Source organism: Homarus americanus, unplaced genomic scaffold (assembly GCF_018991925.1).
Source record: "Homarus americanus isolate GMGI-L3 unplaced genomic scaffold, GMGI_Hamer_2.0 scaffold32929, whole genome shotgun sequence".
NCBI classification, from domain to species: domain Eukaryota; kingdom Metazoa; phylum Arthropoda; class Malacostraca; order Decapoda; family Nephropidae; genus Homarus; species Homarus americanus.
The window spans coordinates 19,616,608-19,688,696 of record NW_024737097.1 but is presented as its reverse complement, the minus strand read 5'-3'; the positions used below and the strand labels follow the sequence as shown (position 1 = coordinate 19,688,696).

At 37.7% G+C, this 72,089-nt stretch overlaps 2 protein-coding genes across 9 annotated transcripts; both read right to left on the bottom strand.

The window, feature by feature from the left end:
- Positions 1–11,647: 11,647 nt before the first annotated feature.
- Positions 11,648–23,239, bottom strand: LOC121873287. Of its 3 annotated transcripts, none has more exons than XM_042376747.1 (5): positions 23,193–23,239; positions 22,937–23,022; positions 13,701–14,154; positions 12,676–12,928; positions 11,648–12,078 (listed from the first exon to the last, which is right to left on the bottom strand). In XM_042376747.1, the coding sequence occupies exons 3-5, from the start codon at positions 14,013–14,015 to the stop codon at positions 11,975–11,977; spliced, it is 672 nt and encodes a 223-aa protein (XP_042232681.1). In that variant the 5' UTR covers positions 14,016–14,154; positions 22,937–23,022; positions 23,193–23,239; the 3' UTR covers positions 11,648–11,974. The 3 variants fall into 3 exon arrangements, with proteins under 3 accessions (XP_042232681.1, XP_042232679.1, XP_042232680.1); XM_042376745.1 differs by having other exon boundaries at positions 13,701–14,542; positions 23,193–23,211; XM_042376746.1 differs by having other exon boundaries at positions 13,701–14,355; positions 23,193–23,209.
- A 10,424-nt stretch (positions 23,240–33,663) lies between these two features.
- On the bottom strand, positions 33,664–70,322 carry LOC121873286 (protein numb-like). Of its 6 annotated transcripts, none has more exons than XM_042376744.1 (13): positions 70,304–70,322; positions 59,477–59,650; positions 58,806–58,877; positions 58,201–58,278; positions 57,831–57,971; positions 55,864–56,053; positions 55,016–55,128; positions 53,877–54,006; positions 52,532–52,567; positions 50,052–50,117; positions 43,000–43,248; positions 41,443–41,629; positions 33,664–37,671 (listed from the first exon to the last, which is right to left on the bottom strand). In XM_042376744.1, the coding sequence occupies exons 1-13, from the start codon at positions 70,304–70,306 to the stop codon at positions 37,335–37,337; spliced, it is 1,776 nt and encodes a 591-aa protein (XP_042232678.1). In that variant the 5' UTR covers positions 70,307–70,322; the 3' UTR covers positions 33,664–37,334. The 6 variants fall into 6 exon arrangements, with proteins under 6 accessions (XP_042232678.1, XP_042232673.1, XP_042232674.1 ...); XM_042376739.1 differs by lacking the exon at positions 70,304–70,322 and adding an exon at positions 63,626–63,976; XM_042376740.1 differs by lacking the exon at positions 70,304–70,322 and adding an exon at positions 63,626–63,976 and having other exon boundaries at positions 58,815–58,877.
- Between the last annotated feature and the right edge of the window lie 1,767 nt (positions 70,323–72,089).

Sequence of the window (72,089 nt, the reverse complement as noted above, 5' to 3'; positions counted from 1 at the left end):
TTCAATAAGCCTGAAACCATGCTGTGAGGGTAATGCATACCGACACTCCCTCAAGGGCTACCCTTCCCTCCCCACCCGCCACGCCAATATGCCACTCAAACAAGTTCTCATACTTAAATACTATGAACCAGTCGTACAATACTTATGGCAGATTCTTAAAATAATTAACCTTATGCGACCTCGTTTGTATCGGCGAGTGTTCTTAAGTTGGGGACCCCCTGTATACAATACAGTACCTGTATATACGGTACTCTCTCTATCTTAAGAAAAAAAAATGTGGAAAAATTAAATTACCAAGTAGGTTAGATTGCTTAATTATTGGAGGATAGTGTGGAATGGTTGGACAAAATACTGTATACTTTTATCATTTGGGGATTTTGTTTATGATGTTTTTGTGGGAAGATGTGGGGGAGGGGTGGAAGATATTGAAGAATTATTTATTTAATAACGATACTCTGTATAATATCAAGGAATAAGATAAAATTAAACTGTGCCTCTATACAGTATGTACTTAGAAATTTATGTGTAGAGAAGAGGGTTTCGATGAAATGGTTGACTGAGAAAAGTACACTGGCGATTGAAAATTTCCACTTAAGGTTTGTTTTCCATTCAGAAATTCTTCTTGACAGATGTGCTTCACACCAACTTGATAGTCCACCTACGAGAGAATTCTTTGTGTAAATATATAATTGACTTGGAAAACAGGTTAAGATTGTTATAACTCTTACCTCAAAAAATGGTTAAAAATAAAGTAATTATCTCCATTTCACACAATTTTTTATTAAAACTTAATTTTAATTATACATATTGCAACACCATATAATTTTTTCTCACTAAATGACAATTCCTATACAACTACAGGTAATTTTATAAAAATCACAACATTATCTTATCCTTAAGAGTACACCAACATTAAAAATTCTTAACCGAAAAATGTACAGTTGTACTCACTCATGTAGGGTGAAACCTTGTACAGTATAGTCTCGGTTTACGCGGTCAATTGAACCCATGGAGGTCCGCGTAAAATGAGAAACGCGTAAACGAAATAACAGAACATATGGGATCAATTGAAATAGAGACTGGGCCGACCCCCAGACTACCCTTATTCCGACACAATACGTACGTTGTAGTGAAAATAACATCTTAATTTTATGATGGTATGCACACACAATTAATATTTAAGAGAAATATCAATAATATTAGGTTTTTAACACCTACTTTAGTAGAAGAGATGGCTGGGCACACGGGGATGGGGGGTTGGTTCCGAGGCAGAGGGCAGATTATTGGCCCTCACCTGTAACACTATCCACCACAGAGGCTTGCAGGGCCTCTTTGTCAAACTCCTCAAAGTCCATATCCTCACTATCACTAACTTGGGCTGGCTGTGGCGGGTGAAGAACTCGGTAATGTTTTGTTGACTGGGCGACCTCGTGCGCACCCTGTCCGCGCCGCTTCCCTCGTAAATGATGGAATGTACCGCGTAACTAATAATTGCCGGTCTGGCCAGGTGCCATGTAAATGACCAAACGCGTAAAGGAAATCCGTGTAAATCGAGACTATACTGTACTTCAGTTCACAGAGGTAACAAAGAAACTACTATTAATGTAGGTTTAAGGGGAGGTTCCTGGTGTGATATATATATATTTTTTAGTTAAATGCGTTATACAGTCAACCCTCGCTTTACGCGGTCCCACATTCCGCATTTCCACGTTTACGTGGTACCCTGCCGAAACCGGAATGCTCACATTCCGCGGTGCGTGTACCCCTTTACGCGGAGAGCGGCTGGCGAGCCGCGCCATTTTTGGATCCAAACCTCCCGCCATGTTGTGTAAGCGGTGCGAGCAGGGTGCGCACAAGGTCGCCCAGTCATCAAAACATTACCGAGTTCTTCACCCACCACAGCCAGCCCAAGTGAGTGATAGTGATAATTATAGTGAGGATATGGACTTATATGGACTTTGAGGGGTTTGACAGAGGCCCTGCAAGCCTCTGTGGTGGATAGTGATACAAGTGATACAGGTGAGGGCCAATAATCTGCCCTCTGCCTCGGAACCAACCCCCCCCATCCCCGTGTGCCCAGCCATCTTTTCTACTAATGTAAGTGTTAAAAAACCTAATATTATTGATATTTCTCTTAATTATTAATTGTGTGTGCATACCATCATAAAATTAAGAAGTTATTTTTACTACAACGTAGGTATTGTGTCTGAAAAAGTGGAGTTTGGGGGTCGGCCTGGTCTCTTTTTCAATTAATCCCATATGTTATGTTGTTCACTTTACGCGTTTCTCACTTTCCGCGGCACCCTGTGGGTTGAATTAAACGTGTAAAGTGAGGGTTCACTGTAATAAAAAAAAATTGTGTACCTGTATTAGTGATTATACAGTAAAAGTTCCTCATTTGGGTTGGTCACAAAATGCCAGGTAAATTTTCTGTTAACAACCACAAGTAAATTCTCTTTAGAAGGGCACAGATAATTTGCTAAAACTTAAAGAGTTTGATGTCAGGGATTAAGAAATTGAGAGTTGCATGAGGATATATGAGAGTAAAGGTTGTCTTTTAGGAATATCTTAAAATGGTACCATTCAACTGACAAAAAAAAATATTCTTAAATAATTTTTAAATTAAAAAAATTATGTACTGTACTGTATAATAAATCCCCAATAAACTAGAATCAGGGTGGAAGCTATGTCTTGATTATCCCGTCTCCAGGGAGTGCTTCCCAGGACATGAAATAAAACTATTGTTAGCTATTTTAATTATACATTTATGACAATTTTACAAACATTTGCAATACCCTGCTGTTTTCTGTTCCATTTAACATTAACAAATACACTAAAATAGTATACAAAAACATAAAAGGTGTATGAACTAATTATTTTACATTGTATGAGGCCAAAGTGTAACAAAAGAAGTGGCTACTTCAATTTATTAGCTATGCTTTTATGCCTTCATTTTCATTTTGGCCTTGCACTGTCACCTCTACTACTTGCATTCACCCTGATGATGAAATAAGACAGAAATACACAAAATCACAGGAATAGCACAACCATACACAATTTCTAAAGCATGGTGTGAGTGTGTGGAATGTTAGTTAGTAAAGGAATAGTTCAGGCTTGTGGCATCTCCAGCAACGAGCCACATCCCACCTGAACACAATCATGTTTGGTGACCCAATAGACAAGTTTAATTAGTAGAGTTCCATTAATAGGGATGCCTAGTTCAACTGGAATTTATTAAAAAATAAAAAACTGAAAACCTTTTGTCACAGTATAAATACACAAAGTAATTTTTCCTTAATTATATAAATACAGTGGGGTATGCTATAACGAATGGATCCTACTACGAATATTCCTATAACGAACTGTTTTACCTATAAAATTGAGAATGTTATAACGAACGAAACTCCTACAACGAACATTATTTAATTTTTTTTCTTCTAATTTATTGTTTTTTTATTACAAATATTAATGATATTCTTTATTTCAGGAGTTTAGATGCATATTTATGCACTTTTTTACAATTTTTACAATTTTATATTATATTTTTCAGTGTTAAGTGGTTGTATTTGGGGGCCTGGAACGGATTAATCCTATAACGAACGAATGCTATAACAAACAAGGTTCTAGAACCAATTAGATTCGTTATAGCATACCCCACTCTCTCTACTGTACATGTATAGAAATTTTTAAATTTGAAAACAAAAAGTGGAGATAATGGGCAACACTGCCTTGTGGTGATTGACTGGTTCTACATTCACTTACCCCGCGTCTTCCTCCAAAAAAAAACAAAAAAACAATAATAATAAATATATAAAATAATGAAAAGATAAAAAAAAAAAAATAGCAACAAATATAGTATCAAGCTGCTGCCCAGTCATGCAGACTTTCAAATGGCATCTCATTTAAATGAGTAACTTATTTTCTTTTCTAGGCATCAAGCCCTTCAATCCTGTGTACAAAATGTTATACTGTACTACTGTACAGTACTTTAATGAATAATAATTTTTTGTTACCTCAAGTCATTTGCTTCTCTGGTGGTAGTTTTGTTATCACCTTTGTGTTCTGGTACATTATATGCATGTAAAATAAATTGTAAGCTGCCTTTGGAATATAAAGACTTCTGTGAAGCTATTCATCAACAAACAATAATGTCGCCCTTACAAATTTGCTGCTATATGGATGCTAGTATTAGAGTGATCCTTTTTTACTCCTCACTAAACTGTATAATGTTGATGAAAAGGGCAATTTTCCCCTGAAATAAATAAATATATAAACCTTAAGGATGCACATCTGGTACAAAGTTTCCAAGTAATCAACTGAGTGATCTCTCATGAAACACTTGTTCACACACACACTCACACACACTCACAAAATGCTCACCTGGGTCCGATGTTTGGAAATGAATACAATGTACAGAAGTTTTGGACCGGTTGGTATTTCTGATTGCGAGTTGCACCTGATAATAGCTATAGGTGCAATTCACAATCAAATATACCAACTGAACCAAAACTGCTGTACATTGTATTCATTTCCAAACACCAGACCCAGGTGAGCAGATAGGTTTTTTGTGTGTGTACACCCATGTATAAATTTCACCTATGGTATACTTAGAAGCCTTGGCGATGTGAAGCAGAATACAGGTATAAATACTGTAATCGAAAAAAAAATCTTGTGGGGCTTGTTTTTTATATGCAAAATTACTTAAGGTTGTAAAAGGCTCATTTTCATACCTGGCAAATTTTAAATGTTTAATGCAACATACAGTAGGGCCATATATCAGCAAAATCATACAAAGGTGAGATTAGCTTCCAATGGAAAATTGAGGGAAAGACTAGTGTGTGTCCAAAATTTGTTTAAACATACATATTGAATATGGAATAAAATAAGAAAGTAATTTAAAGATAGTGATTGTTGTGCATGTTAGTCGAGGTAGTGATGAGGATCCATAATATTCAGTCCGTAAGTGGGTGGGGCACATATTGAAGCAATGGGCAGATTGCTACCATAGTTTCTAAAGTGAAACCTTTTCTCATTTTCTTACTATAGTGGTTGCAACTCACCAGAAAACTGCATAGTACAATTGGGAGCCAGTTAAATACAGATAAGACTAGTATACTGTAGTACGAAAGTCAGTCCCATAATTATGACTGCCTGTTGGGACAGTACAGCACTGTATGCAGAAGATAAAAACACAGCATTGAAACTATAACAGTGGTGCATGAAATGCAGTTACAAATACCTAACATAAAGATGAATGGCAATAATGCTTCCATCCAGTGGAGCTGCCAGCAGGAGTAACACGATAGCTGAGCAATTTATGTTTTAGTTTTAAATTGAAACTTTCCTTATTAGCTGCATAGGGCTGGATGGAGCACTTGGGAGCCTTTATAATACAGATAGAATTCGAAGTAAGCACAATCAAGCCCCAAATTTATGCAAGGTTGCATCCTTAAAGGGTTTATGAACATTTTTAATTGTGCAACTATGAATTCATTAAGTAATAGTTACAGTAAATAGTAATTGCTCACAATTCAAAAGCCTGGGCCATATTTTTTCCTGCATTCACCTTCCATCATCACTAGAAATCAATGGGTTCTAGTCATATTCTAAGGTATGAAAGGTGTAAGCAAATTAAATAAACAAGATACAAATAGTTTCAAATTATGGATTGGCATTTCAATAAAATACAGTACAGTATTAATAATTTTTACACAAGATATGTAATCTACTGGTAAGAATATTGGAATATATTATACAAATACATAAACGGTAATGGGTTCCGTTTTCTGCAACAATTTAGCTTAAAAATAATAGTTTTTTTTTTATTTATGACCACATTTGGGGTGTATGTGCTAATCACCTGTACAGTATATTATATAAATAACACTGAAAACCATTTGTTTTGAATCAAGGAACAACTTGAATGTAGCACCTCACTAAGTTAATGAAGACAAGACCACATTGCATAAGAATACACAAACATAAGGTTGCTAAAACATGCTTTTCATACCTCTTAAAAACAGGCAGGGCAGGTGTCTCGTTCTTAGGCAACTGCACCATATCTTTCTAAAAAATGCAGAAACTTTACAACACACTAATGAGTAAATATGAATTTCTATAACAATAAAATTCATTGGTTCTACTTTTTCTATCAAGATGTGCTATCATTAAACACACTTCACAAATAAATCATCTTATCCACCACATTTACTAACCCACTACATACAGTTGATTAAAAGAAAAAAAAATATCCAAGAATATCAGTCAATCTACTGATGGATTATTTTCTTCTACATGACTTTAAAACATGTACCCTAACTAGTATGTCATTCATAAATACAAGCCTTTTCCCACTTGGTGGAGGGTAATCAGAATCGAAAGCAATAACGCCCGTATTATTAAACAACATCTTCCCTTGAAGAAGGTTGTCGTGTTACAACCCGAGTTTTAAACTAAATGAGTCCTGAGGGACACCGCAGTACAGTACTTAACAGGGTGGTGTGGCGGCAAGATTAATTAATTCCAATAAATGAAACACGACAACCCTCTTCAAGGGAAGATGTTGTTTACTAATACCGGAATAAGACTCTTGTATCATTTACTCTTCCCACTGTAACTGATGTGTTCTGCTATTATTATTATTATTACTACTACATTTTCGCCCCCCAGGCCCTGATGTAGGTCAGTGACCTGTGCCAGGGTGGGCTAAGCCTCATAATAATAATAATAATAATAATAATAATAATAATAATAAAAAAAAAAAAATCCCTTCCACACCACAGCTCTGTGATTTCCCTCTGGTTTACTCATCATTTAAAAAAACAAAAAACAATCACTTACCAGCTGCACATCCATTTGCCATCACAAAGCACTTGATACCATGCTCACTGATCACACTGATCAGGTATATATGTTTCCTTTTCCATGAACTTTATCAGAGGAGTTATTAAATTAGATCTATATCTAATGTACCATAAATGAAACAAGAACATTTACAAATAGCTATAACCCTCCTCTGTAAATATACACTGTACGCCTTGTTTTGTACTTCTCCTTAATCTGTACTCACCCCTGAAGATGTGAATTACACGAAAGCGCTTGGGAACTTTGTGTTTTCTTCTTTCCTTGTGGTTATCAGCATATACCTGGATCACGCGCACCTACAGTGATTTACTTGTGTATATATATATATATATATATATATATATATATATATATATATATATATATATATATATATATATATATATATATATATATATATATATATATATATATATATATATATATATATATATACTCTACTTTCCCAAAAAGAAGAAATTTTACTTTTCTGGAAAATCGATAACCAACTTTCCCGGAAAGTAGATATTTCCCATTTTCTATGATAATATACTTAGGAAAATCAGGTAATATTTCCCAACAAGTCGATAATCTACTTCCAATATAATTCGATAATCTACTCTCCCGAAAAGTAGATAATCTACTTTTTGGGAAAGTAGATAACCAACTTTGCCGGAATGTAGATATTTCCCATTTTCTGATACCAGTTTCCCGTTTTCTATGATAATATACTTAGGAAAATCAGGTAATATTTCCCAAAAAGTCGATAATCTACTTCCCCTAAAAGTCGAAAATCTACTTTCCAGAAAAGTAGATAATCTACTTTTTGGGAAAGTAGATAGCCAACTTTCCCAGAAAGTAGATATTTCCCATTTTCTATGATACAAATTTCCCGTTTTCTATCATAATCTACTTCGGAAAATTAGGTAACATTCCCCCCAAAAAGTCGATAATCTACTTCCCCTAAAAGTCGAAAATCTACTTTCCCGAAAAGTAGACAATCTACTTTTCAGGAAAGTAGATAACCAACTTTCCCGGAAAGTAGATATTTCCCGTTTTCTATGATATAAATTTCCCATTTTCTATGATAAGTAGATAACCAACTTTCCCAGAAAGTAGATATTTCCCATTTTCTGTGATACAAATTTCCCGTTTTCTATGATAATATACTTAGGAAAATCAGGTAATATTTCCCAAAAAGTCGATAATCTACTCCCCCTAAAAGTCGAAAATCTACTTTCCCGAAAAGTAGCTAATCTACTTTTCAGGAAAGTAGATAACCAACTTTCCCGGAAAGTAGATATTTCCCATTTTCTATGATATATATTTCCCGTTTTCTATGATAAGTAGATAACCAACTTTCCCAGAAAGTAGATATTTCCCATTTTCTGTGATACAAATTTCCCGTTTTCTATGATAATATACTTAGGAAAATCAGGTAATATTTCCCAAAAAGTCGATAATCTACTCCCCCTAAAAGTCGAAAATCTACTTTCCCGAAAAGTAGATAATCTACTTTTCAGGAAAGTAGATAACCAACTTTCCCGGAAAGTCGATATTTCCCATTTTCTATGATATATATTTCCCGTTTTCTATGATAAGTAGATAACCAACTTTCCCGGAAAGTAGATATTTCCCATTTTCCATGATACAAATTTCCCGTTTTCTATGATAATCTACTTCGGAAAATTAGGTAACATTCCCCCCAATAAGTCGATAATCTACTTCCCCTAAAAGCCGAAAATCTACTTTCCCGAAAAGTAGATAATCTACTTTTTGGGAAAGTAGATATTTCCCATTTTCCATGATACAAATTTCCCGTTTTCTATGATAATCTACTTCGCAAAATTAGGTAATATTTAACAAAAAGTCGATAATCTACTTCCCCTAAAAGCCAATAATCTACTTTCCCAAAAAGTAGATAATTTATTTTTTGGGAAAGTAGATAACCAATTTTCTCTGAATGTAGATATTTCCCATTTTCTAGGATACCAATTTCCCATTTTCTATGATAATCTACTTCCCAAAATTAGGTAATATTTCCAAAAAAGTCAATAATCTACTTCCCAAAAAGTCGATAATCTACTTTCCCAGAAAGTAGAAAATCTACTTTTCGGGAAAGTAGATAAGCAACTTTCCCAGAAAGTAGATATTTCCCATTTTTTTATGATACAAATTTCCTGTTTTCTATGATAATCTACTTTGCAAAATTAGGTAATATTTCATAAAAAGTCCACCCTGGCCCAACCTGTTAACCAAAATTTGATATATGAATTATTGCTTGTTCAAATGGCTTTTAGAAAATTTTAATTACTTTTGCAATGTTAATTACTCACCACTTATGGGTTTTCGAGGTCATTTCTTGGTGCTTGTGTATTATTCTGGATGTACTTTAATGGTTAGGCACATTAAATTTTAGTTCTGAGAGAAAAGGTATTTTTGGCTAAAAATCCTGTAAGGGGTAAGCCTTACAATTTTTGGCATTTTGTCCACGGTGAGCCAGGAGTATCTATACTGAGATTTTGAACAAAATCTATTTTTTGGACCCTTACAGGATTTTTTGGCAAAAAAAAAAAAAAAATAAATGAATATATATATGTCTTGAATAAAGACGAAAGCTAAGGTACTTCGTTGTTTCCATTTTCCCGTGTGATTTTATCAAGATTTATCTTATCCACGTTTTCATTGTGGATTTACATGAAATATAATATATATATATATATATATATAATATATATATATATATATATATATATATATATATATATATATATATATATATATATATATATATATATATATATATATATATAATATATATATATATATATATATATATATATATATATATATATATATATATATATATATATATATATATATATATATATATATATATATATATATATATATATATATATATATATATATATATATATATATATATATATATATATATATATATATATATATTATATATATATATATATTATATATATATATATATATATATATATATATATATATATACATATATATATATATATTATATATATATATATATATATATGTATATATATATATATATATATATAAATAATATATATATATATATATATATATCTCTTAGAAACAAAAAGTTTGTTAGGATAGCCTCTGAGTTAAAAAGAATTAAAGGTTGCTAAAAATTTTACAGGACTTTCTCAAGCGTATTTTCACCATCAGACATTCTTCTCAACAGTTTCCATCAAGACTCTTGATAATAAACAAGGCAGTTAATGTTCCTTCAGTATAGCCATGAGTTAAAATTTATACAGTACGTATAGGAATTAAACAATAAAACATAAAATAATAATATAAAACTAAAATGAGGCATGAGTAACTTCATACTGTACTTAACCCTCTGATAGCTGAGCAATAGTTTTTTAACTTCTGTGGTCACTGCTTATACTCAATACGTTTGATTGTTGTAAGGGGCATAAATGAGCTAAATTTATGTTGTTAAAAAGCAATGAATTATTTACTGTACTGTGACCTATTAAAATTATGTAAAAGATTGTTCTTAATTTGGGCAATTTTATCCTGCAATGATACACAGTGACAAACTATGAAACAAGTAACCTTTAAAAGACTTAATATCTTGGCCACGTCTTCACTACTAATGACTCGAGTCCCTGCCGCCCTTGAGCGGGCGAGCGTCTGCTGTGTGTGGCCACCACCCCAACCAATCACCTCGACTCAGCTAGGTGGACAGCCCACCTGCTATCACTCCCTACTACTTTCCTTCCCGTTTCTATGCTTTCCTTCTCTCTCTCCTCTCCTCTCACATGGCAAAGTTATTTGCCACTTTACTTCATTATCATCATCATCAAATGCCTAGTGATGTTACAGCCCATCAGATAGTGTGTTATACAGTACTGTAAGCTTAAAGCAGGAGCTTATATTTTTCAAAAGTGGTTGTCTATTTTAAGATCTTTTTATGGTGGATTGAAGTCATAAATGTAAGCCTTGAAATCTATGGATATCAGTTGAGAGGAAATTTTCCCCTTTGAGTTTTCCTTTTAGTTTGAGCAAATTCTTGTTATTTGACAAACAACCTGTAAAATACTTAAAAATACAGTATACAGGGCCCCCCCAAGTTCACGGATTTTTATTTCGCGGTTCTCTATTATTCGCAGATGACACCCTGGATGTTCCCAAGAATGTCTGTGGGTAGTTTTAAAGTTGCCGGCATTTTCGTGGCTGGAACAGGGAGCCATTCATTCTGGAGACAGTAATTTCTGTTACCTGTATTGTAAATATGTGTTTGTGTGTAGACACACACACATACAAAACACACACAAATAAATAATAATTGGAAAATTCTCTGACAATAATCAGAATTTTTTTTATTAAAACTGTGACAGTCTACCCTCAAGTATGTTCCTTATTAACAAAGTAATATAGCACGGACTTCAGGGTAGACTTGCATTTTTAATAAATTTTTCTGATTATTTGTAAGAGGATTTTCCAATTAATATTTATTTGAGTGTGTGTGTGTGTGTGTGTCTACACACAAACACATATTTACAATATACAGTACAAGTAAAAGAAATAATTGTCCCAAGGGGAAACACATAAAGGGAATATATGTACATTTCTTTGTACACAAGTAAAAATGTAACACCCCCCGGTCTGCAAATGCTATTCGCGGATTTGACGATTAGCGGCCATTTTGAGAACCCAACCCCAGTGAATTTGGAATTTGGGGGGCCCCCTGTACTACATATAACAAAATAAATACAACAATACATAAACATAAAAGGGTTCTCACTGATTTTATTTGTAAAAGTTATGTACAGTATTGCACAAATGAATATCATTGCGTAATACAGTACCCAAATCATTTAAAAACACCTAAAAGTATGGAATTTAACATATCACTTGGGAATCAATGGATTGAAAAGTTTCTTGTTCAATGATGCCATGTTGGAGTGTGTACAGCTTCTTAAAAGTTGTTCTGCCAATAACATTTTTCACTTACTACAAGATTTATTCATTTGCTCAGCAGTTTTGTCATTTTGAAGACTTTGTGAAGGAGTTTCTTTTTCTAATACTGCCATTGCTGCTTGTTTAAGTTCCTTAGGACTCATTACATATAACACTGTTCTTGGTCGTGCTGTAACAGCTTGCTTGCTTTTCTTGTTCGGCTGCACACCACTAGAATCTTCCAGCCACGACGGAACGTGCCGTACCCTTTGTGTCGAATTTTGATCGGGATCCATTGAATACATGTTACACAATTATTTGATAACAATAACTAACAATACTATTACTAACCTCAAACAACACTTAAAGCTTCTAATTATTTCAGGAAAATACTAGTCAGTTATGTATCAAATCTGTATGGAAAAAGACAGGGTTCAGGAGTTGATAGGCAGTGTTAATCTAATTGCACAGCTTATGTATCTAAACTATCAATATATGTATTGTAAGTGCTATGACACTCACTACACAGCAAAATGTTATACTCCAAAAACTGCAAGAAATTACAGACTGACATAATTCTCAAAATATGGAAATTTAAGCCATCAGCACATTTAGTATTAATTTAAACCAGCACTTAATAAATTTCAAAGCTGATATCACATACACACTGTAAATTATCCCTGATCTTTAATTACCATAAAAACACTAAGTCAGTCTCAGCACAGATGTCTACATAAAAATATTTCACAGTACAGTATGTGTACAGTAATATTAAAAGATAGTTCTTTGTATTTTGGTCAACAAATACAGTAATATTTGAAACTCGAGTACCAAATAATAAAAAATACAGTATTTAGATGTTACCATACTCCAAGCTGGATTCTGAGGAGGATGGAGACAGCTGTGGGTACTGCTCGGGAACTGGGTGAAGATAAGGGTTAGGGCGTCGTACTGGAATGCCATAATAATCATCTGTATCCTCTGCTGATGTGTCTCCACCACCCCAGTCTAAACCAGTAGCTGCACGGTCATTTACCAGCTGTTTGAATTCTTGAATGGACTCATTAAGTGACCACAGCTGACAGAGAAGAGACATGTCTAGCTGACGCAGACCAACCTGTACGAAGAATTCAGAAAAAAATTTATAGCATCTGATTCTAATTATTACATACAGTATTCACCCTTTGTCAAAGATTTAAAAAAAATAGGAATATAGTAAACTGAAAAATTAAAAACACTGAAGTGTGACCCCCAAAAGGAAGCTAAGTAGAATACTGTATAGGAAATACCCATTCCCAGTTTCAAATGATTAATGTTCTAGCTGTGAATTTTTCAATTAACATGTGTGGATGATAAATGACAAGGGCCCTAATAAGACCAAACCAGCTGAACCGATGCAACATAGAAAAATACTATGTACTGTACTTTTCTTTCTCATTCATATTGCAGCCAAATCATTGTGTCTTATTTTTAAAAGAAATTACACTACATATACTGTATGCTACTGAAGTGAAAGAACATAATTTTATATTACTAGAAATCAACACATTACGTATGACATTTATACTGTATACTGCTACAGCCGAGAGAGACGAGCATAAGCATTCTCAATAATGTACTCACCCTATATCTCAACATTAAAATTTAAGTAGCGTTGAACTTAGGTATTTAATTTGCCTAATGCCAGGTAATTTATTCAGCTGAGAGAAACACCTACCATTAAGAAAATAAAAGGGTATTATGGATGGTTTATTCCTTAAGGAAGTATTATTTCTACTTTGAAATTCCTTTAAACCAAACTTATTTTACAAATAAGTTCAGTTATGTACTATTATTGATACATTTAGTAACTGGGGTAAATACAAATACTGTATTTTACAGAAACTCACCATCTCCTTTCTCAACACAACCAATTGTGAATCTAATGTGGAAGGTCTGCGTTGCCTGGGAGGACCATGTGCAGGACTTAATCTTGGGTTATTTCCAGTGATTGAGCCAGGAACTGGAGGACTTCCTCTTGGACTGTGAGTTTTATTTCCTGAACTGCATCCACTCTGGTTACGAGGAGAAGTTGAATGGCTCCTAGGCGATGAACGAGGAGAGAATCCCTGAATGGAGCCATTGGCATAATATGGTTCAAATGCACTGGCACCATACCCCACTCCAGAATAATGTGAACGAGCAGATTCCGGGCGAGAGTCCATACGTGATTCAGTGCGGGAATCAGCTCTTACAGGTGGACTGTAACGTTCAGTGTTAGGTTTGACTGGTGGACTGTATCGTTCTACTCCAACACCACTGCCACTTCCTCCGCTGCCACCACCACCACTACTGCCATCTCGTCTACCAGCAAAATTAATAAGACCACTCAGACTTTTTGGTAGAGGAGGGAGTCCTTGAATTGTTGTCATCTTCACAACTTTATTGACTGATCAACAGTTTGGTAGCAAGAAGCAAAATTATCTTTTATTTTTGTGTGAACTGAAAAGTACTGTATGTACTGTATTCTATCTTCTTATCGCTGCTAATTACAACTCCTGAACCCTGCCACAATAGAAAATCAGAGATTACTCATATTTACACAACAGTCTCCATCACTTTCAATTACTGTTCTTTTAATCATGTCTTTTAAATTCTTGCTCTCCACTGAAATCATTATCTGACTACTGTACAGTAAATATATATACAGTACTGTATATATTTTATATTTACTTGCAGTATTTTCTAGAATCTGGAGAAAACAAAATATTAGAAATTAGAAACTTAGGTGTACGATTATCTCCACAAGTCAATGCTACAGTACAGTACTGTCCACTTAAAGAGCCTTTTACACTGGTGAGTAACTTTCACCTCAAAATAAACTCTATACAGTACAGTGCTCAACAGATAGAAGTAAATACAGTTCATTATAACATAAGTCTAATGGGCCTTGAGGCATTCACTTAGGGAAAGAAGCCATTTATTTACCATTTTGGATTATGGCAGACTTTTGTTTATGTGGACCTTTTAAAACACTACAGTACAGTACATCTAAACTTAAGGAGGAAAAGAAGGTAAGATATTACCAAGTCATAAAAATTGCTTCTTTCACATTTAAGGGTCTTACAAAAAAGAAGACAATATATTAATGGTACAGTACAAATGAAGTACAATTACATGACTTAGAACCCACAGGGGAACATGCAACAAAGAGAGCCATTTGGGTAGAAATACTGATTAATTACCAGGGTATTTGCTTTTATGAATATCAAGCTCCTTGCAAAAATTTCACTGAGTTTCATGTAATGAACGGAAGCCAAGGATGGAATGTACCAATGGAGGCACGAAGGTATTCTACATGCTTGTGGTTGAAGACAGAGAAAAAAAAAGCTAAGTGATACAGTACATGCCAATGTTAATATTCAAGACAATATGTCTGTATTGCCATACATGGACTGTGACATAAGGATGTGCTCATTTACTGGTAGTAGTCCAGGTTAAAGTTCATCGACATTAAAAAAAAAAAAATATTGAAGACATCTCACACTTCCAGGCTCGGTATAAATCTCTTGTAAAAACTATGAAAAAGGTACAGAGCTGCAAAAATGTAGGGGCCTACTAACTACGTGAAACTTATGCAAAGTCAAGAGACCCCTCAACTGAATTTACTTTAAAATGCCTATCTAGGAATCATGAAAAAAAAAAGGTTCCTTTTCCTTTATTTGGGAGGAATTAAGCAAATAACTCGTGATCCAATACAATGCTATACATTATGCAAATTCAAGGGGGTTTAGAATATAATTAGTGAAAAGTATACGGTTATACTGGATAACTTATACTGTACAGTAATCATTTATGGGAAATAAGATGAAACTAAAGGTTAAAAGACAAATGGCAGGCACCATCAATTGCAAAATATATAAATTATGGCCTCAACACTTAAAACAGCATCGCATCAACTCCGTACACTTAATCACATTGGGTTTACTCATATTTAAATACATTATATCTTAACATGCGCCCAACCCCCATTCCCCCAAAAGTACGGTACCACATTTACTGTTACAATAGTTTGAAGCTGGCATCCTATTGATGATCTCTCATTTGAACTTCTGCCTCCCCCACTAAAATTCAGGTTTCCAAAATGTGTGCCCACCTGCCTTGAAATGTTTTCAAGGCAAAATTACAAACTATATTGTAATGAAGACTCACTTTGTTTCCAGTTTTGAAATGTAGATCTAGTATTTTCAACTTATATTATTTGTGGTAGCCAATTTGTAGGCTATGGCGAACAGCACCTAAAAATTTTCATGTACAGTAAATTATATTTTCTTGAAAATTGTAAGTCACATAAAGCTGGCAAAAAAGAAAAAAGAGGGAGGGGGAGAGTCGCCCCTTCTTGCGCCCCCCCCCCCCATGTGAAGAGGTTTGAAGGTAGCACGCAAAGTATATTTTTTGAGAGACTGGCAACATTTCTATAATAGTTGAAGAATGTGGCGGGCCAGTAACCTCATCGATGTGAACCACAACTCAATATGCACCCCCACCCCTCCCAACTATGCCTTCTAAATCAAGTCTCCTTCCACTAATTTATCTTTAAATTCACATTTCAGTACTGTAATGCCATCTCTGTACCATCCATTTGTAACATTAGTTAATTAAATAATATCAACCGATATTTTCTTAGCCTTAAAAAAAGCAAACTTCGGCCAGTACTGTATTGATTATATACACTGTATACCAAATTTGACTATCTCTTAAAACATGTACAGTACTATAGGCTAGATTAATATGCAAATTGTGAGGAACTTCTTTGCTCAGTTTAATGTGGCAATAACACTCCCCCCCCCACCGTTTTTCCAGCAATTTTGCTGCGTAGCCTACGGTCTATTGGCGACACTTTTAAAAAGGAACTTTCCATTGGTCCTTTTCAAAACTGAATAGGTTAGAATGGGTTAACCCTTTAGGTGCGTAATTAAATTTCGCGCCGGTTCCTGAAAAGTGTCAATTATCCTGCCAAAAATGAATTTCATATAATCACATTTTCTATATGTTTTTCCTAGAGAACTTTTAGTATATTTTCCAAATCTGGAACAAAAATTCACATATGTGTGCAAATTTTAGAGAAAAAATGACATTTATACCCAAAAATGCAGGAAATTGGTATAAATCAATGTCTGGTATATGGCAAATAAATTTAATCAATTTGGTTACTAAACAGCAAATTTAGATATGTATTACATATTCAGATAATATCAAACAAAATAGTACAAAAATAAGCTATATTGCATTCAGGAAATACTCCTATACCTCAATACATAATATGTCCGCATGTCGTCTCATTTGGGGAAGTTTTTTCAAGGCCGTGGGATATCCCCGCTTGTCGCATTTAATTAATATAATATTTTGGGCGGGTTTACCCGCATGCCGCATCCAAAGGGTTAAATTGATTTATTTTAAGTTAAAACTCTTCACGAATAAACTGAGGACACTTATACCATTAAATAAGACCTCGACTGAGCTTCAAAACCCAAAGATCCCAGTGATGTCGTTATAAACCCCACCTAACATCTATCTTGTAACCATACTACTGTAAATAAGTGCTTTGTCGGCAGCATGCTTCCAAACCATTATATGTACTATATACATCAAAGTTCAGAACTGTAGCCAGTTCAAACATATGATTCGTTTATCAGTAACCAAATTCCCAACCATGCCACTGCACGGGCAATTAATAACAAACAATTTAAAGTAAATTTATAGTACAGGACCTATATAATGTTTTTGTGTTTAATGATAATTTCAGACATAAGATATTTTTCTGTCATTTTTCACAATTTTAATTCAAAACAGAGATATCGTAAACTGAAAATCAGAAAATTACTAGAAAAGCTATTATTGCATTTGTTGTCACCAACCGAATCGTCTTGTTTTTGTCTGAAATTATCATTACACAAAAAATATCTCTGATATGGCCTCTATTATAAATTTACCCAATTTAAAATCGAAAATTAACGTTTAAAAACCAACTTTCTTCGAAGGAAAGGTATCACAATCTGAAGAAATAAAATAACCCTATGTACGACACACTTTTTTGTGACCGTATTTGATTATCTATACTGTATTAAAAGAGTAAGCAAGAACCTGAGACTGTGTGCAAAATAACAAAAAGAAAGGGAGAACCAAAGCAGTAGCAACAAGAATGGTAGGAATAACAGCATATGCAGAGATGGGAACAAGGTGGACGGTTACAACAGTATTATAGTGACAACACATGCTGCACCAGCTGACACCTTTCACTGTTCCCTCATGTTACCACACTCCACATCACACTAAGGTCACACACACCACATGCACAACACTTCTCTTGGTACCTCGAATAACACTACGATCCGGCATTTTTTTTTTAAAGTAATTACGCCCAATGAGTAGAAAGCTCAAGACACGAAGGGACAAGACAATCTCATTTAGCAACCATAAAAATCATATGATATTCAGTCAATTTAATCAAGGACAGCTGACAAAAGCCATGAGTGGCTTGTTTCCAGTAATCCTTATGCCAGCAGCATCTGGTGTTCTTAGGGCCAGATGGTCATCCATTTATGTCAAGCATTAATTATGCATTAGTGGCAAAGGAGACGACTCACCAAACCTCCAAGGACAAGAACTCAAGCCACCAAGGATAAGAACTCACTAATTGTATTATGATACACGTCTTCAGCTCCAACGTCTAATAGGTAAGTAGGACGTGGAACCTTGAATGGAAACCATGGGAGGGGCTCTTGGGAGAGGCTAAACCTGAGTTAAGGATGGGGTTGAAGTGAGCGGGAGGAGGGGTTGGAAACATTGTTGTGGTGTGGGGTTGTTGGCGAAGAAATGAAGTACCGGACGGGATGCAGTTTAAGGCGGGCGGGGAGGAACCTGGTGGTGGTGATAGACTTAAAGTGATGAGGGGTTGGGACATAGTGACAGGGCAGAGTCAAACAGGCTAAGTAATCATGTGTCGAGGTTAAGGTCATAGCCAAAATGTCCATATAATATTTCAACACTGCCTTCACCTCCACATACGTGTGTACGGTACTATATTCTACTTTGTATTATCGTCGGAGACTGGTTTCAGTACTTATAGGTTTGTTAGTGTGGCTTACATGAATATTTGAGCTCTTTCTAAATACTGTAGAATACATCAAAGTACTTAATGACTTCAAAATCATAACTCAATAGACAACATACAGTACATACAGCTAGACCCCGACTTACGACGGGGTTAGGGACCCAAATCCAGGTAGTAAGTCCGAATGGTCGTAAGTCCGACATAGATAAAAAATCTACAATGAAATACAGTACAGTAAAAGTAATAAATAATGAGGAATGGATACAGTACAGTGAAAGTAATAAATAATGAGGAATGGATACAGTGTGACTGAGCACTTACCTTTAACGTAGTCAGCTGAATGCACATGGGGCCCCCATAATTTTCTAATTATACATGGCGACTACATTAACTGGAAACGTTTCGGTATAGAAAATGCGTGAGTCATTTGAAGAAAAGAAGGAAAAAAAATGGTCACAACTGCGGCGGTCGTAAGTCCCGACGGTCGTAAGTCGAAGCAGTCGTAAGTCGGGGTCTAGCTGTATATTGTTTCTCACTCTTGATCTTTTTTTTTTTCATTTTTTTATTTTTTTATCATTACTGTATTACATTTTCGCCCCCCAGGCCCCGATGTGGGTCAGTAACCTGTGCCCCGGTGGGCTAATACCCGTAAAAACCCAGTCATCCCGAGGGTTTGGGGGCTCACGCTCTCTCGGTTAGTAATTATAGTTCAAATGCAACACATAAACTAGTAAAAGAAGGCTGTGCTGAATGGAAGCATTTTAATGAAAGACTAAAATCTCAATAGTAATCAAATGAACACAAGACTTCGTAATCGGTTCTAACAAGTATTATAGCTGAACATAATTTTGCTTTTGACAAGTTATTGAGTGTTATTGCAAGCGGTACTGAGTATGAAGACACATAAACAAACAATATGTTAGGCTGTAAGTCATGTCATGTTTATTGGGTGTGTCTGCCCGTATACAGTATATATATAGTGTTGAGATGGAGGCAGATGAGAGACCCAGAGTAGGTTGAGGTGTTGGGTGGTGTAAGGGGAGCTTGTTTGCGTATAACACACCTGACGCAGCGAGTCTGAATAGCCGGCCTGGACACGTGATGCCCGGCAGGGCACCGCTTCCTCACTGTAGCTATCCCCATCATAGTGCCAACACCTAACCTGTTTCTCTTGAAGACTTTCAACACGTTGATGTATAATTTTATGGTTGTATCAAGGCTTGAACAAATTAATTTCAAGAATAATTTGCTGCTCAAAACACATATAGTCTACATTCAGTTAAGAAAATACTGGAATAATTATCTAAAAGTAGTCAGCAATTTGCTGTTCAAAACACACACAGTCTACATTCAGTTCAGAAAATACGATAACCTGGTGGATTGCTTAACTTTTCAATATACTTTACTGTAAAATTCTTTTACTCTCCAAGTAAACAGATTCAATAATAATCTTGGACAATTCTGATGACAGATTGACCAGATTTTACTCTTAATCCTAAAAACTAAGTTTATTTATCCAATACAGTACAGTATTAATTATCATAATACAATGCACAGTATATTAACCTATCCAGTGTAACAGTAGTACCGGCTTTTCTGCTGGAGTAATCTTTTCGTTTTGTTATCTCCTTGTTAAAAAATATTGTCAAAAATTCATACAGTACAGTAATTATATTATACTGCGCAACAGTGGTCTCCATATTTGAAAAGGAACATCATCATATCAGAAAAAATTCAAACAGCAAAACTGAGCTGATATTTTAAGATAGAAAAGGACATAGACAACCTTAATTATAATACTGTACCTTCTTCAGAATGACAACAGATATACAAGTATTGTACAGTACAACAAGACAATCATATATACTATACAGTAATCCATACAGGAGGAAAGAGCAAAATACCTGACTGTGTAAAGAGTGCCACAAATGTTAATGCATTTAAATGATGCAGTGAATATCTTGCCATGACCAGCTAAATTGTTAATAACACTATTTTACTGTGAGTGTGCTCTGATTGGCTAATCGTCCATTACCGGCAAACAATGCGAGAATTATATGTGACCGTGACTTTTGGCGACATTTGGCATTTATTTTACTGTAACTAGATCATTACTGTGTAGCTATAAACATACCTAACCAAGAGTTGTTCGATTTTGTTCTTTTTTTCCACAGATGTTCTTATCATTAGAAAAGAGGCGACATTTACTAGAACCTAAAAGAACCTGACTTAACCAACCAAATAAACCTACCTAACTTCCTAGCCGGGGGCTGGACCCCCCCCCTGTCATATTAAACATAAAGTACTTATCCAGTCAGAGCGCACTCATGGTAATTTAAATAGTTTTAGTAGGAATTTAGCCGGTCATGGCAAAATTATCTACTACGCTAAATAAATTAAATGACAAACACCAGTAAAGGTTTGTTTGTTATTTATACAGAGGAACATTATACAATAAAATTTCAGATGAGGGTAAATAGCTGATAATTTCCCTTTAACTGTCAAGCACATATTTTGTGCATATATTATCCTTCAATGAACTTTGGCAAGTTATAGTGGTATGTTACAAGTACATGTATGCATATTGAGGTTGATTAAGCTTCCAATTCTTTTTAGTATTTTGGGTAAAGGTGTAGAAAGGGGTGACCACCAGAAGTTGTTTGTTGATTTTCTTTATTTTAGTTAAACATATTGTTTTGATGATTTAAAGTATATTAAAAAAAATAAAAACTTTCTGGTATAATTGTAAGTATTTTTTTAAGATTTTTTTTATTTACTCTATCTCGCTTCATAATTCTCCTCCCGGCGCCATTTTTATTGTTTATCTCGCTGAATCCCTCTTCAAGAGGGATGGTGAACGCTTCCACGAATTCCTCCTCACCATTGCTGACGTATATCAACCTCAATATTAAGGTAAGTTGTTGAACACATAAATTAACACGATAATGCAAAGAACCTGACCTAACAAACCCAAAGGTTCTATGCAATGTCATTTCCATTTTTGTGTTTAATATCAACATATTAGAGTAGAAAAATTTCAACCAATTCGGACAATTCCTTCTGGCAGTAGCCGTTCTACACTTTTTTTTTTGCACCCCATCCTTGTGTAAGGTGAAGCGCAGAAGAGTTTACAGCGCCCAACAGGGAAGCATGCTAAGTTCATGCTTGCCTTATGTCTCATGAGTTAAGGGCGTAGAAGCCTGAAGAGTCAAGGGCGTAGAAGCCTGAAGAGTCAAGGGCGTAGAAGCCTGAAGAGTCAATGGTTTATGTCTAAGCAAGTTATTGGAAGCTCCAACAACTTTCCCTGAATACGAATTCGCAACTTTCGATTTACAGCAGGTACCTACTTTGCTGCTAGGTGAACAGGGACCAAGGGGACTAGGAAGAGTGTGCAAACAACTTTTGCCGGTCAGGGAATTTGTTTGCACACTCTTCCTAGTCCCTTGGTTCCTGTTCACCTAGCAGCACAGTAGGTACCTGCTGTAATCAAAAATTGATTTCGTATTCATGGACAAGTTGTTGGAGCTTCCAATAACTTGCTTAGACATAAACCATTGACTCTTCAGGTTTCTACGCCCTTGACTCTTCAGGCTTCTACGCCCTTAACTCATGAGACATAAGTCATTTCTGGATTTTAGGAGCCACTTAATCAGGTAAACTTGTCACACTGCCGTCCACCACTAAGGTTCTATCAACACTACACTGATCACGTCTCTGAACACTGGTTACACCCTAAAACCCAGTAGGAAACTGGTACAGTATGTGGATCAGAGGTGGTAGATCAAACCGCATAAGTCACACCACAGGTCACAGGTCAAGTCCTACTCAGAACAAATTCGCGGGAAGCAAATGTCGAGCCCCTAGGTAACGAAGGTTTACAATATTTTCATTTTTCCCCATTTGTTCCTGCATATTACGACAACCATTGACTAAAACCTTGACTTCTTGAATTAGTGTGAATGTTATGCACCGTCATAAACTAGTAAATATGTTCGTTCATTTGCAAAAAAGTAAAATTTCGACATTACTCACACATCTCCCTCACACTCCAGTCAGCACCAGTGGTTGTTTACATCTCCTCTCACCGTCCCAACCATAGCATGGAGTCTATGGCTGTACTGTAGAGGTTATACCTGTTAAATTTTTATGTGTTCCGTATTGTGCATTTTGCGCATTGTCAAACAATAAAATAAATTAATAATTTAATTATACAATAAACATACGAATTATATAATATATCGCAAATGGTGACTGGTATATATTGAGGGAGTACATTTGGGACACCTACACTGGAACACTCAGGCTCGATAACTCGCGGGAGGCGGGGCGTGGGAGACGCTTTGAGGGTATTGTTTCTTAATGCTGGAGTGATCTGCTACCTGCTGTTTCTTATAGAGGCTGGAGGACTATATTCTTATTTTTTAACACAACCTAGCATACATACTAAGTATAACAAACAGGGCGACTAAATTTTGCCGATTTAACCTATATTTGTCTTGATACTTGATTTAATTGAAAAAAATAAAATTTTCAATTAGATCGAAAACTATATTTGTTTTGAAATTGGAAATAACATAAAGATTTCATTAACGACATTATAATAGAAAAATAAATAAAAAGGCATCTTAAACTGGAAGGTGTAGCGTACAGTATGTGGCCAGTGGTCGATTCTCTTTATGGTTGTCTATTATCTCTTTGTATGGGCTCATATACGTACGTACATGTAAGATATCTCACTCAGGATTGAGGTAGGATAAAAACTCACAATGCGTTTTCTGTATATATATTATTGTACAGTGCAGTACTAAGGAGTTACTAGGTGGTGAGTAGTTTGCTCAGAGGTCCTGTTGGGCGAGGAGCTGATTGGTGAGGCGCTGGTCCAGACGGTCGTGTAGAATGACCTCTCCTGCCAGCCTGTCCCGTATTTATGTGATTCTGCCGCATGAGGAATCGAGGCGCGCATAGTGCGAGTCAAATCACGGGGGGAGAACGCGAAAGGTGTGAAACTCTCTGATCCTGAGCTTGAGGTGGAAGGTCAAGACTAGGTCGGCGGTCGTACCACTGTGGGGTTATGTGATGTTGGTTTACACTCAGGATGGGTTGGAGAAAGGAAACTCACAATGTGCTCTCTGTATACATGTTGTATTGGATGTACAATGCAGCTTGGTGCTGGGAAGGCAGCATGGTTACAAGTGTGATGTAGAGAGAGCTGGTTGGTGAGGGTGCTCAGAGGAGGACAGCTTGTGGGTCGCCAAGCTCGCCGGCGGGAGCGAGGACCGCCAGGCAGGCGGAGGAGGAGGAGGTGTTGCTGGCTGGTTGGTGTAGGTAGAAAGAGAGATCACCACGAGGTCAGGTCTTAAATAGCGGGGGTTGGCGTGGCTTAGTTGCCCCCGCTCCGTGGGCGGCGCTGGTTGACCTAGACCACGAGGCATACACAGGGGAATTCGTGGGGTCGGCTATGCAGCGACAAACAGCGTTTGTAGGGGAGAAATCCACTACAATAATCCCTCCTTCCCTCCAGGCAGTGTAGGAGACCTGTTGTCTGCAGGGTTGCATAGCACATGTGAGGCAGAACGGGCGGTGCATGCCTCATGTGAGACAACGGCGATGGCGTGGAAGAGCCGGTCGCTGGAGACAACTGTCTAGATACACAATATTTGTGGGAGTAGAGAGGGAGAAAAAGGGTGTGTGGAGGCGATGAAAGTTGTGCTTCCCTCACGTCAGGTACAGAGTCGTCAGATGCGCCTGCTGGGGTGTGTGGGCCTGGGTCAGGAACAAGGGCTGTGTCAGCAGAAGCGGATGAGGGCTCGTGACAGCAGCTGGGTCCACGACAGCAGCAGGGTGCAGGACAGTAGCAGGGAGTACCTGAGGGAGAAAAGAGGGGTGTGTGGGTCCGCACTCAGGAGCATGGGCCGCGTCAGAAGCGGCAGGGGGTACTGCTGGGCCGGGGCGGCGTCTGAGGCAGGACGGGTGTGTTGGCCCGCGTCAGGAGCAGGGGCCGCATCAGGGGCGGCAGGGGGTACTGCTGGGCCGGGGGCGGCGTCTGAGGCAGGACGGGTGTGCTGGGGTCGGTAGGACGTGGCGCTTGGGGCAAGAAGAGGAGCTGGTGTCTGCTTAGAGAAGCAGTGCTGCTCTAGGGTGTCTAACGTGCGGTTTAGAGACAGTAGCTGTAGAGCCGATGAGAGCTTCCTCTGGGTGGATAAGCCAGTCTTCCATGTTGCTTGAAGACTGGGAGAGTGATCGGTTTCTCCTCCATCCTGTGTGAGTGCGAATCTCCGGGAGTCACCATTTGTGGGGTAATGATATGTTTGGTTCACTCAGGATGGGATGGAGAAAGGAAACTCACAATGTGCTCTCTGTATACATGTTGTATTGGATGTACAGTGCAGCTTGGTGCTGGGAAGGCAGCATGGTTACAAGCGTGATGTAGAGAAAGCTGGTTGGTGAGGGTGCTCAGAGGAGGACAGCTTGTGGGTCGCCATGCTCGCCGGCGGGAGCGAGGACCGCCAGGCAGGCGGAGGAGGAGGAGGTGTTGCTGGCTGGTTGGTGTAGGTAGAAAGAGAGAGATCACCACGAGGTCAGGTCTTAAATAGCGGGGGTTGGCGTGGCTTAGTAGTTGACCCCTGCTCCGTGGGCGGCACTGGTTGACCTAGACCACGAGGCATACACTGAGGAATTCGTGGGGTCGGCTATGCAGCGACAAACAGCGTTTGTAGGGGAGAAATCCACTACAGTACAATGCAGCTTGGTGCTAGGGAGAAGGCAGCATGGTTAGTGGTTACAAGCGTGAGTAGAGAGAGCTGGTTGGGGAGCGTGCTCAGAGGTGTTGCTTGCTACGGCTGTAGGTAGAAGAAGGGGTAGGTCATGGCCATGTGAGGTCTTTTATAGCGGGGGTAGGCGTGACTTGATGGTAGACCTCGGCTTTGTTCGGCGGCGCTGGTTACCGACCTAGACCACGAGGCGAAAGCTGGGGAATTCGAAGAGGGTCGGCTGGTCAGCGACAAAAGGTGGAAGATCTTTAAGTATACTGTACAGAGATTTTGAACAAAATTATTTTTTTTTCTCAGAATATTACAAGATATAATGTACCTCCTGAATATTTTGGGGGGTTGAAAAATTAATTTTGTTCAGAATCTCAGTACAGTACAGGTCATCCTCTACACTAAATAATTGGTTAATCTTTCTGGGCCTTAACCAAAAATATCTGTAATAACTTCTGCACTCCCTCTTTTCCAACCTGATAACTCTATAGCCAACACTCCTGATAAAGCCAATCTCTTTGGCACCTTATTCTCCCCAAACTCCACCTTTGACGATTCCAACTCTACCCCTCCTACTCCTGCTCCTCCTACTAAACCTATGCACTTTCCTATAATCTCCAATTGTAAGGTTGCTGTTGTGTTATCCAATCTGGATGTGAGTAAGGCACATGGAGTGTGCCGAGGTTCTGGCCCCTGCACTTGCTCACCTCTTTTGCCTCAAAACCCAAACTTTCCATTCTTCTTGGAAGCATGCCTTGGTTCAGCCCATCCCTAAGAAGGATGCTCATTCTAATTCCTTTAACTATTGCTCCATTGCCCTAACTTCATCCCTCTCTAAGATTTTTTAAACTATCTTAAACTCTCATTTTCTTTGTCACTTGAATCCCTTTCTCTTTTGTCGGATCACCACTATGGTTTCCGCTAGGTGAGGTCTACTGGTGATCTGCTCTCCTACTGCACGCACCTTTGGTCATCCTCTCTTAGGGATTATGGGGCAACCTTTGTTGTGACCCTCAACATCTCCAAACTTCCTTCTTTTGGTTTCTCTGCTCCACTCTGTTCTCATATCTCGCTTCCTTGAGAACCGAACCATGGCAGTTGTTGTTGAGTGATCACTCTCTTGCTCTTTCTCTTACCAATACAGGAGTGGTATTCCACAGGGTTCTATTCTTTCACTTACTCTCTTCCTTCTTTTTATCAATGATTTACTTAAAAATACTACTAATTCTATCTATTCTTACACTGATAAATCTACTCTTCACTCTTCTCATTTTCCCTTCCCTCTAATTCTCAAACTAGATTTGTTTCTAGAGCTGATATCGTTTCTTCTATCAATGTGGATCTGTGCAACATATCTGAATGCTGAGTAAGAAATTTGCTCAAATTCAACAGTAAGAAAAAGCCTTTTTTTTTAAAAGCCTGTTTTTGTGATATAGTCCAGAATGCGACGTCTAGCTTTATACCTAGGTATGTAAATGTCTAGCATTAACTCGCCAGGCCAACTTACAGGCAATTAAAACATCTAATAATTACTTAAAACATAATATTAGGACACGTCGCTACCTGGCATTTATTTTGATCTCCGACCAATCACATTTCAGGACACAACCATTTTGCCATATTCTAAAATAGATACGCTCGGTAGGCCTCGCCATTTCTTCTAATATGTCATGGAAGCCACACATCCACGCCATAGCTAAAGCTGCCTCCCAAAAGCTGGGAATGTTGTACAGATGCCGTAGCTACTACACTCCTGAGCAATTTTTAGGTTTATAAGGGATTCATTCATCGTAACTTGGAGTACAAACTGCTCTCATATCTGGGGTGACTCTTCTGGAATCAAAGGGTTTTTGTCTTATTAACTCTCCTCCTTTAGTCAATATTCTCTCTTCCTTTTCTCTTTGCTGCAGTGTTGCTTCACTCTGTTTTACAGGTACAGTACTTTAAGGGGCAATATTCAGTGAATTTGGCATTCTGTGTATGCCGACAAGGCAGTGAGCTTATAACACTTGTCTTGTGTCGGTCACACCAGAATAACCGTTTATAGTACATCCTTCTTTCCTCACACAGCCAAACTGTGGAATTCTTTGCCTTCATTTGTTTCCATCCTCATACAATGTCTCACTTCAAAAAGCTGGTTTTCCTGCATCTTCATGGTGTACATTAAAATACTCTTGATCTCTATTTTTTATATTTTTATTCTTATCTCCCCCCCCCCCCCAAGCTCCATTGTGGGTGGATGACCTGTACTTGGATAGGCTATTCCCCCTCATATATCTTGGGTACTATTCAGACAATTAATTACAACAATTTCAACATTTCAACCACTGATCCTTAATCAATGTGTCGATGACGACCTATACTGAGATTTTGAGCGAAATTAAGTTTGTTCAAAATCTTCGTACTGTAAAGGTTGTTTTCGGCCTGCAAATTATGAATCTTTGGTCAAAAAGTTGAAATTCTGTTTATTAAGTGATATCATATAAATCAGTATAATGTATTATCAAAACTTCATACTTTTGGGGAGTACTACTAAGAAATACGTAACTATATAAATTTCAATATTTTAATCACAGATCCTTAAGAATACTTAGATCAAAATACTGTACTATACTTTTCTTTTGGAATTGGAATTTAAGCAGGTTAACTCATTAAGTACAGTGCTGTACTTCCAGAGGAACACCAAAAAGCCACCTTGGAGACCCATAGTTAGCGAGTAATTAACTTTGAAAATATGTCATTAAATTCTTCCAAGATGAAAATTTAGTGATACAGAACAGTACTGTATTTGAGATAATTTTGGTATTTTCGTCTACCTTCTTGTGATGACATATTCAATATGTTGTTAATTATTTTAAGACTCATTAACACTAATTACTTGAATTATAAAATTCTGAATCCAGATCCTTAAACACCAGGTGATAATAGTACCTGTGTATAAAATTTGAACAAAATCTAAATTTTTATCTAATATGCTGTTAATTTTTCAGCAAAATATTTTTTTCTGGAAGGTGAGAACTAACATGTCAAAAGGGTAAAGTTATTCTTTTTAACTGAAAAAAATGTATATAAAGGTGATTTAAAACCTATGTACACAGCATATTTGACTTTTTAAATACAGTACAGGGGCCCCCGGGTTATGAATGGGTTCCGTTCCTGACGACGTTCTTAAGTCAGATTTGTACGTAAGTCTGAACACATGCTATATGCAGGCCGTACTTACAGAACAATATTTAAAATCCCACTACAGTATATCATAGCCTAAGTCCTTAAATATATCTAAAATCACTTAATTTAAAACAAAAGAAGAAATAGAATGACAAAATACAGAAAATTAAAGTAAAAAATAAGTCATCAGGTAAATAAAGTACTGTAAATTTCAAGTTTAACCCCATTTGTATCAGTGGATGTTCAGCTTAATTTGTAGATTTTTAAAAAGTGAATTAAACAATATGAATTTGGAATGAATCTGAAATAACCAAGCGGTTCCAAAAAGTCGATTATTATTATAGGAATATATTATGAAATAGATTAAGATGAATGAATTAGATGAATGTGAATTATATTAATATGCTGTACAAAACATGTTTGGTGTGTAGCCACAGAGAGAAGGTGGCAGAGGAGGGAAGGAGGACAAATCACCACCAATTATTTGGCAGCTAGTGATCCTTTTATAACAACAGAATGCAGTTCACTATAATTCCCATATTATTAAGGTTTATTTGATGCAGAGTTAATAAAACATTATAAAAAAATAATTAATTTTCCCCCCAAAATCCCAAACTCAATCCCAGATGAGCTATTGCGCCACAGTATATTTTCAGTCTCTTGTTTACAGAGCGGTAACAGATGAACGGTCCCGCTCCCTAATAATGTTGCCGGCACTCACCAGCTCTCAAGCACCGCTGTTGTTGTCACTACCAAAGAAGTTCGGTGCTTACCAATGGATCTGTCTTGAGCACTTAGTAAATAATATTGTAGCGTATTTATCAGAACTTAATACAGGTGCACCCCCTTAATCGACGCATATATGGACTGTGAAAAGTCGTTGGATAGTGAATCAATGGTTACCGAAGTATATAATCCCATAGGATTATAAAAAAAATCAGGGGATTAGGGACCGGCCAACCCCCCAAAACTCCCATGTACCCTTGATATATCTCTATTTTAGTTTTCCAACAAACTTGCTATTTTTCAGCAAAATGAAAACCAAGTTAACTAATGTGTTTAAATGTAAAACTTATTCTATATTACTGAAATATTACCTTATACTGTACCTGGCTTTTGAGCATGAATGGTCAAGATTTAAATTTTGTTAAAATTTTATACAATGGTACTACAGTACTCAACATACTGGTTAAGAATGTGTTGAAAATTTTCTAATTTGAATAATTAGTTTTATTTAATGATCCCTGACTTAATTACAAATGATTTAGAATATTTTAACCCCTTCACTACAAGATGGCCAGTTTTAATACTCTTGGGGTTTTCTTATGCAATATTGCGTATGATGTAATTACATACGCAAATTTGCATATGAAATAAAATTAATAGTTTTATGTATGAATGCTAGATACGCAAGACGCACATCTGGCAATGTCGGAGCGTTCCGACAACTGTGTAGACAGCCCACCAATGTTATGTTACCACACCAGTCTCCCTTTTCTTGCAGCTTGTGCCGATTTCTCGTTCATTACAGTGATCTAATTTATTCCTAACAGTGTTGAGAGTTATGAACCATGCCTCGTGTTGTTGACAAAGGTGGAGGGGAGGGAAGACATAAAAAGTGCAAGGAGATTGCACCACGTGCCTTATACTTGCACTTACGTATACTGTAGAAATAAATATTTTATTGTGATTACGTACTTGTGTAAAACTGTTTGTAGATAATTTATTTACAATGCTGATGAAACAAATTCCGCCTTTTTATCTCAATAAGCATATGTAATATCTCTTGTGTAGCACAGTCAAGTGCAGTGAGGTGAGTAACAAACTAGATCCCTAGTATCTCGTGGGAGAGCGCCTACTCAAACTTAAGTGTTAATATTTTGTTTGGCTAACACCAGACTATTTTATTCTGCAGAGGGTGCCCTGTACACAAGGGGTTAAAAACCCACTTATTCTACATGAATTTTGGCTAACTTTTCCATTTATTTCATGAGTGGATATTTGCTTGTACACGTAGTCGTCGTTTAGCAATCGTTTATTCAGTGATATTTCTTTTTAAAAATTTAAAAACACTATGTTATTTAACGATTTACAATTTTCTGTATATCAATCTTCGACTCGGTGGGAAAAATTTGGGAGGGAAGTTGGAAAACTGGCGATTCTGTGCTCCACATGTCATCATTACAATATTGTAATGTAACTTACAAATAAAGAAAATACTATACTGTACTGTATACAGTACAGTATTTTATAGTTTTATAGTACAGTGCACTATTAAACTATAAAATGATGAGCATGGGTGTGAATGTGTGGGAAGTGAAGGTCTGTACAGTAGGGTCAGGATATATCGCAACTTTTTATAACAATCTTTTTATATAGTGACTGCCAAAATTATCGACATTTTCCAATATATATAGATACATTTATTTATTTTGCGAGGGAAATATATTAAATGTACCGCCATGGCAAACAAATGTGTTATTTGCTCACCAGAGGCGCCACCATGGCTGCTCACCCACACTCGCCCGCTCAGTCTTTCTGAGTGAGTGACAAATAAGCAACTGACTCTTCTGCAGATTATGACTTCTAAGGCGAGTGTAAATGGATTGCTAGCGACATGAAAAGTAAAGTGAAGTAAATGGAAAGCTTAATTGAAAAGATTTAATACTGTAACTAATATTTTTGGTTTGTTTGTTTATGTAGGTGTGGCATTGTCAAGTAGGGGTGGCAGTGTAGCGTCTGTTGCCGAGTCTGGTGTTCCTGGGATGGTGCGTCAGCTGCAGCCTGTTGTTCCCGAGTCTAGTGTTCATTGGTGCTTTAGTTAGTAAGAAAATTTACTTATGTCAAATTTAGTTACTTTTATTGGCCTCCAGAACCTAACCCAATTTTCCCATTGATTACATGTAATTACATATCGCTATTTAGTATATAGCGAACATCGTTGGATCTTATCTCACGATATATCCCGACCCTACTGTATTGAGGCAGTGACTGTGGCCAGCTCCACTCTTTCTCCCCCCTATGTGACATCACAGCATACAGTTAACAGCCATACAGGTAACAGCCACACACGTCTCATGAGTCAGCTTGGTGACTGCCCGGATGAACTATGTCACATGTACAGTGGTCCCTCTGTTAACGAACACAATTTGTTCCAGAAGGTCGCTCGTTAACCAAAAATTTCGTGAACCGAAACCATTGTTTCAATGGGATTTTGGGTAATTGGTTCCAGCTCACCGAAAATTACATACAAACTAAAAATAAATGCAGTAAAGTACAATTACTTTGAGGTGTGTATGTAGAAGGCTCCTGGTTGATGATGATGATGATGGGAATTAGAAGTGGGGGTGGAGGAGAAGGGAGAAGAGAAGGAAGTGGGGGTGGAAGAGAAATCACCCCATGCTTGATGCGTCATTTCACCCATAAAGTTTTAAATTCACTAGGTGTAATTCAAGATTATTTTCTTTAAATCAACACTGCACTGCACTATATATTGTCAATATGTTAAATAAATTTCAGAATGACCAATAATTGTACTGTAAAAACGTAAAGATATAGTTTATGTTCAAGAGAGCCACAAGCAAGATGTTACCTCCACTGACCAGAGATACAAACTGACGCCTTGGTGGGTAAGTCAAGTGGCTGATTGGCACACTAAAAACTAGTTTCCTGTACTCCAATTATGTTAAATAAGTTACAAAATGACTAAAAATTTTAATATAAAACTTGGAAAATTATTGAATAGTACAACCTTCTTGATATTTACTCAAATGAGAACGATTTTAAGCCCTGGAACCGATTACTGTATTGGCGGACTAATATTCCAGCTGGTGAGCAAGCGAAAACATGTTGACATGATTTAATAAGAATTTAGTTAACCGAATTTTTGTTCGTTAACCGAATTGAAGATTCTTATGGAAGGTAATTCGTTAACCGAGGGATCACTGTATACTTTACCAGTAAATGTGAGAAACAAATAAAGGTAAATAAAAAAAAAAAATAAAAAATATATTGCATTGCCATTTGGCAATCATTTCACAGGACGAGACAGAGAACAGTCGAGAAATCCCAAGCCACTCCTCGCTCTGTCTGCTGACCACGTAAGAACTGTTTGTATTCCGTTTATGTTTTTGACCTTATAATAATTATTATTTATTTGCATATTCTGTATGAATGATTGTGTGTGCATGTAACAGAGTAAAAGAAAATGAAGAAAATTATAAATATCTACCCGAAATTACAAGTTAAACAATAACATAGCTCACAGCTCAGCCTCACCTGCTCTGAGTGCTGTTGGGTGGCCAGTCGGCAACTCGGCTACACAATTACGTGCCATCTCCACATATTATTCCTTGTTTTGGATATTATTTCTTGTTTCTGTTCACTTAGCAATCTGTTTTTCAAGAATGCATCCCAATCGCTTAACGACGGATACCTGTAGTAAATAGTGTTAGAAATTTTTATTTTTGGGGTCAGTAACGTTCTTGGAATGCTGTCTGCATGAAGTGGGAAACACCAATATACCTGGTATCTCTGGTAAAATTTAGAGATAATCATTAGAAATAAACACAAAATCAATTAATATCTTTTAAGGCTCTAGACATGTGTGTAAGTAGCAGTTTTACAGCAATTGCACTGTTTCTAAGATAATGCTTTCTGCTGATGGTTTTTGTACCATGACTAGAGGGAATCTTGTCATGAGGGATTTGTTGTGCTGGAAAAATCACAGGTCACACACACTGATGGACTTATGAAAATGCTTATGTGGATGACATGAGGCCAAAAGGTTTTATTCTATTATGAACACATCAAGGGATACTGAAACATCTATTTGACAGTAGAATATATTCTAATGTGGACATGACTTCCCCTTAATACCTACTGTACAGCATCATTGGGTATTCTCCATAAAAATGACAGGGTAATAAACCTCCCGTCACCGCATAAGCTACTCAACAATCACAGCATCAAGCGATAACTCCCACACTGGCAGTCATCAGGCACGTTGAATTTCACTTCAGTGCTAAAATTATGCTCCACCCCAAATCTGCCTGCGGTGAGTGTGTCAGGTTATCTGCATGGCACATAGGTCACTACATTATGAGGTAAATACATTTGAAACTTAACATTTACTTCAGTCTAAGCATTATATTACTGTTCAAATAAAAATTTCCATTTTTGAGTGATTGACAGAGGTGGTCATGAGCATATAATTTTTTTTAATGAAATGCCTGATTTTATTCAAACAAACCTGATGATTACCATTGTAATTTCATATTTACAAATCGTTGTGAAAATAAAATGCAAATTAAAAAGCTCTTCTATATATACATTTTCATACAGTACTTTGATAATATTATATTTTCAAACACTGGCTATTACAGTGCCTTTTGTCTGAAGTAAAAATTTCTGGTAATATTTTAAAAACAATGAGATTGATGTGGTAATGAGTTTGATGTGGTAAAATTAATGGCTCCTCACTACTTTTCAATATCAACTATACATATTTTTATCTTTAATTTACTTATATTTCTAGTAAACAATTGTCGTTTTGATACTGTAAATAATAGAGAAAATACATAGTAAACTTTGAAAAATAAATCCAAATGTTCTACTCCATATCTCAAATTAAACTGCTCTATTTCTACATAAATACAGGCCAGTTTTATCTTTTATTACCACAAATAAAATTAAGTCACTTATACAGCATTTACATGAATAAAAAGTTTTGTCCTCTCATGGCACTTACCTTATTGTATACCGAAATATTAAATCTGAATGGTTAAAGCAAAATTATGAAGTTTACTTTACACATATTTTTCATTACTGAAGGCCTATTCCAAAGACAGTAGCATTTATGCATTACATTCTGGAATACATAAATTCTTACATTAATTGTGAATGCATATTATGCCAGATCTATCACAGAAATCATAAAAGGAATGTATTGAACTACTGATGATAAAATCATGATATGCTATTACCACCATTTGTAATATCTGGGTGATGTTCAAGAGGCACTTGGGTCAATATTACCACTAACGAGGTCCTTGCTAACAACTAAAGCACTCGGCATTAAATCACACTATCACTCAATGCACTGTTTCAACTTATTGAATTCATCAGATGTATATGGTATCTACACTCAACAAATTCAAACAGTGTGAGAGAAATTATGATTCTCACCCAATGCTTCAATATATCATAAAATGTATTCAGCTAACTTTAGTGCCTCAACTGAACATGGCCCTAAATTAATATACCAGCAAAGGAATTAGAGAACTGCACTGCATTTACAACTTTGAGCATAGTGCAAAATATAAAAATATATTCTTAAAAATTGCAAGCATCAAATACTTACAAAAGGAATCATAATGAATCAACATCACTTGGAATAACAATATGTAAAGTGTGTTGACGTTACAAGCAATAGGACACTTACCACGAATGAATGGCTCTTACTTTCCCACGGAACCCAAAATTATAAACAAATGAAGGAACTAGCTTTTGAATAGTTTAAAATATACATTACTGGCAACTCTTCATTTTCAAGTAGTTGTGCAATGCCATCAAAGAGATTGGTCAACACTATCTGTAGTTTTTTTTCACAACAGTCACACTTTGTAGAGTTTATCCTATTCAACAAGCCACATGATCCATTTAAAACATAACAGGATGTAAATGTTGATACCACAATCTAATAGTTTACAAACACACCTTCAACTAATACACATTTTTTCTATAATAAAAGTCTTTATATACATTCTATCACTGTAGCCACCATCACCCCATAAATAGGACTGGTTAAATCTGAATTATTAGTTAACAATACCAAAAGGACGAGTATTCTCAAAATTACATACACAGTACTGTAATGCAGTATCTTTCCGTTTATCCAGTTTGTCTCTCATGATTATTGAACAGTGAAAACATTTATTTGGTGGATAATGTGAATTTGTTACGACCTTAGTATCCTTTATACAAAATGCAAAAATTAGGCAATAATTAAGAGTTAAAAAAAAATTATATAAAAAAAAATTCTTTACTTAACAGGATCTGAGCGTTACTCTTCCGAGCGAATAAATGGGCACATTTCTCATAGTAGGATTCTCAGTTGTTAAAAATTTAAAAGGACATCCTAACACATGGCTGGGAGGACAACTGCAAGAAAATTAGCACTGACTCAAGTCCTTCTTATGCTCAATATTGAATGTATGCTTAACTATCAGAAAATACCCCAGAAGGCTATCTCTCATGAGGGTTACACACACACGTCTGTGTATACATAAAATAGAGGGACAAACTTTTATCCATAGTTAAAACACTGGAACCAACAACAACTGCTGCCAGCAAAGAACACCTTTACACATTTAATTATGCCAGCACATTAAGTTATGAGGTATTCTCAACAAGTGTCACTTACTATTGCACTTCTTATGTCAAACATTTTGGAACTGAGTCAGTGTGCACACACTTGGTAAGCAGTGAACAGTCATTAAATTTACATAACAAATGTAAGAACACTGCCAAACCAATGTCATAATCTAAACTAAGATATACATTATTTCTGTTATTGTGAGCCTTGCCTGTCTTCACTACCACAGTCCACTCACAGAAGAATGTGTATTCATAATGTTGTCATGTCATAAAAACAACAAAGTATGAAAAAGAGTGCAGAAAAAATCATGTGTATTCATCATTATCATTACCCCTCATGAGAACTGCCTTGAAAATGACAAATGGAAAAAATAGCATTACCAATATGGTACGACAAATATATATATAAATTTATATATATACAGATACAAAGTACATCTGAATTACATTACACATACAGCAACTATACAATCTGTGCAAATGCTACTAATATAGAAACATCAACATACTTTTTGCTTCTGTTCGTGTGAGTAAATATGGTACACATCTCATTTGAAAAATAGCATCAAATTCATTTATTCAGTTCATTCTCTAAATATTTAGACATCTCACTCTGTATGATTTAAGTACAAAATATAATTATACAGTACTTTAAAGGTACTCGAGGAATATATTTAAGAAGTTGCCAAAAGATTAAAATCTTAAGTACACCAGCCACTCGGCTACATCTGATACCTGTGAACAGTGCTGGAATGTTAAACAGGCATATTTAAGAATTCACAATATCCAATGTCCTCTGAGAATGACCCTCAACAATTTATGATCAGCCAAAATTTGCCTACTTATTTAGTCATATACAGTATTTGATTATCTCATCACTGCACACACACAGATGAATTAAAAAATAAAAGACATGTTCATCCATCAACTACATATGGTACCTGTATTAAGATCTGTGTGCATTTTTGGCAAATCGATACATTTTGCATCTTAAACGTCTATGATAAACATACAACCAAATATCTAATGAACAATATTTGTATATTTTGATAGCAAACAATGAAATATGTCCTCCTTCAAAATCTATATGAAATAATGCCTTTTAAAACATATGATATTCAAATTCACATTTGTACCTCAAATGCCTTGGTGACAGTGTTTGGCAGGAAAGGGTTGTTAGGATTGGCATTACGTGTAGCAAGGGCTGCCCATTCTGCATCAAAGGGATCGGATCCCCCTGTCCCAGAAGAATTTGTAGTTGTAGTTCCTACTACAAAGTTTGTTGTGGCTGTACCACCAGTACCATTCGAAGTGGTCCAAGAAGAACTCATGGGATCTCTTGCTGTGCCAACAGCTACATATGGGGTGCCTGCATTTGGTGTTGCACCTAAGGAAGCAGACCTTACTTGGGCCAAAGGTGGGTTGCGTCGGCTAAGAATTACATTATTAACTGGCTGTGATCTGAAATCATTAAAAAATTTAAAACTACGATAAAAGAAACCATTAATGTAAGTAAATGTCTGAGCATATTACATAAAGTATGATGTACTGGTAATCTCCATATATCACAGCTTTAACACTGGACCTTTACAAATGTAACATACAGTATAGTATAATATGAACATGCGACTATTTATCTTTGAAATGTCTGTTGCTTGTTCTCATATGGCCTATTTGAGATCAAATACTAACTGGCATAAGTAACCAGTACCTTAAATCTTTGTTGTTTGACCAATATTAATTTCAAAAGCTATGTGGAAAAAATAGTAATACTGTACATGCATCTTATTCATACAAATAAATATGAATAAAGATGATGAAGGCAGTGAGCTATTTATTCCACAAGACAATACAGTAAATGTCATGAATCGCTAGAAACTTCTAGAACCTCAAAAAACCCATTTAACTCACATTTAGGGAATTCTCAACTTCTAAATAGACTATACAGTAAGTCTTCGTATAACGTCGCCCCGCTTAACCTTGTTTCGGTACTACGTCGCTACTCTTTAGATACCAATAATTCGTTTAACATCTCGACGACTCGATTTAACGTAATTTTTGTGTCGTCACGGACCGATTTTTACAGCGCATCACCCTCTCTCGTCTGGTCGCGAGACGCTCTCTCGGCTCGGAGCGCTACCTCTCACTTGCAGAACATCACAGCATCCCCAAGAGACGCCAAGCCAGTCTCTGTTATGCTTCCACATCATTCGTGTGTGCTTAAGTGTTTTTGCTCTAAATCCAGCTCCTCCCCGACTTAAGACCTACTCGACTTACGACCACCCGGACATACAACAGCCTCAGTTGTACCAAAATTTTGTCAGATTACATATTTTCGAGTCCTAACGTCAGTGATTGCGCTGTGTACCGACAAAAAAAAAATTTTGTAATTCACTTTAAAACAGCTGACAAGCATAAAAGTGAGAGTTTTGTGGTGCTGAGAAGAAAAAGAGACCCATTTTAGATTTTCTATGCATTATTTAACCATTTTCGACTTACGACCATTTCGACTTATGACCTGGATTTGGGTCCCTGACCCCGTCGTAAGTTGGGGAGGAGCTGTACTGTACTCTACCATTCGAAATGGCTTCCAAGTGCCCATCAAGTGCTACTGATGCTAGTGTTGTGAAGAAGCAACATAAGACCATTAGCCTGAAAATGGATGTTTTAAACTGGGAGGAGCAGCCATTCGCCGGGTCTCAGTGACTCTCCACCCTCCTCCTCCACTCCACTACCCACCACACACTCGCTCCACCACCTCTGTCCATCACTGAGTACAATACAAAATTATTTAGTTTATTTATATACGTACTATTTTCTATAAAAATGCCATTGAATTTCTGTATATGTAAAGTATTTCATGGGGCAATGGGAGACTCAGGAACGTAACTCCCGTATTTTATACATTTCTTATGGGGAAAATTGATCCGCTTAATATTAAGCGAGGACTTACTGTACCGATTTTTTATTTAAATCAGTTTCTTTATTTTGTTGTTTACGTAAAACAACTTTCAACTGAGTCTGTGAGTATGTGTATGGCGCAGTTTCTTAGAACTTCCCTGTCTCCCAATACTGTACATGCATTTTACTTATTATACAGTATTTATTATTGGAATATAATCTTTATGTACACCAATAAATATCATTAAGAACATGTTTTGTAGCCTTTTAAGATGTTTTGGTAAAAGCTTTTTTCTTCTGTAGGACTGTATCTCAGTTTTTTATAGTGGGAGTCTATGGGAAAATGTGATCTGATTTGCTGAAAATCAATTTGCATAGGTTTTTCAGGAAAAGAACAATTTTGTAAATTGGAAAGAGCCTGTATTGAACAATGAATAAAGGAAAAGTGTTACATACTATCATTTTTATAACCAATGTCATATTTCGAAGGAAGCTGCTTCATTATGTCTTTGTTTTTCTTAATATCAGACACTGTTTGTTTAGATATTCCAAACTATTGCATGATATTTGCTCCACCAAAGCTGTATAAAAGCTTCTCATATTATTTATAAATCATTTGCTACAGTTATACACATTTTCATTTTCCTTTGCTCTTTTCTTCTTGGGGATCCATTTTAAACACTTTAATTAGTTAAAACTTGGAAAAACAGAAATGGTTTGAGGATCTTTCCTAAGAGCTATTCATTGGTAGCAGATAAACTGTAATTAAAGCCATTAAGTTGCCAGGCCAACAGGCAAGTCTGATTAACTGAAGTCTGGACCACCGAGGATTTACTTTGTCACATTAAAGATCATTAGCTACTACAGGAAGTACTGTACCTTTATCAAAGATGTTAGGCAAAAATCTTTTTTTTTTTTTTAAATGTTGTTGAAACCTTTTGTCTTTAAACAGGAAATCAAAATGTTGAAATGGTTCAGCAGCTGGAGTATAACTACACATTGCACAAAAACCTTACAGTATCTAAAACTGACTGGAATTGACTAATTAACATGAAAATTGGGGAAATTATTTTATGGGCAAAGTGGACAAGTGAATACAGCGTTCGCCTCATGTTCCAGGGATCAATGGTTCGATTCCCGGGTGCTCCCAGTTCACCCAGCTGAAAATGGGTATCTAAGTTTACAACTTGGGGAAGTGAAGGCAGTCAAGAGCAGTACCGACCATGCTGCCTCCTTGTGTACTGAAGCCTTAATATACTGTACAGTGTTTTGTATCCACACTGTCCTTAATGGGCAGTTATGCCTATAGGACCCACCACTTTGAATTTCAATTTACAAGAATTGAATTTAATATTTTTTAAACTGAGATGATGAAGTAAATACATGAATAAATATAAATAATATACTGTATTGTAAAAATACTAAAGTTAAACTTTGGTATTTTTGAAAATCTACTTTATTTTTAAATTGGAAATTAACAAGTCTAATTAGTTGAACAGCTTTATTCTAGCTGGAAACTATCACTTATGTCATCAGCATGGTGCACACTTCGACAACAATCCTACATAATTACCAATACTGTACCTTAAGCAAATGTTTAATGCCCCCAAAATAACAATTAGCTGTCTGTCAAAGTTGGGGCAGAACATCCTAGCTGCTTAGAGATAAGAGGAGGGTGATCAGGTTTGAGCACCTGTAACCAGTCAATAAATGAACAGATCAAAGTACCTCACCTTGTACAACACCAAGGCCTTCTCCCTTTGTGGTTAATTTCTTACCAAGTGAATGGCCTTTGGGATTCCAGTATGAAGATGTGGAATAATCTAATTATAAAAAAATATTTGTTTTTCAAATCACAGTCACAAGTTGGGGCTTTGGATATTGGGGTTATGACTTCTAGACTTGTTGGCTATACAGACTTGCTTAACCCTGATGTAGGTTATAAATAAGACAATGCAGTATGTAATATGTGGCATTATGGCATGCAGTTTGCCAACTGATATACAAGAGGTCCCCGACCTACGAACGCCCGCCGATACGAACGGAGTTAAACTTGAAATTTACAGTATTTTATTTACCATTTTTTTTACTTTTGTTTACTGTATTTTGTCATTTTATTTCTTTTTCTGTCATAAGTGATTTTAGATGTATATAAGGACTTAGGCTATGATATAGTGGGATTTATTTTTTCTTTGGGAACGTACGGTATGCATATAGCATGTGTTCCGACTTACTTACAAATCTGACTTATGAACGTCCTCAGGAACGGAACCTGTTTATAACCCGGGGAACCCCTGTACTGCATATAAAATAAAGTCACATACAACTCACCCTGGTGGTGGTGTTGTGGTCCCATTAGTAATTTTAGGCTGTGTATTAAACTGAGAAAGCCATTCTTCTCCTAGTGACCTTTTAGTTTCAGCTCCTGTCGGATCATCTAAACTTAAGGGCTGGCCATTGATGTCTGATCCAGCCCATGGGCTTTCTTCATGAATTGGTTCAACAGATGGCAGCAAGACTGGAAAAAGCCAAAAAATATATAAAAACAGTACTGAGCACAGAATTTTCTCAATATTATGAGTAACCTGAATCTGCAAAACTAAATTTATTGATGGTGTAACAACAACACAATGCTCACAAAAAGGCAGAAAATTAGGTACAGTATTACTACTTCCAATATCTCTACTTCAGTATAATTTACTATTCTGTAAGACACTCATACAAATTGCTGAAAAAATATCTGTATACAGTATACCCTAGTATGAATTCAAATAAACACTGCATGTAGCTGGACAATGTTACTCAAACAAGTAAAATTTACATTAGATAAAAAAAAAATTAGAATAACAAAATACAGTACAGTACTGTACTGTATATCAAAAACTCAAGGGGCAGTTAGGGATGTTAAACTAATGTACAGTCACCCAAAAAAGTCCTGTCGCAAACCATGAACCCCGAGATTCAGACTCTTGAATCCGAAGCATTTATGGACAGAATAATGTATCAGTGTCAACTGCTTCGGATTCACGAGTCTGAATCTCGGGGTTCGTGGTTCGCGACAGGACTTTTTCGGGTGACTGTACCTATGGGCTATATAAAAAATAGCAGTGCTACTACTTAAAGAGTAGCTCAAAAAATAATATAAACCACACAAATATTAAAATAATGTTTCTCTTCCTTCTGGTATTAGTAACTGTACACACTTTGGTCATACATGACTTAACTTCAGCCTTGGCCTTGTTACTAATATTGAACATAATATGAAGTGATTCACCATAAAGCAGCATTTAAGTGGCAAATTCTCTTTACATTTCTTTATAATCTCACCTAAATCAGTATAACATGGAAAATATATGTTTTACAAACTTGCAAGCTCTGGATTTTCTCACACCAACAGTCCTAATCGAATTTTTCTTCTAGTTTCTACCGTGTCCCTTTATTACCAATTTCTTCAGTTATGTATACGTTAAAATTTCTTATTTCAGAAAAGGAAGTGGAGGTACAGCATACAAAATTACAGTGGCACCAACCCTCCCCCCCCCTGGTTAAGTGAATAGGAGGAGGTTTTAAGGTAACATAATTATCCTTCATCTCTCAAAGTTAACTTAATATAATGTTGTATTAATCTGTAAATCATAAAACAAAACAAAACAAAAAACAAATTTGGCATTTATGAAACAAAATGTTAAGGCCATTACAAAAAATACTCGACAACCTATCCCATTAGGAGACCAGGAAGAACTAAAATGAAGGTCCCACAAGAAGATAATCAAGTACTGGTACAGGTATATACTGTAATGGATGCTTCACTGAAAGATAAAAAATTTAAATGTACAGGACTCAAAGTAAGACCCTTAAGAAAACAAATACAATACAGGACATCCATACCTCCTTGTGATGTAGTTGGTATTCCATGATGACTCTGTACCACTGTGCTGGCAACATTAGTATAGCTAGTGACAGTGGTAGTCGCTGTAGTAAAGGAGTTGTGAGCAGGTGAGGTGTTCTCCGGGGAAGAGAATGGGTCCGAAAAATTGGAAAGAAGGGAGAGCCCAGCTGAAAGTTCCTGGCACATGGCAGACACTGCGTCACCTGGTTTATTCTCCACTATTGGGGAACTCTCAGGTATTGGAGTCACTGCATGAATAAGAAAGTTTTTAAAAAAAAATTTCATATACTGTACTGTACAAGTCTGTTAATAGTTTATGATATTACAGACTGTGAAAAAAACTTAGTATTGTTATAAAACTCAATAATGTAAGTGGTAGGTATGAGTACCAAAATATAATGTAATAGTAACAAATAGGTTTGTGTTGCTCACTTCAAAGATGTCAAATATGAACACAAAAGCCAGATTAAGAGTTAAGGAGTGAAGATTGAAAGATTAAGATCAAAATTTCCAAAATAAACTGGAAGAGCTGGACTAAGGACACAAAAATACTTAACCAAAATAAAATCTGAAATACTGTGATGGCACCAAGAGTTTCAGCACTTTCAAAATACAAGCTCTTAGTTATGTGGAAGTATATAGAAATAATAATAGCAGCTGATCTTTTGTTTCTCAAAAACACCAGTTCTTCTAAAGAATTCACTAGTGCTCAAAACACTACAAAGTAAAGAAATTCTGTACTACAATAAAAGATCACAAAAAATGAGTTTAACTTTTAAATTCATACACCCATAAGTTTAAATACTTCTTAAACCCTGTAATTCTGTAATCACTGTACCCTGTTCAGGATCATAAGCTTTAAAAAAAAAAGTTTTAAGTTGTTTCTTAAAGGCCTCCACAGACGTCAGCTGTTTCATGGATGCAGGCAAGCGAATGTACAATCTGGATGCTGTATAGGAAAAGGATCTGGCAGCTCCTCAAGACTCATAAATGCACTGAACATGTGATCAACTATCTGGTGACTAGAAACTATTAAGAAGACAGTTCAGACAATCCAATTCTAACCAAGTAAGCAATACTGTATACTGTACCATACTCTTATATTTTTAAGTTGTATGGAAAAACAAGCAAATATTGAGTTAAGATAAATGAAACCATCTCGGGAAATAGGAGTACAACATTCGATTGCTAATCCTCCCGATTGCAACCCAAGTAACAGGTCCCTTGGAGTTGGGCCCAGAGATATTGGTGCTGTTGAAGACTATAGCTCCAACTTTCGTGTAAAATGAACCAAGACCTGACTATTCTCACTGAATGGCCAAATCCAGACTTAACTGGCTATTAGATCCCTTGAATAGTCCCATTATGTTCCACCAGAGAACACAAAAGCATATGAAAAAATCCTCTTTGAGATGAGACAAGAGGGAATATTACATGTAGGACTGAATTACACACCAAAGTGAGACCTATCCTAGACATTCTCCTTTAGACCTCACCAGAGTACAGGGTATCTCCTGCCTGGGAACGAAACCTCCGTATATGGCAGACATGCTATTCTCAAACAGGTTGAGATATGCAGCAGGGAATGCCTGATGCCAGAGTACCTTAATACCCCACACCTGACAAGTAAATCTCAAACTGGGTCATCAAGTAAAAGTAAACACCAATGTAAAACAATAAAAGCACAAATCACCTACTTATTGACACAAAAGTTAGGGATTAAACAGCACCTGCTAGCAACATGGGAGAAACCACTCAGCTTCCAACAGGAGACAGAGAAAACAGGTAACAGCCATGCAATTGCAAGGTGTGGCTGGAACTGAATCAGTAATCCAGGTATACATCCAATCTGCCCAGTGAAACACATGCCACCAGGATTTTTATGACCCACTAACCACCATGCCCTGTACTGTGTTGCTTACAAGGCCCTGGTTGTGATAAGAAGGAAGACCGATTGTAAGACTAGTCCCAGCAACACTAACCCTGATAATGAAGGTAGACTCTTACCTCAAATGACCTAGCAGACATCAGCAAGTAAATATTAGTTACAGTCAAGTCAAATATACTTGAAGAAAGGTTCTCCTCAAATACACACAAGAAATATTAATAACCAACATATAAAAGTCCAATAAGGTGACAGTAAAAAGTGCAACAAATGGAAATAATTATAAGTTTACACAGTCTAATCTGACCCCTTGGATGGGACTAATAAGTAAAAGTACCAGTATGTCACACTCAAATATATACTGTGTATATTTTCCTAATATTCCGTCATAATATATATATATAAAACTGACAAACACTTTACCTGGATTGTTCCTCTGCACAGTTATTAAAAGTAAACAAAATATTCTAAAAAACAAAACAATAAAATGCCCCCCAAATAAAAAATCAATCTGGTGCACAAAGCTAAATGGTGCCATAAATGTTAGCAAGAAGATACTAAATACATACTTAATTATAAGCATTACAATACAGTAGTATAAATTATCATTCAAGAAACTGTACTGTATTTCACTTTCAGTGAAACAATCAACAAACCTACACTAATACTTCTACCATTATATATGTACTGACAATGGTCTTTAGGATGTGTCTACATGTAATTATGAGTACCCTGTTCTATATGTCAGTGAAATATGACAAAGGCATGACATAAGACACACTAAGAGGAGACAAGTGTGCGTGAATGTGTAAGATCAAGAGTAGATAAAAATCTATTTGGTGAATTAAATTACAGTACAGTAGTAGTAGTATTAAAAATTAAAAAAAAGACCTATAGCAGTTTTGTAGTCATGAATTCTTTTGTTGCACTCAACAAGAATCGAGAATAAATGGATCCATATCAGTTTACATCCTTTGAAATTCTGTAAATTAACTCTCACCTATTCAGTTTAATATGGAGTGACTCCCTTCATAACGGGGACGCCACTTTTGATATTTTATTTGGGCTAATACCAGATGACTTAATTCAGCTCACAGGGGAACCCGTACACAAGGGGTTAATGTTATCTTTAATAAACTCGCATTTAAAATCTAATTCACAAAATTACATTCTTCATAATTCTCTGATCAAATTTCACATTACTGCTTACAACCTTCATATATAATTACATACACTGTACTGTAGGTGTGCATGAATAATGTGAATAAATGCAAGATCATCAGAAAACAACCTTGAAAGTATCCAATATGAATGTACAGTCTGGTGACATGAATGAAATAAATGTGTAGCCAAGATAAGAGTATAAAAGGTATTGATTGTTGACAAGTGTTTTGTAGATGCTGTGGGAGCCAGTACTGTAGTAACCCCATTAGTACTCGAGGTTCTGGAAAATAAGGGTGATGCTAAACATGTTAGTAGGAAAAGGAAGTAATGGTATCATAAAATACAAAGGAATCTCTAAAGCATGCAGCATTACCCTATTTATTCCCTAAGAATGTTGGTGCAACCTTCCTGATTTGATACTTCTTATGGTGGCATTAACAAGTAGTGTTCTCTCTACACCTATAATACTTGATATAATCTTCAAAAGTGCCGAGTAAATCACGCTATTATATGAACTGAAAGGCATTCTGGCATAAATAAAAAAAACTTGTAAAACACTGCAAATCCACAAGCTTGGCACAGAGTATAAATGATTTTAAAGATGTGTAAAATTATTAATACTGTATGCTTAACAAAAAAATTTCTATCCACACATACAGTACATAATTTAGCCATCATTAAAATTCAATGTCTAACATGTGAAGAGAGGGTTGAGACTGAGAGTGCATGAACCTGTAGAGCAGTGGTTCTTAAACTGGGGGACGCGAGCGGTTGGAGAGAAAAGTCTGGTCATAAACTGAACGTGTTTTGTACATGATTGCTCATCCCTCCAACTCTATAATAACCAAGGGTTGCATCAGGGGGTGGGGATCTAGGACTTATGCAGGGGGGGAGGGGCGTGGGATCTAGGACTTATGCAGGCGCACGAGGCAAAAAAGTTTAAGAACCACTGCTGTAGAGGAATAAAATATAGGTATACAGAATCATCTCATATCTTCATTTACTTCTATACCCTGCACAACCGGGCAGTGAGAACAGCAGATGCTTGGTAACACAGTCCAAGTCACACTGTACATATAAGTATACTGTAGTCATTCAATTAATTCTGAGATACACTGCTACACATTATAACACATTCACAGTTACATTCCTACATTTCCAAATTCATGGGGAATCACATTAAGATGTTAAATACTACTTAAGCATAACACAACATAAGCAGTAAAATACTACAGCCTTGCCACATGAAACGGTCGTGTCAGTGAAAGCGACTCGAGTGAAACTAACACTAATTGGTCTAAACAATGAACAGTACTATAATGTTGGCATGTATAGTGATGTTGCAAAAGTTTCTAATGGCATTGCAAAATACATGCTTTAAATTACAGGTATTTGAGATTCACATTTCTGTTGTTATTAACCTAGTCTGAAATCCTATAACTTGCTATTTAACTTTGCAAGACATAGTAGTGTATACTGTACTTTTTTTTTTTTTCTGTTACAATACAGTTACTTCTTTTTGATCATGTTGGTTAATGTATTCACTCAGGCTTATTTCCTACAATATATATTTCCTCACTGCTGCACTGTACAATCAAAGACAAAAGTTGTGTCGCGGTTTTGTCCGAAGATTAAATATAACTCGTGAAACATTACGAGAGCTCCCACCACAAGGCAGAGAGCACCAGAAGTTCAGCCCATCTGTATATGTTTTCACCAAATTTCACGACACGACTTTTGTCTCTCATTGTACACCATACTGGAAGCATCTAACAATTCCTTCACAAATGTTAAAGCAAACTATAATGGATTGTGAATCTCAAGTTTTGAAGTGTAACCAACATAGATGCGAGATTCATCACTCCAATAACTGAGCATATCTGTGGTCAGGTCTAAACCCCCAAACCTTGAACCTTTGCTGAGATAACACCCAAGTATCAATATGAGGATCCCTATATTTTCATGAATGAATACATACATCATAAAATGTTTTGGCCTTTTGTCTTCCTGTGAACTTAATCTTTGACAGAGATTTAAATTTGGTAATTACTATTTTTTTCTAAAGATGACAAATATTCCTGGAAAGTTTTGTTAAAATTTCTTTACTAATACGTACTGTACAAGAGTTATGGTTCGGACAATGTTTTTAAATGTGACCATCAGCTGTGACATTAATGTTTACCGAGCTGTAACACACAAGACACTAAAAGATGGTGGGATTGTCTTACAAGTTTGAAATGGAATTGGTAATGTAATGATGACAAATATCCTTGTGAAGTCTTGTTAACCCTCTCCTTGCTACATCTCCCTGCCATGAACGATTCCACTTATTGATTATTTTCCAAAAAATCAATGTTTGACGGGAAAAATAAAGCCATCTGTAACACAGTAATAGCCTTCTGACCAAGCACTTGTTTATCCACCTAGCAGCACAAATATTGCATTATACACGTTACTTTCATAGACCTTGTTCACCACATTTATGGAAGAACGTAAACACAACTGGATTAACTTGTGTTTATTTTGGCCAAGTTCTAAACAACTTACTGTACCTGATGTTAACTTATGGTTAAGACCTCAAAAAAGGAGGACAGCTACAGATTGCCATAAGTAATCTCTAAACCAAACTTAATAATGCTGACAAAACATTTTAAACACTGGACACATAATTTCTTACTGATATTAACTTCAGCTAAACACCAAATCAAGAATGAATTTCTGAAGATACTTTTAAGAGTCTACTGTGAAAAGATTTATGTAACCTTACCTCAAGTTTACTTTACATGAAAAAATGAGTAATTCTACAAGTGTGTAAGATGATTATCCTGTGACAAATCTTATCTTGCATAACACAAAGCAAATAAAAGCAAAGTATTTAGATTTATTTAAAGCTTCACACACACACATGCAAAGTATAAGTAGTGTTAGCAAAGGTAACATACAGGTCAGGTGCAACACTCCTGCAAATTTACATACTGTACTTAAATATTACTGTACAGGGGGTATCTACACACACACAGGCATACATGAGGCTGCATAATCTACAGCAACTTGTAGATTTAGTTTCAGTTAGAAACACTCAAAAACAACTGTGGTTAGAACAGAGATGGTGCAGCTGCTTCAACTCAAAATTGTATATTCATTAACGGTGTGTCTGTGTACTCTTAGTCTCTGGTTCTCTCAAAAAAAGAATATGCATACTGGTCTAAGTGTCTGATCATAAAAACTCATTACTTCCCCTCATTTATTGAGATGATTTTCAAACCCTTTGGTTTTCATCGTATTCTGCACTGTACAGTATTAAGTAGATATGACTGAAGATACTAGTTACGTTATGTGTATTTCTACTGCAACATAATTTAATTGTGAGAGTAAATAATATGATGTGAAGTAATCTAACCTACACATTGTTCTACATACAATTTCTATACATTCAGAAAAAGGGGTTATCTTTTTGGAGTAAGATGAGGGTCACTGTGGTCTAGCTGATGGTGTGGCAGGGTGGTGGACAACACCTACCAAATGATTACGGTACTTTCATGCTGCAGTTTCTTGATCAATGAAAATCTTACACATTTTATGCTCTTTGCCAAGGTTGCTAATCTTTATGTTGTTCCTGAACATCCTATAAAAGACTAACTGAAGATGATGGTTATTATTAGCTAGTTCAAGATAACAGTTATGGGACTGAGTACTGTACTCAGTCATCATTAAGCCATGTTAATCCCTTCATGAACGGTGTTCTAATTATTAATCCATCAATTTTCACATTTCTCATAATTATAAACTTTGGCTATGTCCGTCATCCCCAAATAAGTGAAAAAAAATAATTCCAATCATGTGGGATATTATCAGCTTGCAATAACTGTCTTTAATTAAGGTAACAAGTGCTTGTAAGTATGATGCAAGATAATGAGTGAAACAGAGCACATTCCTTGCTCTTTGTCCATATAAGCAAAAGAAGATATAGTAGCCCATTGCAAGCCATGCCAGGACACTCACTGTTAACTGCATTTGGGAGCGAGTGGAGTCTATTCCTGTGAGTGCGAGGTGGAGGCTGGGGACTCTCTGAAATAATAAACACGCAAATCCATCCACACAAGCACAAACTAACGAACAGAACATGTACTGTGCAATATATTTCGATGGTGCCAAATAATCATAATATAACCAATGAAGGATTGATCCTAAACTCCTACCATATGACCAAGACCAAACTAAGCATCTTGCATATCATAGCACTAAATTTAGGTGGTGAAGACCTCAAATTAACCCTTCTACAGCTGTGCCTGGGGCTGGTTCATTAATTGCTTGCTATTCCTGTCATAATTATGGTAAGTCTAAAAAGGATCAGTGGAAACAACACAATGCACCTATCAACTGAAAGCTCAGTCACAGCTGGCATACTTGATATTAATCACAGTTCCAGCTAATTTCCAATCTGCTCATAGGGATGAGGGGAGCTGAATCGTTTAGTTGATAGTAAAAATGGATTCTGGATCAATAATGATTTATGACCTGGTGTCAACTAGACTGTCAAAACTCAAATAAAGACTTGAGAATATTTTAGTGAATAGAGATTCATGATGCATTAAATATTCATTCCTGGGATTTCAACTGGGTTAAAACCCCTTTTTTACAGTTGCATAATGTTGATGGCAAGGTCCCAGTAACTCAGAATATGGATAATGGGTTGAAACTGACAGGAAAAGAGAATCACTCATCCAGATCCCAACTAAGCTCTGCTGAGTTAGGGTCTAAGATGTAATATAACCTAAAACCAGCAGGTGATGGATTCTCAGAGGTTACCTTGTACACTAATCGAGAGCACAAAGATGAACACAATAAACCTTATGAGAGGAAATTACCTCAAGGTCCAAGACCATGAAGTTGGACAAAATTTGATTAAAAAATTAACCTACAAGTTATTCCAGAAAATGCATCAGATTCACCCTAGTATGACATCACAACTCCTTGCCTTCTACAGCAAATGGCGATAGTTGTTGACAAAGATCCTTTTAGAAAGCTTAGTTATGACTGGAAGGTTGTAACTAACTAGCCACTAAGCCCTAGTCACTACTGTTGAGGGGTTTACCTGGGTTTTCAACTCCACACATTTAATGCTATAATATGCAAGTCACTTACAGAGGGCATCATATCATTAGTACTGACGCTGGTATTGTACTGTACTAATATGAAATCGTGTGAATAAAAAGATAAATTAGTCAGGATAGTTAAAAACAAAAATAATGAACCAAAACATATACTGTACAGAATTGTACTGTATTGTATAATAATGTGAAGTGCTGTAAAGAAACAAAAGTTAATGAAACTATTAGGACTAATTTGGCAACAAAGAAACAAAAAAGTATGAAACAAATAGCAGGTTAGATAGTCTACAAGTGCAACTGTACATCAAAACTAACTACTGAGGATGAAAAGACAGTACGCTCCTCAACTGCTAAAAGCTAGCATTAAAAGTCAGTAATACAAATAATAATAAGTATGAGCAAGAATATAAGAAACAAGGGCACATAAATAAGATGTGATAAATATAGCGAGTAATGAAATAACTAAAGCCAGCAATATTGTCAAACACTGATAAAATGTCTATATACTACTTAAGATAACAAGAATGATCAAAACTGCACTATGAATGGCAACATATAGAAGTAATTGCTCTGCCAAAGATTAAATATGCATTTAATAAAACTTAACTAAACGTCAGCTAAGGAATTACAAAAGTCCAATGACTGTTATTAATAAGGCGCAATAAATTTCATGTAAATAATAGTTTTAAATGAAGATGTAATCTTTAAATACTGTACATTTCAAAAGTTTCATAAGCAAAGCCAGTGAAACTAATCCAAATACTGTAAACTATATGTTCAGTTTATTTGGGGATTACAACAGTGATCAATTGAAATTCCAGTTGATAAATATGCGAGTTTCAAATTATTCTAGAATCCTTCAATACTGTACACAGTACAGTATTTTATTTCTATACCATAGGACTTGTAAATAAGATACAGAATTCAAAAAGTATCTGACAAAATTCTAAAAATACTTGCACTAATTATGTGAACATATATTAATCCCTTTCCTTTACTGGGAAGGATAATATAACTTAAAAAAATTCTCTTAGAACCTCTTTGTCCATTATTACCTGCTAAAGAAATGCAGACCAAGTTAAATACTGACTGAAGACAATCTAATCACACACGCAGATTACAACAGAGGTGAGAAAATTCAGATTTAAAAATAAACTTACGAGTTTCCAAAGCTGTAATAGTGAAACTAGGGCTGGTCTTACTGTTTGAGTCTGTGATGTTCTTATTTAAGATGTTGCTTAAATTTAGAGGAGGACATAGTAGGCGGTGTGATCAATTACAGCCATGACAAAAGTGCCATTGGAGACTGCCATGTACATGTGCTGTGCAACATTGTGTGTAAATCAATGCGGCCGCCTCCTCTTTACTTACTAAATGAACAGGTTGTCTTAGAGCGCGGGACTCGGCCTAAGGGGTGAGATTACGAGTCAGAAAAATTAAAGCAGTGAAGAAAATGGTGACATCTTAGGATTTCAGAAGAAGAGTATGAGAACCTTAGAGTAATGTACAAGTATATAGTAAAAACTGAATTACCGAGTGTCTATACATCTCATCGGTGAAGAAACAGAGGACCAGCTGTTGTAGTGCCTCAAACCTTCATTAAACAATACTTTCATTAGTCTCTTGAAACCAACCTATACATGAAGAACCGTTGTGCTTTGTAAAAAATTGGAATACCGAGGAATTTAAACCTTCCATTGAGCCATACTGGTAGAAAAGTAATAAGAAATATTTTGTTACCTATATTTCAGGTCAGTTTTAAATGATGCTGTCTTAAATTATATGGGTAATGTTTTCATCACTGCTGTTGGATTTTGTGATACCCCAAGTTTGTATTGTGTATGATGTGTGACTGAAGAGTTTTGGGAACATTCTTCAGTATCTGTCACTCTTGTTTTGATCAAGTGAAAAGCACAAATGAAACCCAATGATAAACCTTGAAATATCCAAAATTCACTCCCTAGATGATATATGGCTTCAACAACTACCTAAAAAAACACACACACAAAAACAAGGGTTTGGGAGATGCTAAAATTTCACCAATGGGCTTATGTTTATACCATACAACTTTTCAGGAAATGGACACTTCAGCATTTAAAGGTTATGTAGGACTTCACTTTACTATAATCCTTGCAATTCACAGCTGGCTAAAATATTGCCATGCATCACAGCCTTAAAACTGAATCATTGGCATTTACCTTAATGTGAAACTCAAACTGTAGATTGGAGTTGTACAATACTGTATACATGGGGTAGTTCTACATACTGTTATATATTTGAGTTTGAGAAAGAAAATTCACTGTAGCAATAAATATACAAATGAAATTAATCTGAAGCTAAATAAAATAAAGTTTGCATGGGCATAAGTTGTGTGAATTCCAAAGGATTATAATTTTTTTATTTTTAAGCTCCCAAGTTAACAGAGAGAGAGAGAGCGAGAGAGAGAGAGAAAGAGAGAGAGAGAGACTAAAGGAATTTATATATATACTGTATATACACACTTTAATTACACACTTTTATCATTCTTTAACATTTACACAAGTCTCTCACTGCTTCCCATTCCAATAATTGTTGTGTTAGTTCAAAATTATCAGCATTGTAGCGTTATTTTAGAAATCGGCGCCTGAACAGCATATAAACATTTACAGTACTGTACTGCAACTCTGAAAGAAACATCAGGGGAAAAGAAACACTATTCTTAAGGCGTTTTATTTACCTGGCGGCTGGTTATTGTTGTTGGTGACCGCAGCGTTGACAGCGTTGTTATCTAGTGACATAGAACGTGTCCTCTCCAAATTAGATGGTAATTCGTTTAATCGTAATGACAACTGCCGCTTGAATGGAGACTGAAAAGAAAACAGACATTCCTGAGGTACTTGAAATACAGAAGCTATACTGACGAGAAATTTGTGGAAAACTTCAATAAAAAGGGGGGGAGGAGGAATTCTACCTGAGTATAACCATTAATACTAAAACAGTGAAACATCTGGCTACACACCTGACTGATATGCCGTGGGAGAGCAGCCAGGTGATCATATACAGTATAACTATACTGTACCATTATATCACAAAGATGAAGAGGTGGAACTATTACATGAAACTTTGAGGATACAAATCTACAAAAACACATTCAGTATTGGCAAGCTACTTCTGATGATGTACAAAAGACTCACCATCGTCATTCTTCAAAATCTGTACCCTCAAGAATCTCCTAAAATACTAATGCATGAACAAGGTCTTGTGCATATGATCACAAATGATTATATCTATGTATGAACTGTAAAAAATTTTCAACCATATATATAAATACACACATACAGTAAGTTGTCGATATAAGCGAGTTCAGCATATGGGAATTCACTCTTATGCAAAGACCCTATTCCGACCCGGAATTCAATCAATATGAGCAAAATTCAACCTTATGTGAGATGTCATACTCCCTGATATGGATTCCAACCCTGAATGACTGCAGATGTCACTCCAACACCATAACCCACAATGTAAAACCTCTACCACCACCTCTATCATCTAGTCTACCCAAGATGAAGTACAGGTATCTGCTTTTATTGTTAAGTACAGTACACTGTACTGTACACTTGCTTTATCTATTATTTTTAAAATAATATTGTATTAATTTGTTTTATGGTTTATTTCTCGAAAATTGGTCTGGAAGTTTTATTTTAGGTTATGGAATGCATCCTAATTTTTTCCCATTTAACTACAATATTTGATTTTTATGAGGGCTTTTAGAAATGCATCCCTTGTCTATATTGAGGACTTACTGTAGTGACTTAAAGGCCATATTGGTGGAATGGAAAAATAAACAGGAAAATGAAGATCAGACCAAAGAGTTACCTGGCTAAGATGCTGGAATACCCTAAAGGAGCCTTGACGTTGCAGCATAAGTGGTGTAGCATGTGGTCTGGCAATGGCATGAGGATTCTCAACCTTCTTCACTGGCACAGGTTCTGCAACAGTAATATTGAGAATTTTAAGTTTTGTATTAATTTATTCCTAATTTAGTCCTGATCATTTTAAGTAATGTAAAGTCCCGATATATAAGACTAACTGGGGAAGATGGGGTGAGGGGGTCTGAAATTTGTAAATTGCTAGGTTTACTTAGGAGTGTTTCTCAAGGCACTAAATTTCTATCAATTTTATGAACATCGTTAGTACTTCTACTACAGCCATGTTCTATTAAACATGTAAAATAAATAAAGTGATACAAAGTACTGTAACCTAACCATAAGACAAATTTTCTATTTAAAAATTATGAGCTAACCTCCATACACCTCCCAAGGCTGAAGTGTAGCAAGTGAGGATGGTGGCTACTTCAGTTTATCAACAAAATGTATAAGTTTACACACTCATGCCTTACAACACCACCACTACCACTTACACTCACCCTGATGAAATAGTACAGTACACAATCTCTAGAGTGTGGTGAATGCTGAATGTCACTTAACCAAGGACTGGCTCAAGTGTACAGCATCTCCCAGGGCGAAACATGTCCTGCTATTTTATGAGCATTTAAGAGTACCTTGTTGCATCCCTAAAACATGAAAAACAAATACTGTACAGGACACTGATGTGACATACAAAAACAACTTTGTTTGTTCATCAAACCTTCCCAAACCCCTGCTAACTCCTAAGACTTAACCATAAAATTAATTTAAATACAAAGGCTTATAAAATTTACTAACCAATTGGTTTGCATTCCTGGGGATCAGACAACCTCTCTGTGACGGTCATTTGTCGGAAGGAACCAGATCGGGTGAAGGTGGACGTGGTGGGATCAAATGACATAGTAACTCCACACTCCTTATCTCTCTTTTGCTTGCGCTCCAGACAGGCAGCAAAAGCACAGCCAACAGCATGACTTAATCTCTCACCCTAGACCAAGGAATACAAAATACAGTAAATACAAAAATCTAACATTTCATGAGACAACATAATAACAATATGAATTATTCTGAAACACAACACAGGGCCAGGCAACATTTAAATGTATCATCATTATGTCTCCAGCAACATTTCATAATAAGCAGAACCATTATCACGTCATACACTTTCTTTCAGCTAACAAGTAGTACTGAGCAACTCTCTAGTTATCAATTACAGTAGGGTCGGGATATATCGCGACTTTATATAAAGATTTTTTTTTTATATAGTGGCTACCAAAATTATCAAAATTTTCCTATACTGTATAGTATAGCGATTAAGTTTTTATTTCGCGAGGGAAATTGGGCAGGAAATATTTCAAATGTACCGCCATGGCAAACAAATGCGTTATTTGCTCACACCTTCACGCTTGCCCGCTCAGTCTTTCCGAGTGAGTGACGAAAAAGCAGCCGACTCTGCTGCAGATTACGACTTCTAAGACGAGTGTAAATGGTTGTTAGTGACGTGAAAAGTGAAGTGAAGATAATGGAAAGCTTAATGGAAAAGATTTAATACTGTAACTAATATTTTTGGTTAGTTCATTTATTATTGTTAAGTGAGGATGGCAGTGTGTCGTCTGTTGTTCTCAGGATGGCGCGTCAGCTGCCGAGTCTGGTGCAGATTTCCAAAGCGAGTGTAAATGGTTGCTAGTGACGTGAAAAGTGAAGATAATGGAAAGCTTAATGGAAAAGATTTAATATTGTACCTAATATTTTTGGTGTTCATTTATGTAGGTGTGGGATTGTCAAGTGAGGGTGGCAGTGTGGCGTCTGCTGCCGAGTCTGGTGTTCCCAGGATGATGCGTCAGCTGCGGAGTCTAGTGTTCATTGGTGCTTTAGTTCGTAAGAAAATGAACTCGTTAAGTCAAGTTTGGTCACTTTTTTGGACCTTCTTAAACCTAACCCAATTTTCCCCATTGATTACATGTACAGTCGACCCTCGTTAAAACGGACTAATAGGGGGGGGGAGGGTGTCCGTTTTAGCCGATTGACCAAATTAACCGATTTAGGGGTTAATATTGCATAATATTGCATTATACAGCTATGTGTGTTTATTTGAGTGCCCCATCATAGGAGTCCGTTTTCTCTCACTTCAGGACGCCTGAGTCGTCCGTTTTCTCTTAATCTTAGACTGCATCAGAGACTTTGTTATTCCTTAGCAGTGACACAGAATTTGAAATTGCAACCCCAATTGCAACTGGGACAATCCCAGAACCAGAAATTTGATATGGACAGTTCAGATTTCGTCTGATTTATCCGAAATCCGAATTAAAGGGGTCCGAATTAACGAGGGTCGACTGTAACTATATATCGCGATTTAGTATACAGGTGCTCCTCTACTTACGAACGAGTTACGTTCCTGAGGCTTGTTTGTAAGTCTAACTTTACTCTTGTAGATACCAAACATATTGTAAAAAATTAAAAGATTATGGATATTTAGTACAGCTATACTGTTTAATACAGCCTTAAAAATTGGCTCGTTCTTCTCCTCTTAGGTAATGTTTGTTCTATCTGGAATTTTCTTCAAAATAATCCAGTCTCATCCACATTAAACACCTGTTCTGGCAGGTAACCCCCTTCAGTGATAATGTTTGTATCTCTGAAAGTCTGTAAGTTGAACATTCTTAAGTAGAGGAACACCTGTATAGAGAACATCGTTGGACCTTATCTCGTGATATATCCCGACCCTACTGTACACCGAAAGTCACAAAGTAGTAATTTTCTCGCACCGTTTCCTTAACAGCAACAAAACCATGGCACATCCATCGTCTCGTTGTTCCGTCTCGACAGATGTACGAGAAACCTTTTTCATGATTACGATCAGGTGCACAAAAAGAAACCTTCTCTATCGTCTGGTCAACAATCAGCCCCTGAAAAGTTACAAAAATCATGTTTAAGATTTTTTTATTTTTATTTTTAATAAAGTACATACAGGGTATATATATACAGTAGTGTACGAAGCTTTGAATTACACAAATAAATATGAAGCTTTGAATTACATGTATAAATACGAAGGATAATACATGGAGAAACGCAATCATACATAAAGAATTTCAATAAACAAAAGCATTAATTGTTAATGTGACTTTTATTACTTACCTTAGTTTCATCGTCTACCACTCGTAGTCCGTCGCCAGATACATAAAGCATCCCTCTTAGTGGTCTTCGACGAGAATTCTGCAAGTCATGGATTGTATTAACTCTAAACTTACTCATATAAAAATTTTTTAAACATACTTAAGAAGCAAAAACTAAACACAACATTGATCATATATGCTGTAGAAGTTTAAATCACAGCACTTCAGTAAGCCAGTTGTAAAAAAAAAATACCGTAGATCTGAAATTCTTCCCTACATCATCAGTGATTTTGGTACAATAGGCTAACACACAACTAACCTCTGCTATACAGTACAAAAAGAAAATTATGCATTGATTAGTGCAGTAAGGATTTATTTGTTGTATATTAACATTTCATCATAAATTAATTTGATCACTACTAAAACTCAGTCCCTCTGATATTACTCATACTCCATACAGATAAATGTAACATTAAAATCGATAACACTTCATTCTTAAGTGTTCCACCCTTCAACGCTGGATTTATTCCCCAAATAATCTTATCTCTTTCTGTACTGTACCACAAGTCTCTAATACTGTACAGTACTACACTCTCAAAAACTATGATAAAACATTAAAGCCCTTACCCTGAGTACCTTTAGAGCTTCTTCACACACTTGCATTCCTCGAGACTCGAACACTTCTACACAACCAAGATACTGAAATAGATCATGAATTACAGTGGTCTGGAATAATTAAGCAAATTCTACTTAAACTCAAATTATATACAGTACTGCACAAGTATTTATGATGTTAGATGAAAATAAAATTCCTTCACTGTACATCCAGCAGGGAATGTTCATGGAAAACAAAATTATCTCATATTAGATCTGTTAACTCTCATGTTACTTGGGTGGACCAAAAGTTGCACATCATGGGGATTTTCATAAAGTAGCACCCCCATGGGACTCTGAAGTTCTGAATGATTACTAAAACCTTTCTCCCACAGGTATAAGATAATGGCAAAGTTAACACACACAGAGAGATCAAGTAGAGCATCTCTTCTGTATATTGTACTGTACGCTGTAAATATCAACTTCACCCTCTAGTGTGAATTTTGCTGTCATCATTTACCTCGGGTGAGAAAAACATTACCTGTATTGTAGTGTGGAAAATAGCATAGTAGTAATCATTCAGAATCCCATGGGGGCATTACTTTATAATAATCCTTGTTGGACATGACTTTTGGGCTAGCCAACTACTGTACAGTTTTAATTTATCATTAATAATAATCGGAAGCAAAAGGACATGTGCTTACTTTGACGGGGAAGGAGCACGTGCCCGCTCTCACAGAAGCCTCATCAGTCTGCCACTGGTGAGGTTTGGATGCCTCCGTTACATGATGATGATCCTTCTTCTTCCGAAAACTCTCCCGGAAGCTTCGCCGTAGCCGGTCCATCCTGCGTCCCCGTGACCCACTCGGTCCTTCAACCTGCAAAGAATTAACCAGCTAGTTAATCATGTCCACAATGGTTAGATACCACTAAGGCACAAAATACAGTGGTAGTGCCCTTCTCTCTCACTACTGTATCCCAGGTTCGACCCCAAAGTTAGATGTGTGAAGGATGTTATCCAGTGTGACCCTACCAAACATGGCTGGCTTTCTCGGGTACAGCACTCGTCAGTTTCCTCCAGTAGTGTTAACGTTAGAAAAAGGAGGATCATGACACTGAAAAGCCTGACCGCCCGACCAGCTTGTACACTGACAAGTCGTGAAAATTAAAAAAAAAAAAAAAAAAAAATTACACTGGAAAATTTCTTTATTTTCTTGTGCCTTTGGGGCTGGTGACATATGTTGGGTTCCTCTTTACAAATACTGTACTGATGTGCAGCCAGGGAGTTCCTAGGGTAGGATATCACAACACTTCATAAAAAGGCACATTTCAATATTAGTACTGTACAGAATTATGCAACAGCTAGATCAGGGGGAGAGAAAGATTGGATGTGACTGGTAATGTGAGTCTCCCGAGCAACATATATCAAAGCCATGTAGTTTTGTGTGGCCTTTGCTACAATAGAGAGAAAAAAAATACAATACCCCCATTCTTGTGTATTATTCGGGTAACACTAACCATCCTAAAAAAAAAAAAAGAATTTAATGACAAGTTTTTTTCCTTAGTCAGGGCTCTTAAAAAAATATAAAATAAAAAAATAATCCCTTCCCCAACCCATAAAGTTAGTACCAATAATTAATATCCCTAAACTTTCTTAAAAATTCATCGACTATACAAGCTCATAAAGTCAAATTTTCTCTTAATATACAGGTAGTATAATCTTTCTCCAACAAATTTTGGACATGAATGGCTTTCGCTGATGAAAAAGAAAAAACTAGTTTTTCAGACATGACCCTTCGAAAAACATTACAAATCCCCCTCCAAAAAGAAAAAAAAAAGATCAAGCTACGAATCTCCTCGCGGTCAAAAAGTTAATCAAGACATAACTACATACACACTGATACTCTGAATACTAAAAGCCTTCATTCTCTTAAATATAAAAATAAAATTTCCCCAATCGACCACTATAATTTTCTTGACATTCCATCTTGATTTCTAAAGTACGATAAATTTCCTAGATAATGGTGATACGAGCGCCGTAACAAATTGCATAACGAGACATGAAACCTTTCCCAAATTATTGAGGGACGGATAGACTAACAGACATGACTAATAATATATGCCCTCTTGTCCACTAAATTCTATGACTGTTCAGGCTTATCCGTGACGTTTGTTTATCCTCTCCAACACCAAGTACAATTTGTTAGATTAGAATAGATTAGATATATATATATATATATATATATATATATATATATATATATATAGATGGATGGGGGGAGATATAACTAAGATAGACAGGCAGACAGATATTCAGTAAAATCGTCAAACAAATTCATTTATTCGGTTTGTGTACATAGAGTGCGCAAGGTACACAAACATTGGACAGAGAAAAATGCTGGTAGAAACTACAGTATTCCGTAAGCCAAGTTTTACCCAGATAATTAACACAGTTTTTGAGAAAAGCTCCGGAAACGAAACTTACCAAACAACCAGACGGACTGATTAAACCCTATTGCAAAATTTCCTCCGTTTTCTTTGAAGGAATTACTTGTCTAGTTTCTCTGCCACGTTTAGAATCAATTATGAATTTCTTTGCTTTCTTTGCCGGGGATTAATTTCATAAAGAGATAAGATAAGTGTACTACAATAACGAGAGAGAGAGAGAGAGAGAGAGAGAGAGAGAGAAAATCCCATGTACAGTATGAGGTAACACTTCCCCTGCCACGAGCACCACCACTGTCTGTGCCCTGTTAACCCTCACCACAACACACCCTCCAGATTATACTGTACGTTACTAGTTACTGCCTAATGCCTAAACATCTTGAAAACAATTCTTTACCTTACGTTTAGTGATACAATTCCCCGACATGAACAGCATTTTAATTTCGACCTAATATTTCTTTCACAATAATAACTATTCTTTTACAACTTCAACAATAATTTTGTTTGCAACTTCGATAACCATAATTTTCCTCACGGTAGTCTCGTAAAACACCAATATTATTATCTTTCATTTGAAGTTTCTTAGTAATAAATAGCACAGCGTTAACAAGGCAAAAACAAAATAAAAATCAACATTAACATTCGAGTGAACTGATGCCACGTCCAGCATAGCGATACACAGATAACAGTTTCTATTTGTATACTTCCTTTGTAAAAATTGAATTCACAACTGGTTTAAAATTGATAAGACACTAAAAAACGACTTAAAATCGACAAGACGCACTCATAAACGACTTAAAATCGACAAGACGTACTCATAAATTACTTAAAAACGACAAGACGCACTCATAAACGGCTTAAAATCGACAAGACATACTCATAAATTACTTAAAAACGACAAGACGCATTCATAAACAACTTAAAATCGACAAGACGTACTCATAAATTACTTAAAACGACAAGACGCACTCATAAACGACTTAAAATCGACAAGACGTACTCATAAACAACAGAAAAAATAAATTACATGCATTGACACTTAAAAGACGACCACCACTCCTGGATTAAGAATACACACAGGAGGTCTTTTATTTATATTATTCAGCGAGAGTTGATGACACAAATGGTAAGTTACTGTACTCAGGTGCACCATGAGCTGACATCAACACCACTGCTATAGATATGGAAGGCAAGGCGAGTCTCTCTCTCTCTCTCTCTCTCTCTCTCTCTCTCTCATGGAGGAAACAATATATATATATATATATATATATATATATATATATATATATATATATATATATATATATATATATATATATATATATATATATATATTTAAACAACCTTTCTGGAGATAATTGTACAGAATTTATTGTCTCAAGATGGCCACGGCACTCGAAAGGTCCAGCCATATCAATGTTGTTGTTACTCACTTTATACAGGGTGGTCAAAAAGTTCTCCCTGTGAACTTGCAATAATTCACAATTTACTATACCTACATTTATTTTAATTATACTGTTAATTATTGCAGGTGCACAGTAACTTTTCAATCACCCTATACCTGTATTATAGTGGGCTATAAAGTGCTATCACCCTAAACCTATATCATTCTAGGCTAATGACATTTTTATCACCCTATACTTTTATCATTCTGGGCTAAATAAACGAGATTCATTTTCGATTTACCTGTCTGCACGATGCTATATACCACCCCCCCCCCTGGATCATGCACGTCACCAAATCTCAAGAGGTCCATTACCTCCCCCGATCTATACGGCCAGGCAATAGACAACCTCCCTAGACCAGCATCCGCCAGTAGGGTCGGCGGAATATGAAATAAGGCCCTCAAAACACCCATACATGGTATAGGGTAGGATGTCTAGTGCCTGTGCCGACAAAAAATAACTAACCCAAGACACAACCCTAACACACTATTAGCTCAGCTAACCCACAGCAAGGTGGTCAGCCTGCCCTCTCCTACCTCCTAAATTTCCGAACTATAACTTCCTTCCCCCACCTCCAATCTTCTTTCACTCCTCCTTCTCTACAAAAAGTCTTGTACCCATCACCTACCCCATACCAGTGAGGTCACATCTCTGATGGGCCTCAACCATGCGGTAATGAAACTCGAGTGATACAACTTCATAGAAAACGGAAGTAGGGAGCTGAAGTGAGACGACGAGACAGATAGGTGACAGGGGCGAGGAGACAGATGGGTGACAGGGGCGAGGATACAGGTGGGTGAGAGAGGCGAGGAGGCAGGTGGGTGAGAGGCGAGGAGGCAGGTGGGTGAGAGAGGCGAGGAGGCAGGTGGGTGAGAGAGGCGAGGAGGCAGGTGGGTGAGAGAGGCGAGGAGGCAGGTGGGTAAGAGAGGTGAGGAGGCAGGTGGGTTAAGAGACTTGGCTCACCTTGGCGGAACACAACTGAGGATCAGACAGTGTAACGAAGATAGGCAGGTGAGTCTTCTCGTTACCTAATGTCTTCCACTCGCTGCTGCTGTTAGACCGAGGGCGGGGAGGTCCTTGCCAGCTCATGGTTGCTCGCTCGCTCGTTCAACAACACGACAACAACCTCACTTATCACAACACACACACACACACACACAACCTTTCCGTAACGTCTCACAATCACACGGCACTGAGCTTTATTCCCTCCTCACTCGGTTCAACACCAGCACGAGTCACACTACCCTGTCCAGCGTCTTTTGGGTAGTAACTGTAGTGTCTCCGGCACCTACAGCAGCCCACTACACATTACACCACTCCTCTCTCAGGATGTTGTGAGAGTGGAGAACACTGGTGGGGGGAAAGGGGGGGGGGGGCAGGGAGACGTGTGTGTGTCACTCGAGAGAGCAGTATTATCAACGGCACTCTGGCTCTGTTCGTTACCTTTGCTCGCTACGTATAATAATAATAATAATAATAATAATAATAATAATAATAATAATAATAATCGAAAACCCAATATTAGTCTTGATATTTTTTTTCAGAATCAGAACAACACAATCAAAACGAAACATTGAAATAATAACACCCAGTCCCCTCCCTCCCCAACACACAGCAACTTCAGTAACACAAGCCTAAGGACCTACTTACATTGACGCTACATTGAACATGCTGCGGGTGTCTTATCGGCAATAGGTAAAATGTACCTCCATTATCTCACCAAGGGAGCTTTAATTAATAAACTACTGTACTATATCTCAAACAAGAGCTTCACATACTGTAAGTGGTCAAGGCCGGGGGAAGAGAATTGAAAAATGCGTATATAAAAGCAAACAAGACAAATAAAACTACAACGGATATATGATTTATGATAAAAATATAAATTCATCGTATATAAAGCGGTAATAAATGCCTAAGTACAATGGTTGTCAAATTATTACCCCTCCCCCTCCAGGTTGTGTTAGACGAAGCGCAAGCCAGAGCCAGAATGCCGACACTTGCATATCCTGTAACGTAATGGTAGTTCGTGTGAGACAAACTGGTGAGGATAACGCCACTATCCACCCACACCGGATACTCACTGACATGAAGCCTCTTCTTCTACACACACATTACGCCAACACTTTTAGTTGCACAATACGTTAAATTATTTATTTTTACAAATACAGTTTACTGTAATTGATTCGTGGGAAGGATGTTTTCCCGCCAGAATAACGTTGGGTTGGCTGGCGTCGACTTGAGCTTCCCTCCGGCGCGTATCTCAGACCAAATAATTGTATAATTACTACTACAGGTGATATAGTATAAGCGACCATTATCCTCGTATAAAAGTGTCGGCTTTGAGGTTCAGTTTAACGCGCACGCGCACACACACGCGCGCACACACACACACACACACTAAACGGTTATCACGGTTAACTGCCAGTGTTATGCCTCAAGTAGAACGTTGCCAAATCACGTTGAACTCTCCAACGTTAAGATTAAAAAACACACTAGCGGTACAGGGTGTGCTAATTGTCGTATATAAAAAAAATTAAAAAATAAATAAAAATTCATAAGTCGATTCTCGTACAATGATATTTGGTTCAATCTCAACAATTTTGACAGAAACGTAATATAAATCTTTGATCTTTGGACGCTAAGTCAAGTTTTGGACGTTGGGCCACAGACAAACAGTAACCAGAGAGAGAGAGAGAGAGAGAGAGAGAGAGAGAGAGAGAGAGAGAGAGATTTACAATAAGAAATAAAGCTTTCACGTTGGCTACAAAATAAAAAGAAAGAAAGAAAGAAAGAAAGAAAGAGTGCGTCGTGTGATAGTACAGATCACCTGTTCATTACCACACATCAACACGTGGCACCAATGTCAATATTTACCCAAGACACTCAACAGCATCCAGTGTGATAGTGAGGTGTGTGAGGCCCTTGTGGCTGAAGGAGTCGTCACCAGCACCACCACCAACACTACCTCTCTCTCTCTCTGTTCGTGTGTTGATACTCGTTGACACACACACACACACACACAAACACATGTACGTTTCGCCCGCCAATATCACCTCTCTACTAACACCGCCGACCAGTGATGACGTCAGCGAGGCCTCATTCAACACGTATACCCAAGGAAACATTGCAATAATCTTCACTACCAAGACGCCCCCCACCTCCTCACCCTATGACGACTGGTGAGGCTACTGTAGTCTACACGGATCACCTGAACATTAGCCCCCCAAGAGTTTATTTTACCTGATGATAAAACACCTGGGCTGGGTTGTATTAGGTCAGGTCAGGTCAGGTTAGGGGTTAAGGTACCAGTAGTTAATTTCAAGGTGATAGAACCCAAATGAAAGGTAAGGGGGGTGAAGGGTTAAGCTAATTACCAGGTGATCTATATACACTTGCATATATACCTGACAGGAAGATCCAATTAGCATCACCTGTCTGACCCCACCTTTCATCTCTCTCCTTACAGCAATAATTAACTCACAGCAACCACCTGACTCCTCTCTATTGACTCGTTAGATTAGGTTAGGTTAGCTTAGGTTAGGCGTCACTGAAGAGTTGGACTATAAGATGTTCCTTTCAATTGTCTTGTGTGGTGATTTTTACTCCTGAAAAAATCTAAATCTCTCTCTTTTTCTTCTTCTTCTTTCCCTTTCTCTCTTACTCACTTTCTATCTATCCCCCCCTTTTCTCTCACACTTTCTCTTCCACACAAACACACCCTTCATCTGCTCTCTCTCTCTCTCTCTCTCCTGTTATTAAGTCGTCCCTCATCCCATTGTTGTCCGTCCCGTCTGTTTACACACAACAAGTGGCTACCAAGTGACGTGTCCTGTCCTGATGGTGCAATGTACTTGGTCCTAATGTGGGGTGGGGTGGGGTTGTGGGGTGGGGTGTGATTCAATAAGACCTCCGGGTGGTTTGTAGAGACAGCCAGGATATAAATCAAGACCTCTCCTTTATGATGCAGTCAAGGTAACACACACACACACACACTCTTGAGAGGACGATACGCGATATTTATCATGTGGCCGGCTCGTGCCTCTCATTCTCCCTGCTTCCCTCCCTCCCTCACTAGTCTCCTCCTCCCCTCTCTCCCTCACGCCCATACTAGTCCCTCTCCCTCTCGCCCACACAGTCCCTCTCCCTCACGCCCACACTAGTCTCCTCCCTCCCTCCCTCCTCTCTCCCTCCCGCCCACACTAGTCCTCTCCCTCTCTACCTCCTCCACGCCCACACTAGTCTCTTGCCTCCTCTAGTCTTCTCACGCCTCCCTACCTCCCTCACTAGTCTCTCCTTCCTCACGCCCACACTGATTTCTTCCTCCCTCCTCCAACACCCTCACGCCCACACTGCTCCCCTTCCAACCTTCCCTCACGCCCACACTTCTCTTCCTCTTCTCCAACACCCTCCACACTGGTCCCTCCCTCCCTCACACGCCCACACTGCTCCCTCCCTCCTCCTCCCTCACGCCCACACTGCTCCCCCTCTCCCCTCCCCTCCCTCACACCCACACTGCTCTCCCCTCCCTCCCCTCACGCCCACACTGGTCCCTCCCTCCCTCCCCCTCACGCCCACACTGGTCCCCTCCCTCCCTCACGCCCACACTGGTCCCTCCCTCCCCACGCCCACACTGGTCCCTCCCCCCTCACCTCCCCCTCCCTCCCACACTGGTCCCCTCCCTCCCCACGCCCACACTGCTCCCTCCCTCCCTCACGCCCCACACTCCCCCCTCCTCACGCCCACACTGGTCTCCTCCCTCCCTCACGCCCACACTGCTCCCCCTCCTCCCTCACGCACACACTGCCCCCTCCCCCTCTCACGCCCACACTGCCCTCCCTCCTCACGCCCACACTGCTCCCTCCCTCCCTCACGCCCACACTGCTCCCTCCCTCCTCACGCCCACACTGCTCTCCCTCCCTCACGCCCCACACTCCCTTCCCCTCCCCCCACGCCCACACTGCCACACTGCTCCCTCACGCCCACACTCCCTCCCTCCCCACGCCCACACTGCTCCCTCCCTCACGCCCACACTGCTCCCTCCTCCCTCCCTCACGCCCACACTGCTCCCCCTCCTCACGCCCACACTGCCCTCCCTCACCCCACACTGGTCCTCACTCTCTTTCATTGCTTACAAACACTGGGCACCTCGGCCATTAGCTGGTGGACCTGGCCAATCATCCCATCTCTCGGGGATGGATTTCCCCTGAGGCAAGGAGATGAGGGGAGAGAAAGAGAAAGGTAATGATGCAGTGATAAATAAAATAAAGGAGAGAAAGAGGTGAGAGAGAGAGAGAGAGAGAGAGAGAGAGAGAGAGAGAGAGAGAGAGAGAGAGAGAGAGAGAGAGAGAGAGAGAGACCAAAATGACTCACTTCCCTATACTATAACCATTAGGTACTCACTCTCAGCTGGGTGAACTGTGGGTTACCCCGGGCCATGGAACTAACGATCATTTATAAGATGAGATAACGAGCTCTATACACACCTCCCCCCAAAAAAAAATATCTTCACGATTTTATGTTAAACAATATTACACAACGGACGAAGGATTTTGACAACCCTACCGAGACAACAGGAGTCGTAGTGTTCATTCGGAAACCCATCGATCACCCCAAGTTCAGATAGTTTATTTTGATCGACTGTATATATCTGAATCTGGACCACTAGATCGACGTACCGGTCCATAAGTGGGCCTAAAAGTGTCGCCTATAAGTGGCCCAGCGACAGCAGACTGGGGCCAGGGAGTAAATAAGTCAGGTGTCGACTCCATGAGTGTGAACTAAATTAAGAACTTGAAGCAGAAGGTACAGTCGGGAACAAGAGGGACAAGGTCGACCTCAACCCACTCACTCACTGACCCTTTCTCTCTGTCTTCCTACTTCCCTCAACTGATCCTTCCCCACTCACACACTCTCTACCTCACTGACCCTCCCACTCACTCACTTATCCTCACTCTCCCTCCCTCATTCACTCTCCCTTTCCTCACTCAACCTCTCCACCACTCCCCCCCCCCCCCCCCCCCCCCCCCACTCACCACCCCTCCCTCCCCCCACTCACCACCCTCCCTCCCCCACCACCCCTCCCCCACTCAACGCCTCCTCCTCAAGTGTCATTTACACACGCATTATAACCAACTTCAGAGTAATTACTTGAACTCAGCCGCCTCAAGTAATTACTCCAAGCGTCGTGTAAAAGTTCCTCTCGTTATTTCGTGATGATCAAGAATGGTTTAATCCTCTTCTCGCCTCTCTGGTGACTTAAATCCTCCTCTTCTTCTTATTCTTCATTCTTTTCTTCTGCTTCTTCTTCATCCCCCTCCTCTTGTTTTTCTTCCTCCTCTCTTCTTCTCTCTACTCTTGTTCACCCTCACCAGGTCACAGCCCTCACCAGGTCACAGCCCTCACTAGGTCACAGCACCTCACCAGGTCACAGCCCTCACCTCCCCCCTCCCCCACAACCTGTCTAGCAATGCGTCACCTCCCTCTCACTCACATATTGCCCTCAACCCTTTAACCTCCCTCACTCTTCTCCATCAGTTAAACTCCCTCTCCCTCACTCTTCTCCATCAGTTAAACTCCCTCTCCCTCACTCTTCTCCATCAGTTAAACTCCCTCTCCCTCACTCTTCTCCATCAGTTAAACTCCCTCTCCCTCACTCTTCTCCATCAGTTAAACTCCCTCTCCCTCACTCTTCTCCATCAGTTAAACTCCCTCTCCCTCTCTTCCTCCAACACTCTCCTCCACCTGTCTCCGTCTCCCTCCTCAGGTCACAGGGAGAGAGAAGGTAACAAGGAAAAATTAAATTGACTGGAAAAGAATGTTGACCCACCTTCTCCATCCCCTTCATGTTGACCTTAAAGAACCTCACCATTCACCCTCCCTCCTCATACCTCACTCGCCCTTCTACCTCACCAGCCTTCTATACGAGTGGTCTGAGCTCCTCCGGGAACTTGGGTGTTTGATGCGAGGGGTCAGAGGCGCTCGTCCCTTGAATACTGAGTTGAGGAGGAACACTAGGAACGGAATCTGGTGGTGACGGGAAAACGCAGACAGACAGACAGACAGACAGACAGACAGACACAAAACCCTCTCACACACACAAAAGACCCTCTCCTCCCCCCCACACACACACACGACCCTCTTCACCCCCCCCACACACCTCAAACAGATCAACTTCATCCCCCCCCAATGCCAGAGTGTTTTAATGCGACTTCCCGTGACAAAATCTCTCTCTCCTTTTCAGTTCGTGTGGTGTAAACCTCTCGTGTCTACAGTAAATCCCTCGTGTCTACAGTAAATCCCTCGTGTTTACAGTAAATCCCTCGTGTTCACAATAAATCTCTAGTTTACAGTAAATCTCTCGTATTTACAATAAATCTTTTACATAATTATTTTTTACAGGGGAGTTGTTAGTTCCTTTGATATGGAGTTGTATAAAGTGCCTTTAGCTTAGCGGTTAAAACTGGTATACTGTACCGTCCACACACACACACACACACACACACACACACACACACACACACACACACACACACACACACACACACACACACACACACACACACACACACACACACACACACACACACACACACGACCTTCTCATCTCGCCATGGTTTGTTTACTTAATGCACCAATACTGACCATACACCGACCGTGTTTTAAATCCAGGATGGCTGCCACACCTCCGTCACTCACCTGGAAAAACAAACAAAAATACTTGGTTAATACACTAATCAGATCATACATACATACATACATACATACAATACAAAAATATATTTATTATCTCCAGTACGGAAATATGAAGAAATTTATGAGGTATTATTATTATTATTATTATTATTATTATTATTATTATTATTATTATTATTATTATTATACGAGTTGTTTTCGTAGCTATGATATATAACACACACACACACACACACACACACACACACACACACACACGAAGGCAGACAGACAGTGACAAATAAATGACACACAAACAAAGACAGTGATGAAAGATAGACACAAGATATTGACATAGACAGACAACAGATGAAATAAACCAGGCATGCATACATACATACATACATACATACATACATACATAAATAACATACATACATAAATAACATACATACATACATACATAACATACATACATACATACATACATATTGTACATACAACAGTATATCTCGGGAGATACAAAAATAGTTAGAGCTGTCTGGGAGGTGGCTAGGTGGTGCTGGGTGACCGCTGGGAGGTGGCTAGGTGATACTGGGAGGTGGTTAGGTGGTGCTGGAAAGCCGCTAGGTGCTGGGAAGGATCACATTAACAGCCCCTAACTCTGTCTCTATCACCCAGCCGCCTTAATCACGTCACTGAAGCCAAATTGACCTGAATTAGAAAGGTGAGGGGATCTGAGGGGAGAGAGGGGAAGGAGGGTGAGAGATGGGAGGGGAGGAGAGGGAGGGAGGGGGCGAGGAGTTATGGCAGGAAGGGAGACGGGAGGTACTGGGAAGGAGGGGAAGAAGGAAGAGGGGAGGGAAGAAACGGGGAAGGGGAGAGGGGAGGGAAAAGAGGGTGAGGGGTGTGTTTTGCTCGTAACAAGGCTAATAAAGTACTTGGGTTCATACAAAGGAGTGTTAGTTACAAGACTAGCGAGGTCATCCTAAAACTGTATCTTGCGCTTGTGAGACCACACCTGGATTACGCAGTTCAGTTCTGGTCACCGTATTACAGAATGGATATAGAATCATTGGAAAGAATTCAGAGGAGAATGACAAGACTAATCCCGGCATTAGGAACCTGAGTATAGAGACAGGTTAAAACATCTTAATTTGCACTCCCTCGAGAGACGTAGAGCGAGGGGCGACCTGATAGAGGTGTATAAGTGGAAGTCAGGGATAAACAAAGGGGACATTACAAAGGTACTCAAACTATCCAACCAGGAGCGAACTCGTAACAATGGTTTTAAATTAGACAAATTTAGATTTAGGCGTGAAATAGGTAAACACTGGTTTGGAAACAGAGTAGTGGATGAATGGGACAAGTTACCAAATATCATCATTAACTCGAATACGCGGGATAGCTTCAAACATAGGTTGGATGCAATAGGGGTTGGGAGTAAGCGGGACTGCCCAGTATGGGCCAATAGGCCCGCTGCAGTTTCCTCCATTCTTATGTTCTTATGAGAAGCTGGGGAGGTACTGGTGGGGAGAAAAGAAACAGCATAGAAGGAGGTGGTCAAGAATGTCACCATCTAAGTAATTCCTCCCTGCCTCCTATACTACTTCTTCCTTCTCTCCCCCATTCCACTCCTCTCCTTCCTTCCTTTCATCCCTCTTCGCTTGCTCCCATCCACCTCTCCCTCCTACGGTCCTACCCTCCTTCCTTGCCTCCTACCCTCTCTTTCTTACCTTATCCATTCCCTCCCTCC

Excerpts from the sequence above, each read along its gene's own strand:
- LOC121873286 (XM_042376739.1), bottom strand. The coding sequence starts at position 63,751 with ATGAGCTGGCAAGGACCTCCCCGCCCTCGGTCTAACAGCAGCAGCGAG. Across the intron at positions 59,651-63,625 it reads CTCAGTTGTGTTCCGCCAAG|GTTGAAGGACCGAGTGGGTC; the intron begins GTGAGCCAAGTC and ends AATTCTTTGCAG. Across the intron at positions 43,249-50,051 it reads GCTCCCAAATGCAGTTAACA|TGACTCCAATACCTGAGAGT; the intron begins GTGAGTGTCCTG and ends TTATTCATGCAG.
- LOC121873287 (XM_042376745.1), bottom strand. The coding sequence starts at position 14,222 with ATGACAACAATTCAAGGACTCCCTCCTCTACCAAAAAGTCTGAGTGGT. Across the intron at positions 12,929-13,700 it reads TTGTGTTGAGAAAGGAGATG|GTTGGTCTGCGTCAGCTAGA; the intron begins GTGAGTTTCTGT and ends TTCTTCGTACAG. Across the intron at positions 12,079-12,675 it reads AGAATCCAGCTTGGAGTATG|GGTACGGCACGTTCCGTCGT; the intron begins GTAACATCTAAA and ends TTCGACACAAAG.